The following is a 70,755-nucleotide window of genomic DNA, read 5'->3' on the forward strand; positions in this document are numbered from 1 at the left end:
AACATTAGTATATAATGTAATACAGATCTATCCCAACACCTGCAGGAGGGCCTCTGGTAAGACGAATTCGGAGGCATACCTGTGGGAGGTCTGCCGGTCCCGCGCCTTCGGCGTAACCACCACCGAATTGCCGCTGCAGCCGCGGGACTGGCAGAGCTCCTGCAGGCATGCCGCCTAATCCGCATTACCAGGGGACCTCCTGCAGGCAGGCTGCCAAAGGCAGCCTGCCACCCTCACAGCGATCGGCAGGCCGCCCTCCGCAGCTTGCTGCGCTGGTGCCTGGAGCTGCCCCTGTCCCTGACCCAGGGCAGAGGATATTGGAAGCTGAACATCCAGAGCTTGCAAGATAAAGGAGCAGGGGGGCGAGGCCTGGAGGTGTTGGCAGAACGGGAAAGCATCAGAGGGTTCTGTGGTTACCAGGGGGATTGGTGGGAGTCAGTGAGGGAGGAGTTGGCGGCTTTGTTCCGGTGGTCGGGCAAACACCACAACATTAAAGAAACCGACAGTGCCAAGTCCTGCAGTGTCACCTGTGGGATTTCCACAAGAGGATCCAGGCAGGGGAGCCAGTCAGTGTGTGACTGTACGACCGGATCAAGCAACAGCTGCCCGAGTTCCAGGAGATGAGGCTGCAGCTGGCCGATATGAGCGGGAACATCGAGTGAAGGGAGGGGCGGCCTCCCCTGACATTTTTGCAGCCTGCAGGGAATGGAGATCAAGCAGGGGGATGGGGGGGACTCAGGGCAGGACTCGCGGATCTGATAGTGCAGGAATCAATCCTGAACCACTTAAAGGAGGGGAAAGTGATCAGGAACAGTCAGCATGGATTCACCAAGGGCAAGTCATGCCTGACTAACCTAATTGCCTTCTATGACGAGATAACCGGCTCTGTGGATGAGGGGAAAGCAGTGGATGTACTATATCTGGATTTTAGCAAAGCTTTTGATACAGTCTCCCACAGTATTCTTGCCAGCAAGTTAAAGAAGTCTGGGCTGGATGAATGGACGGTAAGGTGGATAGAAAACTGGCTAGATGGTCGGGCTCAACAGGTAGTGATCAATGGTTCCATGTCTAGTTGGCAGCCGGTATCAAGTGGAGTGCCCCAAGGGTCGGTGCTGGGGCCGGTTTTGTTCAGTATCTTCATTAACGATCTGGAGGATGGTGTGGACTGCACCCTGAGCAAGTTTGCGGATGACACTAAACTGGGAGGAGTGGTTGATATGCTGGAGGGTAGGGATAGGATACAGAGGGACCTAGACAAATTAGAGGATTGGGCCAAAAGAAATATGATGAGGTTCGACAAGGACAAGTGCAGAGTCCTGCACTTAGGACGGAAGAATCCCATGCACTGCTACAGACTAGGGACCGAATGGCTGGGTAGCAGTTCTGCAGAAAAGGACCTAGGGGTTACAGTGGACGAAAAGCTGAATATGAGTCAACAGTGTGCCCTTGTTGCCAAGAAGGCTAATGGCATTTTGGGTTGTATAAGTAGGGGCATTTCCAGCAGATCAAGGGATGTCATCATTCCCCTCTACTCAGCACTGGTGAGGCCTCATTTGGAGTACTGTGTCCAGTTTTGGGCCCCACACTACAAGAAGGATGTGGATAAATTGGAGAGAGTCCAGCGGAGGGCAACAAAAATGATTAGGGGGCTGGAGCACATGACTTATGAGGAGAGGCTGAGGGAACTGGGATTGTTTAGTCTGCAGAAGAGAAGAATGAGGGGGGATTTGATAGCTGCTTTCAACTACCTGAAAGGGGGTTCCAAAGAGGATGGATCTAGACTGTTCTCAGTGGTAGAAGATGACAGAACAAGGAGTAATGGTCTCAAGTTGCAGAGGGGGAGGTTTAGGTTGGATATTAGTAAAAACTTTTTCACTAGTAGGGTGGTGAAGAACTGGAATGTGTTACCTAGGGAGGTAGTGGAATCTCCTTCCTTAGAGGTTTTTAAGGTCAGGCTTGACAAAGCCCTGGCTTGGATGATTTAGTTGGGTTTGGTCCTGCTTTGAGCAGGGGTTGGACTAGATGACCTCCTGAGGTCCCTTCCAACCCTGAGTTTCTATGATTCTATCAAGGCCCGGGACAGGGGGAAGATGGCTGTAAGACCCTTGCCCCGCCCCGAGGTGCCTGTCCAGAGGGGGGCCAGGGTCAGAAGGGGGGCTCTGAACCGAGAGAGCCCGAATCACAGCCCCCCAGACTGGAACATGGGGAGAAGGCCCCAGCCCAGCGGGCACCCCAGGGGTACTGGGGTGGGGAAAGGGCACGGGCGGCATAAGGCTTCCCCCCTGCAACCTGCAAGTGCCCTCGAGTCCCCCCGACCTACAGGGGGGCAGGAAACTGGAATGACCTGGGGTAACTCTTCCCCCAGAACGGGGGGGACCCTGGGGCAGCCATGGGAATGTAGGTGGGTTCGAACTTCCCCAGGTCACTGGCTGGAGTGACCCCGCTCAGTTCGGTCTCGAAGGGGGGAGAGGTGTGACGAAGTGGGACTGTTCGTACTGGGGGCTGGGAATGCTGGGTGCAGGCCTCTAAGTATCTAGCAAAGCAGAAGGCCGGTGCAACCAAATGCCTGACACTCTGTCTCCTAGCAACTGATGGCCCGAGCACCTCCCCTGCAAAGGTGCATCTAAAGGTGTTGGAGACAAAGGGGTCAGGTGACCTCCTTGCCCGGGAAAGAAGCTGGGCAGAGAGGAGGGGCCGGAGGGGGTTGGGCAGACTGGAGCTGGCTAGGGAAAAGAGGGGAGGCAGAGAGAGAGGGCTCTGATCCCCAAGGGGGGTTGTGGTGCTCCGGGTCCCCAAGATGGACCTAACAGGGGGGATCCTGTTATCTGTGCCTGCAAGACCTGTGTTGGACTGTGTTCCTGTCGTCTAAATAAACCTTCTGCTTTACTGGCTGGCTGAGAGTCCTTGTGAATTGGCAGGGAAACCGGGGGTGCAGGGCCTGACTCCCCTACACTCCGTGACAGACACCCTCCCCCTTCCACACTTCAGACTCACCTCATCACAAACTCACTCATGGCCCCTTTGCCTTCTCAAGTGCCTCTGGAGGGACGCAGCTTCCCAGGCACGCAGATCCTTCCCTTCAACGCGCACTGGACGGACATTCGAAACACAGCCCTTTCCAGGAGGGAATGTGCTGCTTTTGGACCCTGGCGCCCAGCAAGAAGGCCTGGGACTCTTTTTCTGACAGATGGACCCCACTGACTTGCCTTTACCAAGCAGAAACTAAGGACCGGCTGAGTAGCTTGGGGCTGTGTGCGGGTGGGAGGGGTAGCTCAGGGTGCAGTCAGAGGGTAGCTCAGGGTGCCAGGAGGAGGTAACTAGGGGCTGTGTGCAGGCAGGGGGGTAGCTCAGGGACAGGGTAATGAGGGGCTGTGTGCGGACAGGGGGTAGGTCAGGGTGCAAGCAGGGGATAGCTAGGGCCTGTGTGTGAGCAGGGGTGTAGCTCAGAGTGCAGGGAGGGGTAGCTAGGGGCTCAGTGCAGGGAGGGCTAGGTCAGGGCGCAGGGAGGGGGTAGCTAGAGGCTGTGTGCGAGCAGGGGTAGGTCAGGGTGCAGGCAGGGGATAGTAGGGGCTGTTTATTAAGAGGGGATAGCTCAGGAAGAGGGTAGCTAGGAGCTGTATGCAGGCAGGGGGTACCTAGGGGCTGTGTGCAGGCAGGGGAGAGCTCAGGGTACCAGGAGGAGGGTAGCTAGGGCCTGTTTGCAGGCAGGATTGTAGGTCAGGGTGCAGGTAGGGAGTACCTAGGGGCTGTGTGCAGGCAGGGGGGAGCTCAGGGTGCCAGGAGGAGGGTAGCTAGGGGCTGTTTGAAGGCAGGATTGTAGCTCAGGGTGCAGGCAGGGAGTACCTAGGGGCTGTGTGCAGGCAGGATGGAGCTCAGGGTGCCGGAAGGAGGGTAGCTAGGGGCTGTTTGAAGGCAGGATTGTAGCTCAGGGTGCAGGCAGGGAGTACCTAGGGGCTGTGCGCAGGCAGGGTGGAGCTCAGGGTGCCGGGAGGAGGGTAGCTAGGGGCTGTGTGCAGGCAGGATTGTAGGTCAGGGAGCAGGCAGGGAGTACCTAGGGGCAGTGTGCAGGCAGGAGGGGTGTGTGGCTAGGGGCTACTCCAGAGATATACAGAAGAAGCCTCGTGCTGCCCACAGTCCTTGCACCCAGGGCTCCCCGCGGGATGATGAGCCACTGGGACACCAAACGGATCCATGTCCAGGGATGTGACAGGCTGCTTCCATGAGCACAAAGCAGCAAACCCCGCAATGGCCCCAGCTCCCCATGGCGCGGAGGGTGAGCGGTGGCAGGGGAAGGCAGGGCACACAGGGCTGGCTCGGGGCTTTGCCAGCGTGAACAGCGGGGAGATGGCAGGCAGCTGGCAAAGGGGAGCCCAGGGGCAGCTGTTAGGATGTGGATTTTCACGCCTGTCTGGAAAGGCCTAGACGTTAACAATGGAGGTAGATGAGTCTCATGTAGCTAGTCACAGAGGTAGGGAAAACAGAATCACAATCACTGTTTGCCGGTGTCAGGGCTTCTCTCACTGGGACAGTCTGAGGCCCTGCTCTTTGACTACGCCGCAGGGGCAGCCTGTAGCCTGATTTGGGGTGGGTTAGTAGGGTCGGTGGAATTTATCCACTTAATTTAATTTTATTTGATAATTAATTTTCTACTTAATTAGTAATATTAATAATAATTAATAGATATTAATAATATGGGTATGGCTCGCCAATATGTGTGATCAGAAGATAAAGTTCGTCTTGAATCAGGCTTCACAGAGTTTATACAAGGAGCTTCGGGATATATGACAGGCACTTACACTGAGACAGAAATAGTCATAAAGACCTTTTATTAAAATCAATGAAACAATAAGTAAATGTAAAATGTTAAAAGCAGTTTGAGATTACAAAGTTACAAAATATCACAGTTCTTTAAGAGATATATTTATGATAATACACTGTTATAAACTCCCTCTGTGCAGTAGCACTATGGGTGTTGTTCACACTTATGATAAAGGAAGTGATAAAATGGGTATGACTTTAACCCTATATAAAGTAGATGCTTTTTAAAGGTAAAGCAGAAATTAGATTCCTTTATACTTACAGCTTTGAAAAGATATAATACCACGGCCTGTAAATAGTTAACAGCCTTGTTGTAAATGGGTAGCATCGATGCGTAGATGGGGTGGAGGCGATGGAATAGACAGGAACAGATAGATGGGTGTATCGCCTGCCTAATGGTATTTGTTTCACCTTTTATAGAGCATTATTCGGAAATCCTTCCTCCCTATGCCCAAATTTCATCTTTCCCCCAAGGAAATGTTGGGGTACACCTGCCTCATAGGCTAACGTGTGTGCGTATGAGTGACAGATATGTACGCATTTGTGGTGTACTTGTTAGATTTGTGGGCAAAAATCCCCACTTTCCACCCTTTACTGCTGTTGACTTAGCTAAAAGGTCTCCAGACATTTGCATAGGTAATTTGTCTTATTATTACTTTTCTGAGTAAGGGTCCTAAAGGTTACCCTTAACGTCACAGGATGTCTGACCTGGATGTCTGGAGGTATCTTGCATTTCAGCTATTGCAAATAAATCTATAAGCCTTTTACATATTTAAATTTATCAAAAAGACATTTTATACAGACCAACAGATTAATCCTCAGGGCTACAAACCATAGGCTGGGAAGCGAACGGTCACGTCCTCACCAATCACACTGAAATAAGGTGCTATTGGGCTGTTGGGAATACAGTCCTGTCCTGACAATGCCCAGCACCACCAGGTAAAGATGGTTAAAGAAAACTGAGTTTGGTAGCTTCCTGTCTGGCAAGAACTCACCTGTCAATAGTAGGGGTGTGAAATCCTCATTTCTGTGTTGTTCTATCACTGTAGTCCCCACTTCCCTATTGTTTGTCTGTATAATCTCTGTCTGGGTCTGTGATTGTTTCTGTCTGCTGTAGAATTAATTTTGTTGGGTGTAAACCAATTAAGGTGGTGGGACATAACTGGTTAGATAATCATGTTAGGATTGGTTAGTTACATTTCAGTAAAATGAGTGGTTAGGTCTAACTAAGCAGAACTCAAGTTTTACTATATAGTCTGCAGTCAGTCAGGATGTAAGGGGAGGAATTGGCATCATGTTTTGCTAAGGGGGGGAAATGGGAACAGGGACACAGGCAAGGCTCTGCAGTGTCAGAGCTGGGATGAAACTGGAATCGTTGCTTGCTGGAAGTTTACCCCAATAAACATTGAATTGTTTGCACTTTTGAACTTCGTGCATTGCTGCTCTCTGGTCACATGAGAAGGACCAGGGAATGGGAGGGTGATGGGATAAACCCTCTAATAATGACGTCTTTCAGGGTGTGAAAAACCCTAGAACCAGTATAATTAAGCTGACCTAAGCCATGGTTAGATAGTGCTAAATGAAAGGAAAGATTGTTCTGCCAATGCAGCTATTACAGGGATGGAAAATCCCTCCCTCTTTATAGCAACTGTCTACGCCACAGTGCTACAGCAGCATTTTAAGTGTAGACAGCCTCAGAGTGAGACCAGATCTGGCTCCATCGATGCTCAGGCACTAAGACAACAGCAATGACAATACACTAATGCTTCCATAATTGGCAGGATTCAAACCTGCACAGGGAGACCCCAGTGGTTTACTAGTTGATTGCCTTAACCACTCAGCCACAACTACTTGATGTACAACTGCTGCACTGCACCATGATTCTGTTCTCACAGAATTGTCACTTCAAATGGCTCAGACCAGCTCCCTCAGCACACTCACGACTGTGCATTAGTGTAAGTGTGTCCATGGTGAACAGCAAGAGTTCCTGCCCATTTCCCTTCTGGCTGGAGCATGATTACAGTGTGTTTGTGGCTAACGACATTGCTGTAGATTGTTGTTCATTCCCCACACTGACAATTCAGACAATCCCTTTCCTATTCGAATCTCCACCATATCATGCCAATAGCCGGGGACAGGATTTCTCTGGGGCACTGAAATGTTTCAGGGGATTGGTGTGTGAACTCAGCCTTGCATTCCATCCCTGATGTTTCATGGACTAACAATAGCAGCAGAAAGAAAGAGCCGAGCCAGTATCTCCCTGGCAGGGATGCAGGTGACCACGTCCCCTCTGTCTGACCATTGCCATTGCAGAAGAGAAGGGTTCACTGGAATCGAATGCCCTGGCTCAAACAAGAGACACAGGGAGGTTTTGCTGTTCATGGATCTCTGGAGAGGAAATTGTGTCTCTGTGTGAAATTGAGGCAGGAAATGAAACATCCACATGGTGGCCCAGTGCCTTAAGGAATGTGGGTGAGGGACTCTGGCTGAGAAATTATTTAACAGGAATTTGTATCAATGCATTGCCCTGATTAAGAGCTATGGCTGTAAGGCAGCCACTGTTGTTAGTACTTGAACCTGCATGGAGACACCCGAGTGGGTGTCAAGTCCATTACCTTAACGAGGGGTAGTTGATTATTTTATCAAGATCCAAATTTCTTGGTCAATGTCTAGTCAATGTCTAGATGCCAGAGAAAATAATACACTGATGATATTAAGAAGAATATAGAAAGATTTTGCAGTCACTATGGGAATAACCATGATGATTGTTTCATGTTTCACTCTTTACATCTGACACCACCATTGCCTTTTCCTTTAGTCTTCTAGTTTACCAAGGGTAAAACTAAACATCACTTCAGATAAGAGGGAGTATTTGTGTTCATTCCTGCTAGCTACACAGGGGTTTGATGTAGCTGCTTTCAATCCTCCGGCTCTGCTGGGATAAGTAGCATTTCAGGTTTTCACTGAACTGAAGAAGGGAGATCATTTTTTGACAGATTACGCCTCCTCTTAAAGGTGTTTGTGTGGCTGGCAGCCCTGGTTCCCAGGTGTCTCCTGAGGGAAGAAAGTTTCTGTGCAAAATACTAAAACTTTTGACAGAGAGGAGGGAAAGGCAATGGCCACATGATGGGGCCAGTATGTACCACAACATGGTTCTTTTATGTGGGATGACTCTGAACACTGACTGATCTCCACTCCCTTGTGTTTGAAGAGAAGTTTAGTTTTGCACTTGGGTACCTATAAGGCTGAAGCAATTTTATGGATGGTGACACTACAATTGAAGGGTTATTTAATGTTGTAGAAATTGTTAAAAACACTGAGCTTAAACTGGAACTGCCTGTTATTAAAGGCTGGTTTCCCCATGTCAGTTCCATAAGCTCTGCTAGAAACACCCTGGGTTCTCTCCTGCCTCGGTGGGAACTGGAGGGAATCGTCCCCTGCTGTCCTTGGTGCCAGGCTGGTTTTTCTGGAGAGGGGACGTGGAATTGATTTGTTCGCTGTTGAGAAGGGAGCCAGGCCAGTTCTCAGAGAATGAGAACTCCCAGCATCTTCCCAGCCCAGCCCAGGCTGCTGCTCTGTTCCCCTGGGGGCCCTGCGTGTTTGACTCTAGAACAGGCCGGGAGCAGCAGCTGAGGCAGAGGACAGCCTGGGCCGGGCAGATGCTAGGAGCAGAGCACCAGAGGCCTCTACTGGCTCCCTCCTCAGCAGCAAACAATCGGTCCCCACCCGCACCCCGGGACAGCAGCCTGGAGCCAAGGGCAGTGCCCACTGGGGGTTTCTCTTTTTCCTCTTCCTGGGGTGAGCAGGGACCAGGGGCTGTTTCTAACAGGGCAGTTGGAAGAACTGAATTGGGGAACCAGCTTTTAATAACAGGCAGCTCAAATTCAGACTAATTTTGTTACAATTTTCTTTACAATGTAAAATAATTCAAAAGTAAACAGGCAGGAATGATTTGTAACCAGGGGCGGCTCTACCTTTCTGGCCGCCCCAAGCAGTCATGCGCGGGAGGCGCCCCGGAGTCGCGGGAGCAGTGGACCTCCCGCTGGCATGACTGCGGAGGGTCCGCTGGTCGCGTGGCTCGGCTGGACCTCCCGCAGCTGCGGACAGTTCGCAGGTCCGGTGGCTCCGCTTGAGCTGCCGCAGGCATGCCTGCGGGAGGTCCAGCCGAGCTGCGGGACGAGCGCCGCCTCCGCAGTCATGCCTGCGGCAGGTCCGGTCGTCCCAGGGCTCCGGTGGACCTCCCGCAGGCATGACTGCGGCAGGTCCGCCGGCCCAGCCTGCCGCCCCACTGGGAAAGGGCCGCCCCACGCGCGTGCTTGCCGCGCTGGGGTCTGGAGCCGGCTCTGTTTGTAACTCTTTTCTCCTGGGCATAGAAAGAAACAGCTTTTTGGCTTTTCATGATACAGGAGTCACATTCGTTCACTGTGCAGAATCAATGTGCCCAGAAGCCTATTGTGTTTCATTTCTTAGGTTCTGCTGCCATCATGTGGCCATTTCCTTCCCCTCCTTTCTGTCCAAAGCGCAGAGCCCAGTTCCTCCAGGGAGAGAAGGACATCTTTCTTCTTTCCTTCCTCAACAGCCCCCTTCCTTGGAGAGCCCCTTGTTGGGGTCTGGGTGGGGAACAGCCGTTTCTGAGGATTAATTTCACACCATATTTGGTGTTGATATATAGATTTTACAGCCAGACTAGATCATTAGGTACCTCTGCTCTGACCTGATTCAGAACAGAGTCCAGAGAATTTTACCCAGTGACTCCTACATCCACCCCAAGATCTTCTGGCTGAACGAGGAGGGTTCATTCAGAAAGTCATTGTGTTTGGATGTAAAGGTGGGAAATGATGGGGAAATTGGCCCCTCTTTCAAGTTTAAATGTTTTAACTTCTACATCTAGACCGGGGTGGCCAACCTGAGCCAATGTAACTGCCAAACGTGCACCTTTGTATGCAACTGCTGAGTCAGTTGTGAACCTTGCTACCATTATCATTATCCCTGTGAAATGATGATGGTGATGGACCCTTGGCTCTATATCCCAGAGTGCCCTGGACGTCTACAGGCTGCATTAGCCAATCCAACCATTTCGCACTTGCAGATGGGCACCTCTGTATTGTGCCTGAGTCTTGTACAGCTATGAAAGGCTGGTAGATGCCAATATTTTCCCGTCTTTTTAACCAACACTAATACCAGGCCAGGCCAGCGCTGGGCAGAGAGAGAGAGAACAGCAGGTTTCCCCTATTGTTTCCCACTCATTTTTTCTTGACTAGCTTCACCTCTGCACCAACTTGCACTTTTCCTATGTGAGCCTCGCTACCTCAGTTGACAGAGCATCAGACTTTTAATCTGAGGGTCCAGGGTTCAAGTCCCTGGTCAGGTAATAAACTTCTCGATATTTTTGTAAAAATCTGATTTTCTGGATTCTTCTTCGGGTGTTACTCTTTCTCTTCAGGATTTTGCAAATCCTAAGAAGGGCCTTTGTGTGGGGGGGATTGAAGGGGCAACTTCCTGACAGCCCCTCTGACCTTGCAGCCTGGAGGAATAAAGGCCTCTGGGCATATAACATGTTCCTTCCCTGCACACGCAAACACACAGAATATCCCTAAGGAATTAGAATCACCTGTTGCCTTCCCCTGTCCTGCTGGATCCTCAAATGAGGATGCTCTTCAGCCCGAACCCATGTCCCCTCTATTCCCAGTGCCCCTCAGTCCCAACCCTCAGTCCCTCCTATGCTCACTGCTCCTCACTCCCAACCAGAGCCTGCTCCTCTGTCCCAACCCACAGCCCCCTCCTATTCCCAGTGCCCCACAGGCCCCTCCTCCTCACGCTGCTCCTCAATCCCAACCCATGGCTCCCTCCTTCCCTCCAGCAGCAGGTGCTTCAGACCCCCTCAGGAAGATTTTCTTGCAAGATTTCGTGTATGAGTCTGCATGTGGATTTTACAGTATGTTGGAAATAGGTTGGGTTGCTTGCCGAAATGATCACTTTTGGCTGGTCTTGGATTCCCAGTCTCCTTGTTATTGGGGCAGGAGAAACAAAGGGTCGTTATCCTTGTTGTGTGAATCAAGGACTCAACCCTGGTGCAAACTAAATGAGCTGCCCACAGATTCTGGCAGCCACAATCAGCATTTGGTGCAAGAGCTCAGACCTGTCCCTGTCCCTGTCCCAGAAGGAGAGGGTCATCCACGTGGGGCTTGGACCACTGACCTATCAGCTCTTAACTCCCAAACTTTCAGTAACTCTATTATCAGTGCCAGTGAGTGTAATTTAAACCATAAGAAAAACCACACTGGGCTAGACCAAAGGCCCATCTAGCTCTGTATTTTGTCTTCTGACAGTAGCCAATACCAGGTGCTCTAAAAACATCTCCATAAGGCACCATTGGGAGTTGAACCCAGGATCTTCTGTTTACAAAACAGGTACTTTAACCAGCTAAACCATGGTGCCTGCCTGTGGCTAAAGTACAGTGTCTGCTCACACCTGACTCCCTGCATCCCCACCTGGGCCCCACAAAGCAGAGCAGCAGGTGAGGTTTTTCTTGCAAGCTGTGTGTGTGTGTGAATCTTTGGCCAGGTCTGCACTACAAAGTTATTTCAGCAGAATTATATTGCTCAGATGTATTAAAAACACACAACACTCCCTCGGTTGGCACTGCAATGCCACATCTGGTGACAAAACTGCCCTGTTTTGGTGACCAAATAAAACCACTTCAATGAGCTTTTTGCAGCAAACTTAAAGTGACAGGGTGTCAGTGTAGACGCTGCTGTTCATTATATCACCATAACTGGCCTCCACCAGTATCCCACTATACCCTCTGTGAACTCGCCTGCCCTGCATTCCTGCTACAGAGCCATGGGCACCTCCCCTTTCATCGCTCTGGGAAGTTCTGACAGCTGAGCCTGCTGCTCTGCTCCGGCAGCCAGGAGCAAATTACTGCCGTGGATGCTGCTCTCTCCCGCCCTGCGAACACAGAGCAGGGTAGCGGGAACTTCCTTACATGGGGGGGCACCGGCATCCAAGCTGTGACACGCCCAGGACATCCCTTCCCTCGAGGAGGCTCTTACCTTCTAAACAGGGACGGATGTTTTCTAGTAAAATCACTAAAAGGGAAGGAGAAAACTCGAAAGAGGTTCCTCCTGGCACTCACGTCCGTGAAGCCGAATACTCTCTCAGTCCTCAAAGAGAGACCTGGAGAAGGAGACTTGCTGAAGCAAAGCCACAGGGGTCTCTGAGGTTTTCCTGGCCCCTCGCCCCTGTCCTGCCTGGCTGATGTCAGCATCTCTCTGTGAGGTCACCACCTCCCCACCACCTTTGACCAAAAGTCTGAGGTCCTGCAAAAAGCCTTTGTGATGTCACTGCCTGTCACGGACTCACAGATCGTGCCCACTCTTGGCCCCGTGCGGTCCGTGGGTGGTGCCCCTTTCAGTGCGACAGCCCTTCTCGGGGGTCCATTCTCTCTCGGGGTCAGGCCCCTCCACCTCCTGGAGCCACACCTCTCTGAGCCTTAGCACGTCTGTCTCTGCCGTGGGCCCCCTCAGGGAGTCCACGCGCTCTGGACCCCCTGGGCCTCCTCACCCCCGAAGGGGTTGCTGCCCCCTGTTCTCTAGACCGGAGTGACTCTCAGCCAGCATAAAACAGGAGGGTTTATTGAGAGTTGAACACAGCACAGGAAACTCTCAGGGCCTCAGGCCTGGCCTCCCTCAGCCCAGCACATCCCAGTCCTCCTGCAGCCAGGTGGGCTCTGCCTGCTTCCCCTCGCCAGCCCCGAGCCCCCCTGCTCCCCAGCTAGGCCTATCCCCGGCCCCAGGCCCTGCCTCTGTCCATTGTCTTTTCTCCAGGTAAACAGGGTTACCTGGGCCTCCTCTCCTCTCCACCCCCCTCTGGCTGGAACAGGTTGGTCACGGGGTCCTCTCCCCGCAGCCCATTGTCCTCTCACTGGCCAGAACTGGCTGTGACTCCTGAGCTGGGTCACCAGGTCACCAGTCGCTGGGGTCTCCATCCTCCAGGCCATCAGCCAGGGTCCCAAGTCCCTCTCCGATCCTCTGTAACAACAAACTCCCTTTCCCCTCCCCTCGTTAAACCAGTAACACCCGGGGACACTGAGTCCCGCTCCCTGTGCATGTGAACCACTGGAAAACACAGAAAACCCTAAGAAAATCCCCCACTTCGTCACAGAGCCCAGCACCTCTCCTCCTCTGGGCACCTAGAGCAGAGACGGCTGGTGCTGATGGCTCCAAGGGAAGGCTTAAAAGCCACAGAGCAACTGAGGTCAGGGCCAGAGGAGGGCAGGACCATGCCTATGTGTGGCCTTCAGACAGGCACAAAGACACCCTGCTCCCTGCCATGCCAAACACGCACTGAAGGCCACCCACAGACCAGCATGCAGGGCAGCTGCTGATGCTCAGTGGCCAACATCAGAAGATGGTAGGAAAGCAGGGCCAGCCCCCCTGGTGCAGCCTCTGACCGTTCCCACTCAAGGTGCTCACTTTTGCAATGGGGCAGGAGATTTTACCCCAAGAGGCTTTTCCCCAGCTGACGAGAAGCAGAGAAACACCCAGGCTCCCAAGGCGCTATGTAGCAAGTACCCTCCAGCACAGGGACAGGTGCACACTTGGAAGAGGGAAACTGCTCCACACGCTAGCCCGGGCAGCCGCCCATTTTCTTTGGCAAGTCAGGAAGGGCAAAGGCGAGACTGGAAGCACCTGGGGCTCATGCCCCAGCCTTTGTGACACCCAACCCCCAACTCCTTCCCGGGGCTCTAGCTGAAGCCAGAGCATTGGCCTGAGCAGCCAAGAAGAGGTTCCAGCCCTGAAGGGAGCAGGACTTTCAGCCCAAAGGTAAAACTGCACAAGCACAACCACGAAGGGATTCGACCCCTCAATCACCTGATCCGAAGTCAGACGCCTTATCCCTTAGGCCACATGGTCACATAGAAAAAGGCCTTCCAGGCACTTCTTTGGAAAAGGCAGACACTGACGCATCCGACGAAGTGGAGATTCACCCACGAAAGCTCATGCTCCAATACGTCTGTTAGTCTGTGATGTGCCACACGACTCTTTGCTGCTTTTGCAGACACTGTGTTTCTCAGGTCAGCTACTGAGGGGGGCCGAGACTCTCTGGGCACAAGAAGTCGAGTTCCCAGCGACACGTGAGACTTAATTCTCTGGAGCCAGGTGCAGGGCTTTGGCAGGGAGGCTCAGGCATGGGGGACTGGGGTGCAGCGGATGGACTGGCTGTCTAGGTGCGGAGATTTAGTCTCCCTGAGGAGGAGGAGGGGGAATCCTGCTGACAGGCAGTGGCCAGGGCCGGTGCAACCACTAGGCGAACTAGTCGGCCGCCCAGGGTGCCAAGTGGTTGGGGGCACCAAAAATCGCACTCAGGGGAGGCGGGGGAGTGGAGGTGAGCTGGGGCAGGAGGCTTGGGGAGGTGCGGGGGGAGGGCTGCCCACAGCAAGTAACGGGGGTGGGGGTGTGCAGGGGCACCGCTCCCTGTCCCAGGTCACCTCTGCTCCGTCTTCTCCCCTGAGCACGCCACCCCTGCTCTGATTCTCCTCCCCTCCCAGGCTTGCGGCACTAAACAGCTGATTGGCACCACAAGTCTGGGAGGCGGGAGAAGTGGAGCAGTGCCGGCGGGCTCAGGGGAGAAGGTGAAGTGGAGGTGAGCTGGGGTGGGGAGCTGCTGCAGGGGGGGCTGCCCGGCTCTTCCTCATGGCCCCCGCCACTGCACTCACTGCATGGTAAGTGGAGTGACCCAGCCCCAGCCTGGTCCATTCCCCTGGCTCCCAGCCACGCCGCCGGCGAGTGCTGTGGGGCGGTTCCCCCCCCCCCAAGTTTGGGAGCCAGGGGAGCAGAGCAGGCTGGGGCCCCAGGCCTGCGTGGGGGAAGCAGAGGGGGGCTGGTCCCAGGCCATTGTGGGACATGGGGGGCTGGCTACTTCCTGCGGGAAGTGGAGTGACCCGGCCCCAGCCTGCTCTGCTCCCCTGGTTCCCAGGCTTGTGTTGGTGTTGGCTGGATTTGTGCGGGTGTTTGTGTATATTAGCAATTGTTTGTGTGTGGCTGGATTCATGCATGTGTTCGTGTATGTTTGCAATTGTGTGTGTGTGTGTGTATGTGTGTGCGAATGCTCTGCTGCCTTCTGCCGGCGCGACAACTGTTTCTCTGTATGTCACAGCCCCCATACCATCGACCTCGATGGTGATTTCCCCATCTTACAAGGGCTGGCTGGCCTGACCCTTCTCCCCTCTGCAGAGTGTGGCAGGGGCTGCAGCTCACCCCCTGTGGGGCAGGAGGGCCAAGGTGCGGGGTGCTGGGCTCCAATGCACCTGGAGAGCAGCTCAGGTGAGGCAGGGCAGGGTGTGTGGTGTCCGTTCTGCATTGTCTGGTGCTGGGCCATTGCACAATCCCCAGCCACGCCGCACAGCGCGTCCCGAGAGGGGGCAGGGGGCCAAGCAGATGATCCAGCAGGAGGGGATCATTCTCCTTGGTAGCTGTCCAGTGGCAGTGAGTTCCACAGGCCTTGGCACATGCTGTGTGGGGCAGGAGGTCCTTGTATTTGGAGCAGTGGGAGTGAACTGTGTGCAGTTGTGTCTCTGAGCACGGTTGCAAATATTATGGTGTGGGGTGGTGATTGTGAGTGCGGCTGGGGATGTGATTGTTGCTCTCTTTGGGGGTTGAGCTAGCATGTCCCTCTGGGTGTGTTGTGTGTGAGTATTCTTGGGATTGTGTGAGTCCCTTTGTGCATCAGTGTGCGTGTGCATGTCAGTCAGTCAGTCACTTGCTGCAGGATACAAAATCCTGCAAAGCCATTTCCTACTGGTTAGCCCAGCAACACACTGATACAAACAGTGTCACACACACACACACACACACAGAGCGGGGCTCAGCCCCACCAGCAGGAGGCAGCAGGGACACACATGTCTCTCCTGGGCCAGCTTGGACAATTTCCCATCACGACCCGGTACAGAGCTGGTGCCCCCGCACGGGGGTGGGCAGCGACTGGGCGGGGCTTTGGGGGCGGGCACAGCGGGGGCGGGGCTTTGGGGGAAGGGGCGGGGTGGGGCTTTGGGGGCGGGGGCATCAGGGGGCTCGGGGAAGGCCGGGGCGGGTCTGTCTGCGGGTGTTTGGAGCCGGGCTCACCCGGGGAGGGGGGCGGGGCTGGGGGCAGCGGGAGTCGAGGGGTGACACGTAGGGGCGCCGGGAACACGTGGATCCAGCCCCCGGACAGAGCCAGACCCGGCCCCGACCTGCTTTGTGCAGGGGGGTGAAAGGGGCGAAGCGGCGCAGCACGTTCCTGCGCGGGGCCGGGGCTCTCTGGGGGGCGGGGATGAGGACTTGCGCTGGGGGGGAGGTGTCGGGTTGACCCAGGGACCCGCCCTCACCTGGGCTGGAGAGGACAGAGGTGCCCCGGGGCAGGCTGGGAGTTGTAGTTCCTGGCTCGTCTCAGAGCGGAAGTGACAGACAGTTGCTCAGACAACGCCCCCTCCCGGTGCACTCTGGGAAGCGTAGTTCTCTCTCTCTCTCACACGCGGCCTCTATGGGAGGAGGGGCCGCAGCTCATCACTTCGCCCCGCCCCTCCCCGCTCCCTGATTGGCGGAGAGAGCGCAGGACAGAGACTCGGTGCGTGTGGGGAGGCCCCGGTTCCCTCGCCCCGAGGCTTCGCTGCCCCCCCCGCCCCAGGCGCGCGCTGCGGCCGTTGGGATTCGAATCCCAGGCAGACGCAGCGTGGAGTGAAAGGGCTTCACCCCTCCCCCCCGTGACCCTCCCACCAGCCCCGCCCCCAGCATCCCCTCCCACACCCTGTCCGCTCTGCCCGGCCTGTCCCTTCAGCCCCCCCCCGTCACCCTGCCCCCGACCTCCTCCTCCTCCCTCCCCCCCCCAGCGCCCCGCCCCTAATTGATTCCAGCCCATTTCTCCATTGCTGGGCCCCACTTTCCCATCCCCCAACTGCCCCAGTCCATTCCCAGGGTGGGGGGTTCCTCATCTCCAATCTCTGCTGCCCCCCAATCTGCCGGGTTCCCCTTTTCAGCCACTGTGGGGTCCTCCAACCCGCCCCCACCCATCCACTCTGGGCTCTCTAAATCCCACATTCCCACAATGCACCTTGGTAACCCTGCCCTCCTCGATCCCTAATCCCCCTAGTCCCTTCCCTTGGGTCCTCCTGGACACCCCAACCCACAGTCCGGCCCCACATACGTCCCAGTCACTCATTCACACGCTGAGCTAGTTCTTCAGGGGCCCCCACTGCCCACCAAACTCCTCCATCCATGAGCCCCGTGGGCCTGTGGCCGGGAAGTGGGAGAAGCTCCCACTTTGGCTGGGCTGGGTGTGGGTGTTAATCTTTTCCTGGCTTGTGTGTGCTGAGCTCACAAAGGCTTTTTGCTCCCTCTGTCCTCCCCTTATGCAGCCCAAGTGGTGGGGAAGGTGACCTGGATGCAGGGAGCCCTGACGTCGCTCTTTGCTCACCCCTCACAGCCCCCTAGGGGGGCACGGAGGAACATTGGGGGAGCAGTATCCGCTCATCACCGCTATCTCCCCCTTCTCTTCCCCTCCCTCCCCCCATGCTCCTATGCCGGGAGGGAGCAGGGAGAAATCTGGGCACCACCCCAAGCAGCACTCCCCTGCCAGCCGGGAGCAGTTTCTGACTTTACACCGGCAGCACACGCCTCTCTGCCACCGTACAGCACCACCCTTGACCACGGTACCCCTGGGCAATTCCCTGGTGGCACCCACCCCTAAGGCTGGCCCTGGCTATGGGCTTCAGAGGGAGTGACCAGACCAGGCGGCCATGGAGAGCTCCAGCCCCTGTTCTCCCCTCCCAGCTTCTAGCAATCAGAGGCCAGGGACATGCTTCCATGCTGATGACAGGTACTGCTCGATAATGATCCAAAGTACCTTCATATTCCTCATCTGAGTCAGATACCACCCACTGAAGATTGATTTTCCTGTCTAGTGGTTCAGGTTCTGTAGTGTCTGCATCAGCGTGTTGCTCTTTAAGGACTTCTGACAACATGTTTCACACCTCGTCCCTCTTGGATTTTGGAAGGCGCTTCAGATTCTTAAACCTTGGGTCGAGCGCTGTAGCTATCTCTAGAAATCTCACATTATACCTTCTTTGTGTTTTGTCAAATTTGCAGTGAAAGTGTTCTTAAAGTGAACAACATGTGCTGGGTCATCACCCAAGACTGCCATAAAACGAAATATATGGCAGAATGCGGATAAAACCATGGAGCAGGGGACATACAGTTCTTCATCAAGGTCTTCAGTCACAAATTAATGCATTATTTTTTTAACGAGCGTTATCAGCATGGAAGCATGTCCTCTGGAATGGTGGTTGAAGTATGATGGCATATGGATGTTAGCATATCTGGCACGTTAATACCTTGCAATGCTGGCTACAAAAGTGCCATGAGAGAGCCTGTTCTCACTTTTAGGTGACGTATATAAGACACGGGCAGCATTATCTCCAGTAAATGTAAACAAACTTGTTTGTCTTAGTGATTGGCTGAACAAGAAGTAGGACTGACTGGACTCTAAAATTTTACATTTTTTTCTTTTTGAGTGCACTTCTGCAACAGCAAAAAAAAATCTAGATATGCAAGTTGCACTTTAATGATAAAGAGATTGCACTACAGTACTTTATATTTTACAGTGTAAATATTTGTAATAAAACTATATATAGTGAGCACTGTACACTTCGTATTCTGTGTTGTAATTGAAATCAATATATTTGAAAATGTAGAAAAACAAAATTAAATTAGTATTCTATTGTTTAACGGTGTGATTAAAACAGATTAATCATGATTATTTTAAAGTTAATTATGCAAGTTAACTGCGATTAATTGACAGCCCTAGATTTGAATGTTTCTGTCCCATGCAGGACAAGCTGGAATATCTGTGTGCAGGGAAAGAGCCTGGGGGGAATTGTGCTGTGAAATTATTTCCTGTTCTGACATGTCCCCAATTGCCCTTTTTGCCCTAACAGGCTGCAGCGCAACATCCATGTTTTGCTCCAGCTCATTCCGTCCTTCCAGGGGCCGGGGAAGGGAAATGGCTGCAGTGGAGCCAGTTGAGGGAGGGATTATCAGGGAGTTGCTGGCGGGTTCCCTTTGTGGGGAGAAAGGGCAGTAAATACATAGGGGGGTGGGAACTTCCAGGAAGGTTGGTCTGGGTGGGAGAGGGCAGGAAATCCCCAGGGTGCAGGACAGGGAGTGACAAACCTGCTGGGATTTGTTTACTGTGAGGCTCCAGCATTTCTCAAATGTGGCCACCAGGGGCTTTTATTGTGGCCACAGCCTCCTGGGCTGTAACTGAGGGAGTGCGGTGGGGCTCAAGCTTCAGGCTTCTGCTCTGGGATGGTGGGTGGTAGGCTCAGTTAAGAAACATGGAACGTAGGCTGGGTGGAGAGAAGTCTATGTAACTCATCCAGTTATTGATATACATGTGACTCAAATATTACCAATCTGTGTGTGTGTCCCCCCGCACACACAACCCCCCCCCAACCAACCATCTCCCAAACAGACCCTCAGTCTGGAAAGCATTCATCCCTAATATTGTTAAAAAGATTCAAAGGAAACAGAAGAATCCCAGCTTTTAAAACAATCTTCTAGCAAGACAAAAAAACTCACATCTGTAGACTTGAAAAACACTCCCAAGAAATTTTAACAATATGTTGTTATGAAGAAACCAAAGTGATAAAAAAACCTGATTTTTCAACTACTTTAAAAAAATCTTCTCAAATCAACATCTTTAAAGTGAAACTTTTTTCTGCTTTTTAACCAGACAATTCTCCCCAAAAGGAGAGGCACTGGTCCTGGAGACACTGCAATGCCAGGTCAATGCATAGGGTGGATAGAGCAAGCTCCTATTCCATCCCCTTGTTTCAAAAATCAATTTAATATACAGTTCTCAAATAAAGGACCTATCAGATACAATTTAGATAATGTTAAACTGATAAGAACAGACACTACGCTTTTGATCTTAGCTCCAAGGAGCCGAGAAGCAATGCTGAGAATTTCGGATGCTAGGCAGCCGCTCTTCCCCCACTGCTTTCTACTTCAGCACGAGGAGCTCCCAGACATGCACCAAACACCATTCACGACACTTGATAACTAGGTAACTCGAAGTGATGATCACTTCCCCGAAATGACTCCACTGGAAGAATTCAAAGCAAGAGCCCTTAACACACAATTCTGTTCAAAGACAGAGAAGTCTTTCAGCCTCCTTCCTCTTGCTGGTTTCCCTATATGCTCCTAATTTGCATAAACGCACCCACTGACCTGTGACTAACAATCTCTCACTGTTAACTCTTACAGCAAAACAGGCCAAAGAAAGCCTATGCAAGCGCTATACCGCAGCCCCAATGCTCTTTTCTGCTCCTTCTCAAACGTACACACAAGTGTTTTGCTCCATACCAGTCCAGTTTCTTGTCTAACCACTGCACACACATGGTATAACCCTACCCTGAGCTGATTCCCGACTTTTGCGCTCAATTCAGGAAAACGAGTATTGAGAGAGAAGCTGTGCAGGGAAGTCTTCCTCAACTTGCACTCCACTCCCCAAGGGCCTTTCGGGCTCTTCTGTGGACTTCAGGTTCCATTTGATTGCCAAGGTTTATGGTCTTATTAATTAGCCATCTCCTAATGCAAGGATGCTACATGTCAGACTAAAGATCGATTTTCCAAAAGAGCTGAGAAACAGAACTAAAGCTGAGCCTGAGGTGTGTGAAAGTATAATTAATTATATTACAAAAATAGATAGGATTAAATAAATGCTGTCTGTACCTTTAAGGAAAATCGCTGGAATGCTGGAGTCCAGGTGTCAGGAATACAGACATTAACATAGAACAATTGCACCGTTTAAGGGCAATTGGTGAAGCATTAGCCTTAGATCTATAGGAGTTAGTAAGGAAGTAGGATACGCATGCTATGCCCCAGGTGAATTTTGCTGTTTTTCTCTCTTTGTCCCTTTGTTTGATTCCTGCTCTTTTATCTGTATAAATAAGACTGTTTGGGTCTTGCATGGCCACTCACATTATCTGAGTGTTATTGGCGGAGCGCTGCGCTAATAAAAACAGAGTGGTCTGACAAATTGTGAGTCTTGATTCTAACTTTGACAATTTGGAGGTTCCACCGAGATGGCAACCGTCTTCACTGGGACTGTGTGATTCCTGACCGTTTTGTGGGACGACCGTGGCAGCCGGCACCTGGGCATTTGGCCCGAGCGGTCCTCCACCAGAACGGAAAGGCGCACGACCACAGTGAAGTCTACGCCATCGAACCTGTTGGTTCCCACTCTGTTCTGGTAGGGATCCCAGGATCTGACATCAGGAATCTGGTCAGGTAATTATTTCTGTGTTTTGTCCGGACTGAGGACTGTCCTGTCTCTGTGTCTATCTGTCTTCCTGTGGAGTGTTGAGTCTGGGTGCCATCTCTGTCCGGGGATCGGCCGACCAAGGGGTTCCTGTCCCGGCGGTCTGAGTGAGTGGAATCTGCACAATTGCAGCCGCACCACACTTTGGGTAAAACCCCTGGTGTGAAAGCAAGGGCAATTGAGGCAGTAGCCAGTGGGCTCCTTTTGTGTGTTGCTCTGACGAACCCGAATTTCCTTCTTGTGCGATTGGTGTGTGAAGTCCTCCTGTATGGGTAACCAGACGTCTAAGTCAGGACAGTTCCCTAAACGAACGCTGGCTCATTTTATATATTTAGGATGGGTCCAGACTCCTGTAAGAAGGGTCCGGACTCCTGTAAATTTCTGGAAAAATGGTCTAGGCTAACTCAGGGGAATCCCAAAACTCAGTGGCCACTGTTAAAATCTTGGAACAAAGACCAAGTGGACGTCTTAAATGACAAACTCGGCCAACCTAAAGCTAAATTGGCTAAAGAAGAGGTTAATTGTTTCATTCAGTGGCGGGAAGAGGCAAATCGTAGCTGGACAAAATCAAAACTCGCCTCTCTCAAATATTCAAATAATAGGTTAAAAGCTTTATTAAAAGCCTCCTCTCCCACCACCAGACCGAGCGCTCCCCTTTACCCCGTTCTCAAAAAAAAAACCAAAAAAAAAAAACACCTCCACCCCGGATCGATCCAAACCCCTTAAAAGCAGGCAAACAACAGATAAAGAAACTGAAAAACAGGTTGGAAGCCCTAAGGGCATAGTGTAAGGAGTAAGAAAAGCAGTAAGTGCAGGCATGAACCCCTGGAACAATACTTAAAATGGTGAAATCTGAGGTGATAAAGGTGTTATTTTGGGAGAAAAACAAGTGATTTAAGGAGAGAGAGTGAAAAGTTAACTCTACAAAGGCTGGAGAGAATTAAGCAGTTAAATTTTGTGAAAATGTGTATGTATCTATTTGTCTGTGAAAATATGTAAAGTTCTAAGAATCTAAACCAGCACATCTGGTTTGTAAAACTCCTGTTTTGTAGGTGTAAGATAAATTAGTTTTGTTTTTGTTTTTAATGCCACTAAAAATTCATTTGACTCTTAATTCAAAGTTGCAAAACTGACAGACCTTTTTGCAAGACACAGGTAATTAGTGTTGTTTGGCTTTGGGATTTAGCATTTAACCCTTAAGGGGTAACTTGATTCTTTATAAAATTTAAAATGTTTTTTTTAAATAAAAACCAAGTCCCATGACCTGCAATAGGGCAGTCAAAATCAGGAGAATAGGGAGAGATTCTGGAGTCTTTTTGTTTGGTTGGTTGTTGGTTTTTTTTGGTAACAATAGCAGATAAGAGCTGTAGTGAAAGAATAAAAAAGTTTTTTTTAACAGTGCCCCTCTGAAGCAACAGCAGAGGTGAGGTGCACAAAACAAAAAGAAGCAATGTTAAAAACACTGAGCCTTAAAATGGCTCTGTGTAATCAGACTGTCACTTTTGATAAGGGTACATGAAAACTCTGTAAGAAAAAAGAAATAGTTACATCGTATGTAAAATTGATATGGCTAATGTTTAAAAAAAAAAAGTTGTAGTATAGAAGAAATGTGCTTTTTCCCTAGGACATGTGCAGTGTATATTGTAAAAAGGGGTAAAAGAAATACAAATGAAATATGCTACTGAATTAAAATCCTATTAGGGCTCCAAAAAGAGCCGCAATAGACTGTTTTCTTTTTCAGATCTCTGTGTGTTTTGTAAGCAGGAGTTGAAAGTGGAAAGAAATCAAAACTCTGGTGGAAGTTGATTGTGTCCCTTTTAAGACAGAAGCCTGGTCTACACTACGCGTTTAAACCGGTTTTAGGAGCGTAAAACCGATTTAACGCCACAACCGTCCACACTAGGAGGCACCTTATATCGATTTTAATGGCTCTTTAAATCGGTTTCTGTACTCCTGCCTGACGAGAGGAGTAGCGCTAATATCGGTATTAACATATCGGAATAGGGTTAGTGTGGCCGCAATCGACGGTATTGGCCTCCGGGAGCTATCCCACAGTGCACCACTGACCGCTCTGGACAGCATTCTCAACTCGGATGCACTGGCCAGGTAGACAGGAAAAGCCCCGCGAACTTTTGAAATTCATTTCCTGCTTCGACAGCGTGGAGAGCTCATCATCACAGGTGACCACGCACAGCTCATCAGCACAGTTAACAATGCTGTCTCCTGAGAATCGAAAAAGAGCCCCAGCATGGACCGCTCGGGAGGTAATGGATCTGATCGCTATATGGGGAGAGGATTCAGTGCTAACAGAACTGCGTTCCAAAAGACGAAATGAAAAAGTATTTGAAAGAATTTCTAAGGCTATGACGGCTAAAGGCCACAGCAGGGACTCCGTGCAGTGCAGAGTGAAAGTTAAGGAGCTCAGACAAGCCTACCAGAAAACCAAAGAAGCAAACGGAAGGTCCGGGGCAGGTCAAAAAACATGCCGCTTCTATGATGAGCTGCATGGAATTTTAGGGGGCTGCACCACAAGTACCCCACCCCTGACCGTGGATTCCGAGTTGGGGGTTGTAATCTCTGCCATGTCTGAGGATTATGCAGACGGGGAAGATGAAGAGGAAGAAGAAGAGGAAGACCTCGCAGAGAGCACACAGCACTCCTTGAACCCCAGCAGCCAGGAGCTTTTTATCACCCTGACGGAATTACCCTGCTCCCAGCCCTCACAAGCAACTATTCCAGAGAATGACGCCCTGGAAGGGAGCTCTGGTGAGTGTACCTTTGCAAATAGCAAACAGTGTTTTTTAAGCAAGCCTTTTTTAATGATTGATTTGCCCAGAGGACTTGGGATGCATTCGCAGACAGTATAGTTACTTAGAAAAGTTTGTTAACATGTCCGGGGATTGAGAGGAAATCCTCCAGGGACATCTCGATGAAGCGCTCCTGTAGGTACTCCAGAAGCCTTTGCAGAAGGTTTCTGGGCAAGGCATCCTTGTTCCGCCCACCATGGTAGGACACTTTACCATGCCATGCATGTAGCAAGTAATCAGGTATCGTTGCGTGGCAAAGCATAGCGGCGTATGGTCCCGGTGACTGCTGGCATTCAAGAAGCATCCGCTCTTTATCTTGTTCTGTTATCCTCAGCAAAGTGATATCGTTCAGGATAACCTGGTTAAAAATCAGGAATTTAAGTAAGGGGGGTGGCCATTTTTCTACTGGGTTCGTGGAATGCAGCAGCTTAAAAAAAACACTTTCCTGCACGTAGCGAAGCGGGGGGAGGGGAGGAGTGAAATGCCGATGATCTTTTCTGTTTGGTCACCGGCGAGGCGATCTTCCCCAAGCTACCGGACAAGCAGTGGGTGGGGGGGAGGGGGAAGGTTGTTGATTAGCAGGGAGCTAGCGTGGTATTAGCCATGCGTTGGGGGTGGGAGGGGTAAATCACTGAGACAGTGGCTTACCATGGCCGCATGCAAGCTGAATCCTGATGCCTGGACCTGTGTCTGAGATCTGTAACCCCAGAGATGCAAGCAGTCACTATTAAGATGAAAAATGCGACCTTGTAGGGAAATCACATGTGCTATGTAAGGTGAATAGTGCTTTTCACTGTGAAAGAGTATAACCATTGTTCTGTAAAATGTATCTTTCTAAATATTTATCTCCCTCATGCAGCTGCAAATTTTTCAAGCGTCCCTCCTCCATCCCAAAGGCTAGCACAGATAAGGCGGAGGAAAAAGAAGACGCGAGATGAGATGTTCTCGGATATTATGGAAGTTACACGCAATGAAAGAGCTCATCTGAATGAGTGGAAGGACGTGGTTTCAAATTACAGGAAAGAGGCCAGTGAACGTGAGGACAGGAGGGATGAACGTGAGGACAGGAGGGACAACCGAGATGAGAGGTGGCGGCAGGAAGACCGGCAGGAAAATCAGCGGTGGCGGCAGGAAGATCAGCGGTGGCGGGATGCAACTCTGGGGCTGCTGCGTGATCAAACTGACATGCTCCGGCGTCTTGTGGAGCTTCAGGAACGGCAGCAGGATCACAGAGTGCCGCTGCAGCCCCTGTATAACCACCCTCCCCCCTCACCATGTTCCTTAGCCTCCTCACCCAGACGTGTAAGAACGCGTGGGGGGAGGCTCCGTGCACCCGCCCACTCCACCCCCGTGGACAGCCCAACCAGAAGGATGCCGTTACTCTGAATTTTTTTTTAATGGCCTTCTCCATCCCTCCTTTCCTCCTCCCAAAGCACACCCTTACTTCTCTCCCTCTTTTTATAATGAATCAATAAAGAATTCATGCTTTTTAAATGAGAGTGACTTTATTTGCATAAGTAAGCTGTACTCGAAGGGGGAGGGGGAGTTGCTTACAGGGACTGAGTCAATCAAGGGGGTTGGGTGTTCATCAACAAACACAGCAGTCACACTGTACCCTGGCCATTGATGAAGCTCGTTTTCAAAGCTTCTCTGATGCGCACCGCTTCCTGGTGTGCTCTTCTAATCTCCCTGGTGTCTGGCTGCGCGTAATCAGCGGCCAGGTGATTTGCCTCAGCCTCCCACCCCGCCATAAAGGTCTCCCCCTTACTCTCACAGAGATTGTGGAGAATACAGCAAGCAGCAATAACATAGGGGACATTGGTTTGGCTGAGGTCTGAGCGAGTCAGTAATGTGCGCCAGCGCGCCTTTAAACGGCCAAATGCACATTCCACCACCATTCTGCACTTGCTCAGCCTGTAATTGAACAGATCCTGACCACTGTCCAGGCTGCCTGTGTATGGCTTCATGAGCCATGGCATCAAGGGGTAGGCTGGGTCCCCCAGGATAACGACAGGCATTTCAACATCCCCAACTGTTATTTTCTGGTCTGGGAAGTAAGTCCCTTGCTGCAGCCGTTTAAACAGAGTAGTGCTTCTGAATACGCGAGCGTCATGAACCCTCCCTGGCCATCCCGCGTGGATGTTTGTGAAACGTCCCTTGTGATCCACCAGTGCTTGCAGCACCATTGAAAAGTACCCCTTCCGGTTTACGTACTGGGTGCCCTGGTGCTGCGGTGCCAAGATAGGGATATGGGTTCCATCTATCGCCCCCCCCACAGTTAGGGAATCCCATTGCAGCAAAGCCATCCACTATGGCCTGCACGTTTCCCAGAGTCACAACCTTTCGTAGCAGCAGCTTAGTGATTGCTTTGGCTACTTGCATCACAGCAGCCCCCACAGTAGATTTTCCAACTCCAAATTGATTCCCGACTGACCGGTAGCTGTCTGGCGTTGCAAGCTTCCACAGGGCTATCGCCACTCGCTTCTCTACTGTGAGGGCTGCTCTCATCTTGGTATTATGGCGTTTCAGGGCAGGGGCAAGCAAGTCACAAAGTTCCATGAAAGTGCCCTTACGCATGCGAAAGTTTCGCAGCCACTGGGAATCGTCCCACACCTGCAACACAATGCGGTCCCACCAGTCAGTGCTTGTTTCCCGGGCCCAAAATCGGCGTTCAATGGATAGAATCTGCCCCATTACCATCAGGATCTCCAAAGCGCTGGGGCCCGCGGTTTGAGATAATTCTGTGTCCACGTCCTCATCACTGTCATCGCCGCGCTGCCATATCCGCCTCTTACTCGCCTCGGTTCGAAGGTCCTGGTTCAGCATATACTGCACGAGAGTGCGCGAGGTGTTTAAAACATCCACGATTGCGGTATGGAGCTGAGCAGGGTCCATGCTTGCTGTGCTATGGCGTCTGCACGGTTCACCAAGCAAAAAAGGCGCGAAACGGTTGTCTGCCGCTGTCAGGGAGGGAGGGAGGGGTGAGGCTGTACCCAGAACCACCCGCGAAAATGATTTTTGCCCCATCAGGCACTGGGATCTCAACCCGGAAATGCCAAGGGTCGGGGGAGGCTGCGGGAACTATGGGATAGCTACGGGATAGCTACCCACAGTGCAACGCTCCAGAAATCGACGCTAGCCTCGGACCATGGATGCACACCACCGATTTAATGTGTTTAGTGTGGCCGCGCGCACTCGATTTTATAAAATCTGTTTCACAAAACCGGTTTATGCAAATTCGGAATAGTCCCGTAGTGTAGACGTACCCAGAGTCTCTGAGCTCTGCTGATGGCTTTGAATCCAAAAGCCAAGCCTGTGTTGATGCAAATTACCTAACTGATAAAGGAAGGTGAAAACTGCCAGCACAAAAGAAATTGCCTAAATAAAAGACATGGTATAACAAGATCCCTTTAAGAGATTTGATGCTAAATGTTATTGTTAATATTAAACATTGAAATAAATTTAATGTTAGTAAGTACCCCTGTAACAACGTATAGTGTGTATGATTTTTGGAAAAATCCTTTAAGGTAATATGGTAATGATGCTTCTCAGCTATTACCTGTGAATAAACTTAAAGCTTAACACAGCAGGAAAAACATTACAAACTTGGTCTGCTATATAAGAAGAAAAACTTTAGTTATTAAATTCATGAGGTGGTATACCTCAACAGTGGAATAATTTCCCCATAACCCTTAAAAAGTAGAAACCATTAAAACCTGGCCTGCCTAAAAAAAAAAAAAAAAAAAAAAAAAAAAAACACCACACCCACAGGAAAATATGGGTGTAATTCCTCTGTTTTGCCTGCAATCAGCAAGGGTATTTGTAAAAGAAAGGAATCTTTTAAGCGACAATCAATGCCACCCTGAAAGGGGTAGAAAAATGTTATTTTTGTCTTTCAGGAAATCAGAAAAAGCTAATACCAGCTACAGAACAACCTATTACAAAAACAAATAAGTTAAAAAAAACACAACATACTGCAATAGCTATGGAATGTACTAAAATGCAGATATTTAGAACATAAGATGTTTTGGGTAATATCAGAAAATATTAAGGTTTTAATACATCTGTTAAAGCAAAGAAAAAAAAATAATTGTTTAATACCTATCAATATAACTGGATGCAGTATGTCTCCAGTACGGTAAGACAAAATTTGTTAAGTGAAGAAATTGTTAAAATTGCACACCAACAGGCTCTGGAAGCAAAGAGATGGAAAGTTAGCCCACTCCACAGATTGCACCTGGGATCCTTCTGGCTACCTCAGACCTCAAGCCAGTGGGCTGGGGAGGAAGGGAAACTATTGGACACTAGAGGTTGTACCAAGTGGACTCCTCAAAAGTGGGTATGCTTATCCATGCCTGTTGCTCCAAAGCCCTGTAGTAAAGGCATCTCACTAGGATCCTGTATGTGGGATACAATTAATAATTAGGCCAAAGTATTGTATAACGGGCAATGTGTGTGTTAATTCTTGGAAAGAAGTGTTTTAAAAGGATAAAAGTGTTAGCAACCCACCAGTAGACAAATGTACATGTAATGTAAGTACTGTGTTTACCAATAATCACACTTACTATTTGCCACAACCAAAAAGTCTCAGCTTACTGTAAGCACTGATTTAGCTGAGTTCTCTATCAGTCTTGGCATTAAATGGCAAACAGTTACCAATTATCTGTTTAAAAAGGTAAAAAGGTAACATAGTTCCTAAAAACAAACAAACAAAACAATGTGGGAAACAGAACCATTCATATTATCTGGATGGTCTCCCACAACTACTGGCATACTAATGTTACTACCCCTAATTGTTTTTGGTTTTAAATTGTATGTGTTTAATTGAAATGTTTAAAATATGCTGGTGCATAAAACAAATGTATGCAAAGCTAGAGCCACAGGCCCAAATCACCTCCCAGTATTTTACTACATAAGAAGTGACACTGGCGATTGATAATCTTAGTGTCAAAAGGGGGATATGTAGGAGCTGGACTTTATAATGTATAATTTGATTTCATCCTTCTAGCCATCCTTTTTGAATAGCAGAAAGAAATGACCCTCTGGGACTATAAGATTCTGTTTTCCCATATGCATTACAAATTGGGCCCTCTCTAACTCTTTGTTTTAAGATTTAGGTAGTAAGAGACAGGATACTCTATTGTGTCTATGTTAAGTAAATTAGAGAAACATTGAAGGCCTGGGTCTCAATGTAAATTGTCTTGGTTAATTGTAAAACTTAGCAAGGTTTAATTTGCAATGCCTTTTTGCTCAATATAAAATACTACTGTTTGTATTCTCAATCTGTTTGTGTGAATGAGGAATGAATGCATCAGGAAAAGATAAGGTGTGAAGGCCATTGTTATAGCCAGAGTCAAGGAAAGAAGCAAAAAGACTTAGAGTATGGAAGAATCATCAGGCACTGCTTACTACCCAGACGGCTGTTAAACTGTCTGGCATCCGCAGCATGAATACATGCTTTGCCGTGTAAGAATGCACCACCCCCAGCGAACCAATCATCACCTCAGGACCACGCAGAGTCAATTTTGATTCCAGAAGATGACGTAGAGGAACAGCCTGCAATACCTTACAATCTACGTTCTCGTAAGGGTTGCCAGAAGCAGACGACTACCTAAAGCAAGGCCCAAGAAAAAGCAGTAGTGAGCCTAGCGCCTGCTGCCTGGTGGACATAAAACTGTGACTACAGTTCCCTCAGTTGAGGTTGTCAGAACCAGAAGGGCCCTGCCTCCAACATGTGGTGCCTGTTCCTCGGCTGTTGGTGTCTGAAGGTCTGGGGAGTCCACAATGACAATTCTTTTATCCAGCAGCAAGTGTGGATAGCTCAGACCCTTAATATTTCTAAATGCTGGGTCTGCAGCCACATCCCAGCCCACTCTCAAACTGATGTTCCTGTCCTGGCTATCCCACTCAATTCCCCAGACCTCACTGGAGGACCTTGTCCGTTTAACACAATATGGAACAGTAATGGCACCTGGGAAGAAACTATTGGCAGTTCCTTTAACCCACTTGGGGGAGTAATACACCAGGCAAAAAAAAAAAAAAAAAAGGCTCCTGAGGTTAAAAGAAGTAGTTAAAATAATGGCAAATAAAACTGGAGAAAGTTTAAGAGCCCTGGCCAAAGAAACAGGGGCAATCCGACAGGTGGCCTCCAAAACCGTCAGGCATTGTGCATAGTGCTGGCGGCCAAAGGAGGGACCTGTGCTCTCATTGGAAAACAATGTTGTGTGTTTATACCTGACAATACCAATGAGGTAATAGATCACGCTAGCCACTTAGAACAAAATCGCATATCTTCCCCATGAAGAGCCGAGTTCTTTATGGAAGTGGCTAAGTAACCTGTTCAATTTCTCTGGCATAGGAAACTGGTTGTTTCAGGGAGCCCTGACTATCCTGTTTGGAATCCTAATATTTTTTGTATGTTTTCAGTTAGTCTCCTGTTGTACCCAAAATTGCGTAAGGCATGCCACTCAGGTGACTGCCCCAGAACAGAGTGCTAATATGATAATTTTGAATATTGCTGATGAACAAAGATAAAGAACGGTTAATATGTGGAACCCAGTAAAATTTTGGTCATGGCGTGAGCTTGACCAAAAGGAGGGATTGTGAAAGTAGAATGAATTATATTGTAAAAATAAGAATGGATTAAAGAAATGTTTTATGTACCTTTAAGCAGAAATAAGAAATGTTGAAATACAGGTGCCAGGAAAAGAAACATTAGGCATAAACAATGGTGCTAATGGCAAAACATTAACAGAAGATGGGTGATAGTTAGTAAGGAAATAAGATATGCATGCCTAGCCCAGGTAAACTTATCTGATTCTGCTTCCTTTGTTATCTTGTTAAGTTCTCACCCTTTTATCTGTATAAATAAGATAGTTTGTGTCTTGCATGGTGCTCACATTATCTGGGTGTCATTAGCAGAGCGCTGTGCTAATAAAACAGAGTGGTCTGACAAACTGTGAGTCCTGAGTCTAACTTTGACACCACCCACCGAAGATTGATTTTCCTGTCTAGTGGTTCAGGTTCTGTAGTGTCTGCATCAGCATGTTGCTCTTTAAGGACTTCTGACAACATGTTTCACACCTCGTCCCTCTTGGATTTTGGAAGGCGCTTCAGATTCTTAAACTTTGGGTTGAGCGCTGTAGCTACCTCTAGAAATCTCACATTATACCTTCTTTGCGTTTTGTCAAATTTGCAGTGAAAGTGTTCTTAAAGTGAACAACATGTGCTGGGTCATCACCCAAGACTGCCATAAAACGAAATATACGGCAGAATGCAGATAAAACCATGGAGCAGGAGACATACAGTTCTTCATCAAGGTCTTCAGTCACAAATTAATGCATTATTTTTTTAACAAGCGTTATCAGCATGGAAGCATGTCCTCTGGAATGGTGGTTGAAGTATGAAGGCATATGGATGTTAGCATATCTGACACGTTAATACCTTGCAACGCTGGCTACAAAAGTGCCATGAGAGAGCCTGTTCTCACTTTTAGGTGACGTATATAAGACACGGGCAGCATTATCTCCAGTAAATGTAAACAAACTTGTTTGTCTTAGCGATTGGCTGAACAAGAAGTAGGACTGACTGGACTCTAAAGTTTTACATTGTCTTCTTTTTGAGTGCACTTCTGCAACAACAAGAACAAAATCTACATATGCAAGTTGCACTTTAATGATAAAGAGATTGCACTACAGTACTTTATATTTTACAGTGTAAATATTTGCAATAAAACTATATATAGTGAGCACTGTACACTTCGTATTCTACGTTGTAATTGAAATAAATATATTTGAATATGTAGAAAAACAAAATATAATAAATTTCAATTGGTATTCTATTAACAGTGTGATTAAAACAGATTAATTATGATTTTTCTAAAGTTAATTGCGTAAATTAACTGTGATTAATTGACAGCCCTAGATTTGAATGTTTCTGTCCCATGCAGGACAGGCTCAGTCAAGATACATGGAATGTAGGCTGGGTGGGGAGAAGTCTGTGTAACTCATGCAGTTATTGATATACATGTGACCTCAAATATTACCAATCTGTGTGTCCCCCCCACACACAAACCCCCCCAACCAACCATCTCCCAAACAGACCCTCAGTCCAAAAAGCATTCATCCCTCATATTGTTGAAAAGAGTCATAACAAACAGAAGAAACCCAGCTTTTAAAACAATCCTCCAGCAAGACAAACTCACATGTGTAAACTCAGAAAACACCCCCTAAATTTTTTAACAATATGTTGTCATAAAAAAAACCAAAGTGCTAAAAATACCTGATTTTTCAGCTACTTTCAGAAAAATCTTCTCAAGTCAGCATTTTTAGAGTGAAACTTTTTCTACCTTTTTAACCAAACAATTCTCCCCAGAAGGAGAGGTACTGGTCCTGGAAACACTGCAATACCAGGTCAATGCATGGGATGGATAGAGCAAGCTCTTATTCCATCCCCTTGTTTCAAAAATCAATTTAATATACAGTCCTCAAATAAAGGACCTATCAGATACAACTTTAGATAATGTTTCTCTTCTTAGCCAGAAACAGACACTATGCTTTTTGATGCCAAGGAGCGGAGAAGCAATGCTGGGAGAATCGGATGTTAGGCATCCACTCTTCCCCCACTGCTTTCTACTTCAGCACGAGGAGCTCCAAGACACGCACCAAACACCATTCACGAGTCTTTGATAACTAGGTAACTCGAAGTGATGATCACTTTCCCGAAATGACTCCACTGGAAGAATTCAAAGCAAGAGCCCTTAACACACAATTCTGTTCAAAGACAGAGGAATCTTTCAGCCTCCTTCCTCTTGCTGGTTTCCCTGTGCATGCCTAATTTGCATAAACCCACCCACTGACATGTGACTAACAATCTCTCACTGTTTTAACTCTTACAGCAAAACAGGCCAAAGAAAGCCTATGCAAGCGCTATACCACAGCCCCAATGCTCTTTTCTGCTCCTTCTCAAACGTACAGTCATCAGGCACACATAAGATAGTTTTGCTCCATACCAGTCCAGTTTCTTGTCTAACCACTGCACACATATGGTATAACCCTACCCTGAGCTGATTCCCGACTTTTGTGCTCAAAACAGGAAAAAGAGAATTGAGAGAGAAGCTGTGCAGGGAAGTCTTCCTCAAATTGCACTTCACTCCCCAAGGGCCTTTCGGGGTCTTCTATGGACTTCAGATTCCATTTGATTGCCAAAGTTTATGGTCTTATTAATTAGCCATCTCCTAATGCAAGGATGCTACATGTCAGCCTAAAGATCGATTTTCCAAAAGAGCTGAGAAACAGAACTAAAGCTGAGCACGAGGTGTTACATTTACATGAGCATCCAGGTTCTGACTGTGCCCTGGCAAGTTCAATGCTTCCGAAAGAAATCAGAAAATAAGGAGCCTGTCAGGTCCCCCTGCTAGCACCCAGATCTAGTCAATCTGCTGGGAAATAAGGAAAAGGCGATGAATAAAGAAGTCAGGAAATAACAAGGAAATGAAGAGGTTTCTGTCCAGTTTACCATCTTCTCAGCTACCAATCAAAGTTAAAGACCTAAAGTCAACCTATCGGCATAAGTACAGACGGTTGAATGGAAGTTAAAAGGAGCTGCTGTGGCAAGTGTTAGGAGCCCACAAGCAGCATGCAGATCGTTTAAAAATGCTGTAATTAGAGGCTGCGACAAAGTTCCTCCTTTACCTTGGTGGGTCCTGAGCTTTTTGGCAGATTTGCTCACCACCAGTGATCTTCCCCTCTGGTGGAACCCACAGTCTGGGACAACTCCTCCTGTGTCTGATCAGGAGTTGGGAGGTTTGGGGGAACCCGGGCCCGTCCTCTATAGTGCCTCCTGTAACAGCTGCATGACAGCTACAGCTCCCTGGGCTACTTCCCCATGGCCTCCTCCAAACACGTTCTTTATCCTCACCACAGGACCTTCCTCCTGGTGTCTGATAACGCTTGTACTCCTCAGTCCTCCAGCAGCTACACCCTCTCAGTCTCAGCTCCTTGCACCTCTTGCTCCCAGCTCCTCACATGCACACCACAAACTGAACTGAGCTCCTTTTTAAACCCAGGTGCCCTAATTAGCTCTGCCTTGATTGGCTGCAGATGTTCTAATCAGCCTGTCAGGGGTGCTGAAAGCCTGTGAACTGTACCCAGGTGTGTTCACAAGCAGTGTGAAAACGTGCAATTCCCGCTCACACTCCACAGGAACAGCACAGCTCCGGGGTTCTCTGGAATCACACAATAATGCTGGCTTTGTTCCCACAGCATCTGGAGCTTTTCACAGTGAGACATGGGGGTGCTGCAGCACCTGCCACACCCCTCGTTCCCGCACCTCTGCTTCTCTGCAGGGAACTTGTTATGCCATGGTGGGGGGGGCAGGGAGACTGTGCAGGAGACCCAGGCCCACGCGCTGAGCACTGCAGCTCCAGTGCTGTGTTCGGGATTCATTTCTGCTCTCTGATAAAACTGCTCCAGGCTCCTCTGTCCAACTAATATTCGTCCAGGCTCCCTGGTGCTGTTAGTATCTGTCCAGAGCTTTCACCAGCCCTGCCCCAGGAGAGCTGGGCGCTCGCCCTTGTCATAAACAGATAGTTAAGGGTTAAAGTCTCTTTTACCTGTAAAGGGTTAACAAGCTCAGTAACCTGAGGAACACCTGACCAGAGGACCAATCAAGGGACAGGATAATTTCAAATCTCTGTGGAGGGAAGGCTTTGTCTGTGTTCCTTGTTTGCTCTGTGTGCTCTCTTTGGATCTAAGAGAGGCCAGACATGTCTCCAAGTTCTCCTGGAGTATTTCCTACTATCCAGTATAGTGAGTATTAGAAAGGCAAATTAGTCTTATAATTTGATTTTTACATTTGCAGTTGTGTGGTTTCTGTTTGCTGTTACTTTGATTATTCTGAGGAGGAGGGAGGGGGAAGTCTCTCCAAGTTTATATGTCAGGCCCTGTAATATTTTTTCATCCTGGTATTACAGAGATAGTGTACTTTCTTTCTTTTAATAAAATATTTTCTTTTTAGAACTGGATTGATTTCTTCCCTTGTTTGGATTTTCAGGGGAAGGGGAGGGGGGGAAAGTGAATCCCTCTTTGTTTGATTCAAGGCATTTGAATCAGGTATCTCTCCTAAGCACGAGGGGAGGGGAGGGGGGAAATGGGTTGTTTCCCTTTGTGTTGAGATTCAAGGTGTTTGGATCTGTGTTCCCCAGGGGAAGTTTTTGGGGGAACAGGGAGTGTGTCAGACACTTAAAACTGACTGGTGGCAGCGAGAACCAGGATTTTAGTTTAGAGGAGTCCATGCAGGTCCTCATCTTGGAACCCAAAAGCTCCAAGTGGGGGAGAAGACCTATGACAGCCCTGCTCTAGGAGAGCCAGGCAAGCCCTGAGCACTAGACGGTGACCCTAGGCCAGTGGTGCCAGAACAATCTGTATAGTGGGGGGTGCTGAGCCACTGAACCAACTGTAACCCCTGGGTATGATGGAAACCACGTCAAGCCAGGGGCAGCTGCAGCCCCCCCAGTTCCAGCCCCTCTGCCCAGGCAGCTCCCCCAGCCTGACACACACACCCAGCCCCTGCACCCGCCCACCCCAGGGCTCCTCAGCCCAGAGGGGAGCCCCCCGGCTGAGTGGGGAATCAGAACCCCCTGAAATTACCCTGGGACCAGAATGATCTGCCTCCGCCCTGCCCTGCTCCGCATGTATTCGGAGCGAGTCAGTTTCCCTGTCCCAAGGTGTGTCCTGCCCTGTGTCTCTTCTCCTCCCCAGCTCCCTCCAAACCAGCCCATTTCCCCTGCACCCCGGGCTGGGTCTCTGCCAACCCCCCTTCTCCCCTCCTGCCCCCAATATCTCTCTGCCCCTACAGGTCTATAGGGCTGGATCCCTCCCTCCCCCCTTCTCCCCTCATTTCCTGCCTCTAGGGGGTCTATGAGGCTGGGTCTCTCCTCCCTCCATCCCCTCCCCTGCCCCCAATATCCCTCTGGGGCTCTGTGGGGCTGGGGATCTCTCCCTGCCCCTGTGCTCCCCCCTGCACAGCATGTCCTGGGAGTGACTCAGTTTCCCTGGACCAACATTTCACACACACACCCCGACATGTCTCCCTCCACCCCAGGCTGGGTCTCTGCCAATCTCCCTTCTCCCCTCCTGACTCCAAGATCCTCTGCCCCTACAGATCTATGGGGCTGGGTCTCTCCCCTTCTCCCCCCATCCCCTCATCCCTTCCCCCAATAGCTCCCTGCCCCAGGCTGTCTATGGGGCTGGGTCTCTCCCTGAAGCCCCGCCCCCAGCGCGGGGCTCACAGACAATCCTCGCCCGGCGGCTGTGACGTGCGGTGACGTGATCACTCCCCGCAGGCAACTCAGTCACTCGAGACCAAAACGACGGAAGGTGTCACGTGTCCATGGGCGGGGCTATGCAGATGAGCAGTGTCTGGCGGCAGGACGGAGAGCAGCGAGAGGAACCGAAGGAGCCCGGCGGAGAGAATTCTCTGCGTGTGGCCAGAATCTGGTGTCGGGAGTTCGTGCTGTGGGTGCCTGCACCGGAGTCACTTCGGGGCAGTGATTGCTACTGAGCTACGTAGTGACCAAAGGCGTGTGAATGGGGTGTGGTGCCTGGCCGGGAGCAGCTCCTGGTGATAAGGTGCCCCTCACTCCCGATCTGCAGCCCCTGCTATCCCAGTCCTGACCTCCAGACCCACAGCTCTGCCGGTGCCCCTCACTCCGACCTGCAGCCCCTGGGTTCCCCCCAGCTCGAGTGGTGCTCAGGTGGCGGGGGCGGCGTGCTCAGGGGAGAAGACGGAGCAGAGGTGAGCTGGGACAGGGAGCGGTTCCCCTGCACGCCCCCCCCCATTGCTGGCTGCAGGCAGCCCTCCCCCCGCACCTCCCAGCACCCTGCCCCAGCTCATCTCCATTCCCCGGCCTCCCCTGAGTGCGCTTCTCGGCGCCCCCCAACCACTTCGCACTCTGGGCGGCCGACTAGTTAGCCTAGTGGTTGCAGCGGCCCTGGCCACTGCCTGTCAGCAGGATTCCTCCTCCTCCTCCTCAGTGAGACTAAATCTCTGCACCTAGACAGCCGGCCTGTCCGCTGCACCCCAATCCCCCATGCCTGAGCCTCCCTGCCAAAGCCCTGCACCTGGCTCCAGAGAATTAAGTCTCACGTGTCACTGGGAACTCGACTTCTTGTGCCCAGAGAGTCTCGGCCGCCCTCAGTAGCTGACCTGAGAAACACAGTGTCTGCAAAAGCAGCAAAGAGTTGTGTGGCACCTTATAGACTAACAGACGTACTGGAGCATGAGCTTTCGTGGGTGAATCCCCCCTTCGTTGGATGTGTCAGTGTCTGCCTTTTCCAAAGAAGTGCCTGGAGGGCCTTTTTCTGTGTGACCATGTGGCCTAACGGATAAGGCGTTTGACTTCGGATCAGGAGAGTGAGGGTTCGAGTCCCTTTGTGGTTGTGCTTGTGCAGTTTTACCTTTGGGCTGCAAGTCCTGCTCCCTTCAGGGCTGGAACCTCTTCTTGGCCGCTCAGGCCAATGCTCTGGCTTCAGCTAGAGCCCCGGGAAGGAGTTGGGGGTTGGGTGTCACAAAGGCTGGGGCATGAGCCCCAGGTGCTTCCAGTCTCACCTTTGCCCTTCCTGACTTGCCAAAGAAAATGGGCGGCTGCCCAGGCTAGCGTGTGGAGCAGTTTCCCTCTTCCAAATGTGCGCCTGTCCCTGTGCTGGAGGGGGTTGCTACATAGCGCCTTGGGAGCGTGGGTGTTTCTCTGCTTCTCGCCAGCTGGGGAAAAGCCTCTTGGGGTAAAATCTCCTGCCCCACTGCCAAAGTGAGCACAGAGAGTGGGATCGGTAAGAGGCGCCACCATGGGGGCTGGCCCTGCTTTCCTACCATCTTCGATAATGGCCTCAGAGCATCAGCAGCCGCCCTGCATGCTGGTCTGTGGGTGGCCTTCAGTGGGGGTTCGGCATGGCAGGGAGCAGCCTGGCTGGGTGTCTCTGTGGCTGTCTGCTGGCCACACATATGCATGGTTCTCCCCTCCTCTGGCCCTGCCCTTGGTTGCTCTGTGGCTTTTAAGCCTTCCCTTGGAGCTGTCAGCACCAGCCACCTCTGCTCCAGGTGCCCAGAGGAGGAGAGGTGTGTGGGGCTCCAGCCTGGGAAGCCTGGCCCTGGCCCTGCTTCCTTTAAATGCCATGTGGGCAAGAGGAAGAGTGTGGCAGCTGCAGCTACAGGGACCAAAGTTGTGGACGTCAGGTGAAGCAGCAAGAAACCCAACATCAGGTCAACCCGCAGGAATCTCTAGCCAGACGGTTAAGTTCTAGGACCCCACCCTCTAGCGGCCCAGCTGGACCAGAGACCCATCTCCAGTGGGCATCAGTGACCCAGGAGGAGGAGAAAAAACATCACTCTAGTTCAGCCAGGGAGAGGGTAACCAAGCACCTTGAGCTCCAAGGCTTTGCAGCAAACCAACATACCTGCCAGAGCTCCCACTGAGATTTGAACTCAGATTCCAGGATTCAAAGTCCTGAGTGCTGCCCATTACACCATGGGACCTGCTGCTGTTTTGCTTTCTACACCCCTGTGACTCTCAGCTGGCTGGTTTGCTCTCTGCACTTATTGCTTCCCACCAGCGGCTTCCTCTCGCAGGACTCTCTCTCCTCCTCCAGCAACTATAGTCCTGCACTACCGGATCCGTGGGTCCTGCCCTGAGTCCCTGCATCCTCCTGCTTTGTCTCCATTCCCTGCAGGCCGGAAAAATGTCAGGGGAGGCTGCTCCTCCCTTCACTCGGAGCTTCCGCTCATATCGGCCAGCTGCAGCCTCATCTCCTGGAACTCGGGCAGCTGTCGCTTGATCCGGTCGTACAGTCACACACTGACTGGCTCCCCTGCCTGGATGCTCTTGTGGAAATCCCACAGGCGACGCTGCAGGACTTGGCACTGTTGGTTGCTTTAATGTTGTGGTGTTTCCCAGGCCACCAGAACAAAGCCGCCAACTCCTCCCTCACCGACTCCCACCAATCCCCCTGGTAACCACAGAACCCTCTGATGATTTCCCGTTCTGCCAACACTGCCAGGCCTTGCCCCCCCCCCCCGCCCCTTTATCTTGCAAGCTCTGGCTGTTCAGCTTCAATATCCTCTGCCGTGGATCAGGGACAGGGGCGGCTCGAGGCACCAGCGCAGCAAGCTGCGAGGGGTGGCCTGCTGGTTGCTGTGAGGGTGGCAGGAGGTCCCCTGGTAATGCAGATTAGGCGGCATGCCTGCGGGAGCTCTGCCAGTCCTGCGGCTTCAGCGGCAATTCGGTGGTGGTTACGCCGAAGGCACAGGACCGGCAGACCTCCTGCAGGCATGCCGCCGAATCCGCCTTACCAGAGGACCTCCTGCAGGTGTTGGGATAGATCTGTATTACATTATATACTAATGTTAGATGTGTAGAAAGTGTGACTAGAAAGGAGCAGTGTGACGGTGCTGCCTGTGGGAGCTAGCTGAGGTCACTCAATCAGGGTGAACTGCAAACAAAACGGGGCAGACAAACCCCAAATGCTGGTGGTTATTCTAATACTTAGATTTACCAACCAGCACAAAACAGCTTCTGTAGCACCTCACTGGTTACTCAGAAGTCCAAACAACGCAGTTCCCTTAAAGTGCCCAGCCTCAGGCCTCTGTCCAGACACACATGTCAAATATGATGATGATTCCTGAAAATCTGATCTCATCATATAAAAGAAAAGGTTCTTCCAATCCCAAAGGATCAGCCACACACCCAGGTTCAATTATAACTTAGATCTTACCCAGAATACACGCTATAGCCAATTCTTATTAACTAAGCTAAAATTTATTAAAAAAGAAAAGAGGGAGAGAGAGAGAGTGTTGGTTAAAAGATCAATATACAGACAGACTTGAATTCAATTCTCGAGGTTCAGATGCATAGCAGAGGTGAGCTTGTAGTTGCCAAAAGTCCTTTTAGAAATAGTCCATAGGTTATAGTCCAATGTCCATATTCAGGGTGGCTCCAGTCAGTGACTGGGGATCTCAATCCTTATGACTTAAGGTTTCCCCCTCTTGAAACCCAAAGCAGATCTGAGATGAAGCAGGATCATGTACCAGGCTTCTTAAATATTTCCAGCAGCCTTTCAGCCTGAGAAAACAACAGGCTTAACTCCTTCTCCCAAACATCCTGACAATTAGCACAGGGTAATTTACCCATTAAACAGTTCAGATCCAGGTTAGCACAACCTTCAAAGAGACACAGAGACAATAATACTATTTCACTCAAGTATCATCATAAATGTTAATATTCCTTTTTTGATCTTTGAATTAAAACTACAGCAATAGACAAGACTTGTTTGCTGACATCACAAGACCTGAGCAAACATCTCCCCTTCTACCTCTAACAGTGCAGACTTGCATTTCAAAGCTCTGTTCATTTACAGATCTTCCTAACCAGTCCTTAAGGTTCACCCATGGGTCAGGTCAGTCTCTGAGGTGAGTTGATTAACACTTTCTGGCCCTGTCACCTTTCAATGAAATATTATATTACACTCATAATGTCACAGGAGGTCAGGAATGGGATGGCAGGGGCTGCGGGTCGGGAGTGAGGGGCACTGGTGTAACTGGAGGAAGCCCAGGGGGCTGCGGGTCAGGAGTGAGGGGCACCGCTAAAGCTGGGAGGAGCTCAGAGGGCTGTGGGTCGGGAGTGAGGGGCACCAGCAGAGCTGTGAGTCTGGAGGTCTGGACTGGGATAGCAGGGGCTGTGGGTTGGGAGTGAGGGGCACCAGCAGAGCTGTGCGTCTGGAGGTCTGGACTGGGATAGCAGGGGCTGCGGGTCGGGAGTGAGGGGTGTCACAGAGTCCCCGGGCGATGCTCTGGAACTGCTCCCCACAAAGCCAGGCAGGACTCTCGGGAGCCTCCTCTCCCTCGGAGCAGACTGTCTGCAGGGCAAGAAGCTCACACGGCTTCACCTCCTGGGTCTCTCCTTGGAGCATTCAGCATCCTCTGCCCCTCCATGCGCTTCCCACAGCGAGTCCTCCCGGGGGGGGGTCCTGGGGAAGCCAGAGGGTCCTGCCCCCCCACTGCGCAGTCAGACGTGACTCTCAGCCAGCCAGTAACACAGAGGTTTATTTAGATGACAGGAACACAGTCCAAACCAGGTCTTGCCGGTACAGACAACAGGAACCCCTTTAGTTAGGTCCATCTGGGGCCCCAGGGAGGCCACAGCCCCGTTGGGAGGCCCGAGCCCCAGGGGGGCTCCCCTCCATTTCCCAGCCAGCTTCCAAAACTGCCGACCCCCCTCCAGCCCCTCCTCTCTGGGCTTTGTCTCCTTCCCAGGCCAGGAGGTCACCTGATCTCTTTGTTCTCCCACACCTTTAGCATCCCCTTGCAGAGGGGACGGACCTGGCCATTAGTTGCCATGGAGACTTCGTCACATGACCCACTCTAGACGAAGTGAGGCAGAGTTTGGGCCAACGTCAGTTTGGAACAGCCCGACTGAGCCCGGCAGTTTTCTCCAAGTATCTGCTGCCGTAAACCGCATGTCATGTGGACGTGCGAACCCCAAAGGTGTCTTTCATGTTTGATACATAAGGCCAGTTACGGGGAGGTTTCCATGGCCAGGCTTGAGGGTTAAGCAGCTGGGCTCTAACAGCTGCCTCCTCAAAAGGAAAAGGGGCCTCAGCACCCATAAAAATAACTGGTTGCAAAAATCAATCATCCTGCATCCATCACCACTTTAAATTCTGACCTCTCCTGCCCGACGTGTCTTTGTTTAGCAAACAAGCGAACTGGGGAACTCTGTGGCTGTTACCCTCTAAGTCAGTTGAAAGTTACACAAGCTATATTCCTCTTCATAGAATATTTATTTTAAAGTTTATCAAAATAAATTCCATTTGAAATAGAAATAATTACAGTCTACACTGGGGCTCTATTTTCATACATGCTATTTCTCTCCCATGTTCCCCCACTCTAATTCCTTTGGAGTGAGGTTTTACTTTCAAGATTAGCCACCATTTCCAATATAGTAGGAGGAGCAGGGAGAGAACTAGAAGAAAACCTGAATTATATTGTAACCCTGCATCTTATCACATGATCAGCCTCTTACTTTACACTAATTAACTTCATGTTTAATTTAATTGTTGCTGGTAACAACTTATTCAGATTACAAAATATAAACCTATAGGGCACTTTTCTCTTAATTCCCATTTCCACCCAGTGAGCTTTGTGTAAAATCACATTCTGCAATAACCTAGGAGCCTTCCATTTCTGTGAGTTCATTTCACCCTGGGTCTTCTCCCATAAGTGTAGGTGGAAGGGCTCTCACGCTACGTGAGAAGTCTGAATCATGAGAAAAACCACCTGTGCTCTATCTTCACACTTTCTAATCTTTCAAAGTAGCAGGAGGTGGAGAAGTGATACAAATGCTTAAGACTTAATAGCAAAACTAAGAGACCAAACCACGGAGTCAGGAGTCAGCATTCATGTATCCTGTGGTCTGAACTTGGAATCTGATACATTCCCTCATTGGCTACCATCATTTGCCCAGCATGGAACTGCTTCTTGTCCAGCAAGTCAGCCAGATTGGGACCCATAGGCATGGAATGGCTCTGAAGGAATCAGCTGTTTCTCTCTGTGCTTCATGAAACTTTGGATCCAAATGGTAAAAGACAGTTGTTCCCAATGTAATCATGGCGTCCTTTAGGAGTGTGACCAATGCCACTTAACTAGGGAGCAGCATTCTAAAAATAGTTTACCTGGGCCACAGGTCACCATAGCTTCCATCTCTAGGGTGAAAATCAAAATCTGCAGTTTCTCCCTGAGTTCTTGTCGAATCTTTGACCTTTCTTGGAGTAATTTTACACGTCTCTGGTGTAGAATTCTTCACCAACCACACAACATATCAATAGTGATAGTGAGGTACAACTCCCCCAACTATGCCCTTTCATTTCTTTAATCTGGTGGCACAGATTTAAATTAGGGACTAAATTCAGGTGCAGTTTAGAATCCCTGTAAAACACCAAATGTCAGGTATCTATGGAAAATAGGTCTCTTTCTGCAGCTATAGAACATTCAACACGGATTTCATTTTCTACATATTTGCAGCATCTCCCAGGGGTGAGCTGAACCGAAATGTCACTTCCATTTCCCCATCCCCACCTAGACAGGAATTGCATTTCCCAAATAATAGGCAACACGCACCTGATTAGGAAGGTGATATCTTCAGGAGTCCCCTCCTGCAGGGCCTGGGCCACAACTGCTTTGGGGGCCAAATGCAGGGGTATCGTGCTTAGTTCCAAGCCATTTGCTAGGGACTCATCTTCCCAGCCCTTTAGAAAAAATACTGACCTAACGAGCTGAACAACAGGGGGATTGGGATGGTGATGGGGAATAAAGAACAGGGAGCTGCAAAAGGCAGAAGCAGGCAACTCATCTAGGGGAGCTGAGAGACCACGGGGAACATGGTGCAAAGGTCACTCGGTGGGAACTTTCATTTGTGATTTTTTTTAAAATAATCTTTGGCCAGCCGGAATCAAGGCATTTATTACAGGTCTCTCATATGTGGATTTTCTGATGTCTAATAAGGCTGGAGCTCCGATTGAAGCCTTTCCCGCACTCAGAGCACGTGTAGGACGTCTCTCCACTGTGGATTCTCTGATGTGAGACGAGGGCTGAGCTATAACTGAAGCGTTCCCCACACTCAGAGCATGTGTAGGGCACCTCCCCTGTGTGGATTCTCTGATGTGTGATCAGGGCAGAGCTCTGCTTAAAACTCTTCCCACACTCAGCGGATGTATCAGTCTCTTGTGGTGTACTTGTTAAGTTTGTGGGAAACCCCCCCTATGCCATTCATCATTGTCTATCAGTCTATATAAAAGGTCATAGACATAGGCGTGGGTACTCATCTATTTAAGTAACAAAAGCTATAGGTCAACTTTGCTTTCTGAATAAAAGATCTTAATCTAGATATGCTAACTTTGCCTTAGCTTAACATACAGGATTTGGCCTGTAGGTCTCTTGCATTACAGGCAAACTTATTTTAATATAAATCTATAAACCTAATACAATACATCAAATAATAGATATCTATATATATATACACACAAGCAATTTAGTCCTATAGGCTACAGCACAAAGCAGGGCTCAACCCTCATCATAAACTAAATGAGCTGCCCACAGATTCTGGCAGCCACAATGAGCCATTTGGTGTGAGAGCCCAGACCCGTCCCTGTCCCAGAGGGAGGGGGTCATCTGTGACAGGCTGGACCACTGACCTATCAGCTCTTAACTCCCTAACTTTCAGTAACTCTATTATCAGTGCCTGTGAGTGTAATTTAAACCACGAGAATAGCCACACTGGGCTAGAACAAAGGCCCATCTAACTCTACATTTTGTCTTCTAACAGTAGCTGACACCAGGTGCCCCAAAAGCCACTCCCCTAGGCACTACTGCAAGTTGAACCCATGATCTCCTGTTTAAAAAGCAATTGCTTTAACCAGCTAAGCCACAGTGCCTGCCTGTAGCTAAAGGACAGTGTCTGCCCACACCTGACTCTCTTCCAGACCCCACCGGGGCCTGACACACTTTGCTTGTGTTTGGATTCTGCAAAGTAGAGGAGCAGGTGAGGTTTTCCTTGCAAGCTGTGTGTGTGTGTGTGTGAATATTTGGCCAGGTCTGCACTACAAAGTTATTTCAGCATCATTATATTGCTCAGGTATGTGAAAAACACACAATGCTCCCTCGGTCGGCAGCTTGTGGCCGGTGCACACACTGCAATGCTACGTCTGGCGACAAAACTGCCCTGTTTTGGTGACAAAATAAAACCACCTCGACAAGAGGCCTAGAGCTTTTTGCAGCAAACTTAAAGCAACAAATTGTTAGTGTAAATGCTGCTGATCATTATATCACCATACCTGGCCTTCACCAGTATGCCGTGAACTTGCCTGCCCTCCATTCCTGCTACACAGCCATGGGCCCCTCCCCTTTCATAGCTCCTGAAAGTTCTGATAGCTGAGCCGCTGTCTGCCCTGGGGCTGGGTTGATAAAACTGCATTGCTTGCGGGGGATGTAAATTTTTTAAACCCCTAAGTAATGTAATTACACCGACCTAATTTTGTAGCATAGAACTGTGCAAAGGATCACTCACACACCTTGGGAGTAAACCTTTCCCTGCTCCTCTGCTTTATAGAATCCAAACACGAGCAAAGCTTGTCAGGGCCCAGTGGGGATTGACAGAGAGTCAGGTGTGGGCAGACATGAGGCTTTAAGTAACAGCAGGCACCATGGCTTAGCTGGTTAAATCCACTGTTGTGTAAACAGGAGATCCTGGGTTCAACTCCCAGTAGTACCTTCGGGAGAGGCTTTTGGGGCACCTGGTATTGGTACTGTCAGAAGACAAAATTCAGAGCTAGATGGACCTTTGGTCTAGCCCAGTGTGGTTTTTCTTATGGTTTAAATAACACTCACAGGCACTGACAATAGAGTTACTGAAAGTTTGGGAGTTAAGAGCTGATAGGTCAGTGGTCCAGTCCCCTCAATGCGGTTTCACCATTTCCATCGCTAAACTCCCTCCCACCCTTCTGGGCTCCTAGAGCAGGGGACTGAGCCTGAGCCCAGACACGGACATTGCAACTTTACAGCCCAAGCCACATGACCTTGGTTAATATGACATGGGCCAGCCGTGGGTGTTTCATTCCACTGAAGTCATATCCTAACATTATGTCTACACTGTGATTAACAGGCCCAGGGCACCTGTCCCAAAGCCCGGCTCAGCTGACTCAGGCTTATGGGGCTTGGGCTACAAGACTATAAAATTACAGTGCAGACAAACAGGCTTGAGCCCAACCTCTGAGGCCCCACGAGGGGTGAGGGTATCTGAACCCAGGCTTCAGCGTGAACACAAATATCTGCATCACAGTTTTTAGCCCTTCAGCTTTAGCTCCATGAGCCCAAGTCAGATGACCCAGGCCAGCCCTGCTGCCATCTTTATCCCAGGAGAGATGGACTCTAAGGGTACGTCTCCATTGCAATGTAAGCCCAGGTGTGGCATGCTGTGCTCAAAGCAGCACCCTGGAAGCCCCATATTCACCACTCTCATATAATGATGACATGGTTTGTACAAAGTCTGCCTGGTGAGGTATTATTTCAAAAGTCTTGATCTGTTGAACATTAATATTGTGTTGGATTGTGTGTGCTCGCATTGGTTGGGAAGTTATGAAGTTTTGCTCTGTGTGCGTTACTGGGATATGTTATGAGGTTGGGAAATGCCCCCCACCAGCCTTTCAGGTGCGACAAGGGAGGAGCCAGACTCGCTGCTGGCCCATTGAAGGGATCCACACTCCCAAGGACTATCCCAGGAACCGTGTACAATGCAGGCTTCTCCGAGATAGCACAGAGACAATGGGCACTGCTTGACTCACATTGTAGCAAAGGAGCTTCCTAGCAAGTTGGAAGAAGCTATGAAAGAGGGGAAGAGACATCATGACTTGGCCTCTCTCCCCCACAACTCAGCAGCTGGAAACACACCTGGAGGACAAAGACTGAACTGAACTGATTCAGAAATCAGAAGAGAATAATAACAATAATACTTGCAAACCAAAGTCCCCAACCAGACTAGTACTGGTTTTTCAGCAGAAAATTTTCAGTTTGGGGAATTTTATTTTCTGAGTCAGACCTTGCCAAGGGAAGCAGGGAGAAAATGTTTGAATTGCCTCCTTCAGAGCAGCTTGGCCTAGACACTAGCTCTGGTTCACTGCTCTGGCCTTGCTTGGGTTGAGGGTATTTTAATAATTGGGGAGGTCCCAGGGTGTTTGGGGGAGATGATGAGGATGTTCCCTTTTGAGATAAAAACTAAGAAATACAGGACTAGAGAATTTTTTTTAAGAAATCTGGGATTTAGACATTTTATTTAAAGCAAGGGAGTTCTGAGTTTCTGCGAAGGTTTTTGTTTGCAAGAAGGAACATTGTTTGATCTGTCATTGTACCAAAGGGGTACATGTTTGTCTACAAAGGAGGGGTGACGACTAAAAGCATCTGATGAGGATGGGATTCGAACCCATGCGTGCAGAGCACAATGGATTAGCAGTCCATCACCTTAACCACTCGGCCACCTCATCTGAGCTAGCAAGAAGAAGACAGGAGGAGAAATCTAAGGCCCGCAGAGCTAGGGACAATAAGGAGTTTTTAAACACTAAGCGGAAGCAGGGGCTGAATGAGCTCCCCCCTCACATCTAGTTAGGAGCTGGGGGAAAGACTTCAGGAACAGACCGTGTTTGCACAGACACACCTACTCTGCGTAGCTATGCAGCATGATGGAGCCACTTTCCCAAAATGACCAGTTTTGGCTGCTGGTGAGTTACAAATCACTTTAGCATTGAGTGGAATGAAAAGTTATTATCCTTCCTGTATGAGTGAGGGGCAGCAGAACATACCTAGTCCGTCCTGATGGAGGGCTGGGTGGGTGAGGAATAGCTTTTATTGGACTGCATAGAAGCCATTGAGAACATCATCCTAAACCAGGGGTCCCCAAACATTTCACTCTGTGCCCTCTTATCCATGGCTGTGGACCCTCGGAAACCACAGTCGGAAACCGAGGCTGGGAGTGGGGCTGTTGCTTGCTGGGGAGAGGGGTGCAGACAGGAGTAAGGGGGTCAAGGCCAAGCTGGGCACTAGAGCCCCAGGCTGAGGGTGGGGTTGGGGAAGAGCTGGGACAGAGTGGGGCTGAGTGCTGCTCCCTCCATGGGGGCTGGCTCAGGCCCTGAGGTGCCCCTATGAATGTTCCTCTGTGTCCCCCTAGGAGTCATGCCCCACATTTTGGGAACCACTGAACCCTTCTCACTAAGCAGGGGCTAGTGATGCCAAAGCCCAGGGAAAGGGAGAACAAGTGCAGGGCCCCCAGCACTGGAACGATGTGAAGGGGCTGCAGGAGAGGAGCAATGGCTGGTGGCCCAGGGAGTTAAGGGCAAAGGGGGCACAGGAGGGGGCAGGAGTTAGGGGTGAAGGAGGTGCAAGGGTTGGGAGTGCAGGAGCTAGCGGTAAAGGGGGAGTGGGGATCGTCCAGGGGCAATGGGGAAGTGCCAAAGTACAAGCTTTGCTCAGGGCACCATTTTCCCTAATGCTGGTCTGAGCAAACAATTGGAAATGACCCTTCAGTGAGACCAGAACCATCATGTAGAAAAGCCCCTTTGTTAAGTGGTGGTGGCTGAGGGCTTAGGGAGATGGGTTAGAAAACAACGGGCGTCTTTCTGTGGAGGTTTGATTCTTGCCTGCTGGGCAAGGCTGGTGTGTGGTGTCTCCATGGCTGCACTTTCAGTGTCTGATCACCCACGGTGTCACAGGGAGCCAAGTCTAGACATATTCAGAGGCTCTATGCCAGGGTTTCTCAAACTTCCTTTCACTGCAACCCCCTTCAGCTAAAAAAAAACAACCTTACTATATGGCCCTGGAAAGAGGGACCAAGCCCCTCCACACCAGGCAGGGGCAGGGGGGAGCCAAAGCCTGAGCCCTGCCCCAGTTAAGGGAGGGCAAAACCAAAGCTTGAGGGATTCAGCCCTGGGTGGTGGGGCTCAGACTTTTGGCTTCAGCCTCAGGCACCAACAAGTCTAATGCCAGCCCTGGCAACCCCATTAAAACAGGGTTATGACCCACTTTGGGGTCCTGACCCACAGCTTGAGAACCACTGCTCTATGCTGAGGGGAGAGAGTTTTCCTGTGGGTGTAGTTAATCCACTTCCCCAAGAGGTGGCAGCTATGTCAGTGGGAGAAGCTATATCGGTGGGTGCGCAAGCTGTGGTGGTTGCCACATTTAAAGAAGTTTAATCAAACCCCATTTTTTAAACCACTTGTGGTCTGGGAATTGCAAAGCAGCTCGATGAAGCAGGGTCTGTCCTTCAAAGTCCTGGAGATCACACTTCTATACGTGTGTTGTCATGGGGGTATAGCTCAGTGGTAGAGTGCTTGACTGCCCATCAAGTGCTCTTTGTTTCAAACCCCAGTGTTCTCTTATAACCTTTTTTCTTTTTTTTTTAAAAAAAGGAAAACATTTTCATTTCCATTCTCCATTATGTTCAGGAGCTCCACTATATGGGGGGGCTTGATATGAATGTAAACACTCAACATTTCGCTGTCCAAATACATAAAAACCTAGCAAAGCTGTCCATCAGCTGAAATCAGTTCCAATCCTCTGTCTAGTTTATGTTTTCATCAATTAAACAAAGGTATCATATGAATGTACCTTTGCAGATCCCTCTTCTCCAGAAGCTATGCTGTGCAGAAGAACAAGCTACAGTTCAGGACTCTAATGACCAAAGAGCCACCAAATGTTCTGAGGGCTTGGGAAAAATGCCTTCTAGTGAGCTATTGAAAGAGCGCAACCTGTTTAGCTTATCAAAAGAAGATTGAAAGGTGAATTCATTAAAGCATTGAAGGGCCTTCATGGAAAGAATAGATCGGGTATTAAAGGGCTCTTTAATCTAGCAGAGAAAGGCATAACAAGACCCAATGGCTGGAAGGTAAAAAGAGACAAATTCATATTACAAATAAGACACAAATATTCAACAGCGAGGATGATTCGCCACAGGAACAAGCTACCAAGGAAAGTGATGGATTTGCCATCTCCTGATGTCATTTAATGAAGACTAGCTGTCTTTCTGGAATGTGTTTGCCCCAAAAGTAGCTATTGTGTCATATAGGAGGCCTGTGATATGCAGGGGGTCAGATTAGATGCTCTAATGGTCACTTCTGGCCATAAAGGCGACTAATTTCTGAAAAACTGAGTGTAGCATTGGGAGCAGCGTTTGATGTTTTCCTGTCTAGCCGGCTTGCTGCCTAGAACGAACGCTCCTTGAGTGGGGTGATACACAGGGAGCAGCTCAAACCTCCAAAGTGCCTGGCCAGGGGCAGGACATTAGCACAGCAAGGGAGGGGTGTGGCAGTGACATCACAAAGGCCTTTTGCAGGACCTCAGACTATTGGTCAAAGGTGGTGGGGAGGTGGTGACCTCATAGAGAGATGCTGACATCAGCCAGGCAGGACAGGCGCGAGGGGTCAGGGAAACCTCAGAGACCCCTGTGGCTTTGCTTCAGCAAGTCTCCTTCTCCAGGTCTCTCTTTGAGGACTGAGAGAGTATTCGGATTCAGGTACGTGAGCGCCAGGAGGAACCTCTTTCGAGTTTTCTCCTTCCCTTTTAGTGATTTTACTACAAAACAGAAGTCCCTGTTTAGAAGTTAAGAGCCTCCTCGAGGGAAGGGGTGTCCTGGGGGTGTCACAGTTCAGATGCCGGTGCCCCCCCCCCACCATGTAAGGAAATTCCCACCACCCTGCTCTGTGTTCGCAGGGCGGGATAGAGCAGCATCCATGGCAGTGATTTGCTCCTGGCTGCCGGAGCAGAGCAGCAGGCTCAGCTGTCAGAACTTCCCAGAGCGATGAAAGGGGAGGGGCCCATGACTCTGTAGCAGGAATGCAGGGCAGGCGAGTTCACGGCAGGCATTGTGGGATACTGGGGAAGGCGAGTTATGGTGATATAATGAACAGCAGTGTTTACTCTATCACTTTAAGTTTGCTGCAAAAAGCTCTAGACCTCTCATCGAAGTCGTTTTATTTTGTCAGCAAAACAGGGCAGTTTTGTCGCCAGACGTGGCATTGCAGTGTGTACACCAGCCACAAGCTGCCAACCAAGGGAGCGTTGTGTGTTTTTCACACACCTGAGCAATATAATTCTGCTGAAACAACTTTGTAGTGCAGACCTGGCCAAAGATTCACTCACACACAGCTTGCAAGGAAAACATCACCTGCTCCTCTGCTTTGCAGAATCCAAACACAACCAAAGCTTGTCAGGCCCTGGTGGCGATGGCAGGGAGTCAGGTGTGTGCGGACAGTGTGCTTTAACTACGTACAGGCACCATGGCTTAGCTGGTTAAAGCATCTGTTTCGTAAACAGAAGATCCTGGGTTCAACTCCCAGTGGTGCCTTGTTGACTGGTTGTTGGAGCACCTGTTATTGACTGTTGTCAGAAGACAAGGTTCAGAGCTAGGTAGGCTTTTGATCTAGCCCACTTTGCATCAAGGACAGAATAACTGTACCTGGCATTTGAGGCCTGAGAGCTTCACCCTTGCCTGAAAAGTACCCACCATTAACGGGTCTGGATTCCAAATGCAAAAACCTTGTGGGAAATAGAAATGGATGTATGTTTTGTTTTTGCATGTGCTTTTCCTGGTGTGTAAAGACAGAGGCATTTTTGAATCTCTTAGAATTGTTGTTAGTGCTGCAGTGCTGAAATCACTCTCACTAACTATATGCCATGAGTGTAACCAGCAGCCCCGCGGTAGAGCACATGCTTTCTTTGTGAGGTCCTGGGTTCAATCCCCAGCATCTCCAGGTTCTTCTTTTCACCCTGCTACTTTGCTCATGCCCAGAGAGGATGTGGCCCAGCAGTCTCCCTGCAGGAGTTTCAGTCCTGCTCAGTGAGGGGCAAGTGCCAATTGCATGGAAGGTCAGGGGCGGTTTCTGCTCCTAAGTCACCTCAGTACATGTAAGATTCCCACCCGCTGTGCTGCTTGGGACAAGGGTAGATGAGAAGGGCGAATCCTCCAGCACTGGAGGGAAAGGTCCCATCTGCACAGACTGAGAGGCAAGGAAACAGAGGGGCAGTCAGTGCTCAGAGAGGAGAGAGGTCAGTGATTTACACCCACCAGGGGACACTGTCTTTTTGAGTATCACAGGGGTAGCTGTGTTAGTCTGGATCTGTAAAAAGAGACAGAGTCCTGTGGCACCTTATAGACTAACAGACGTACAGGAGCATAAGCTTTCGTGGGTGAATCCCCACTTCGTCAGACGAATGGAGTGGGAATTCTGTGCCTGGCTAGCCAACTACAAAAGCAATTTCTCCTCCCTTGGTGTTCGCACCTCAGCTGCTAGAAGAGGGCCTCATCCTCCCTGATTGAACTAACCACCTTATCTCTAGACTGATTCTTACCTGCATATTTATACCTGCCCCTGCAAATTTCCATGACATTCATCTGACAAAGTGAGGATTCACCCAAGAAAGCTTATGCTCCAATACGTCTGTTACTCTGTAAGGTGCCACAGGACTCTTTGTCTTTTTGAGGCGAGTGCAGCTTGCTTGAGATGGTGCTGACGATGGATAGAAAAAAGGCTGGAGTCAATGACTGATGAGACCACAGAAGGGGAAGGGGAATGGCAGCCCCACAGAAGGTCCTGGGTGCTCAGATGCCCCAGTTATTGCACCCTGGCCTGTCGTAGAGAGAGAAAAGACCCAGTGGGACCCAGCCCCCCTACAGTGATCCCATGGACAAGAACTTGGCTGGGAGTGAGGTGAAGGTTCCCTGTGGGCAAAGGGGAGCTGAAATCCCTCAGTGTCCTGGAATTTAAGCAATGGAAGCTTCAAACCCTGCACGGGTGTGGGCTGAGATGCATCAGCAGAAGGTTGGGCTGGACAGGGGCGGCAGGTTAGTATAATTTTTGGTCGTTCCCAGAATGGGACCAAGTCCTGCCCCACCCCACAGCTGTGTAAGGCTCTGGGGGGGAGTTTGGGTGTGGGAGGGAGAGGGATTGGGCTCTAGGAGAGAGTTTGGGTGTAGGGTCTGATCTCAGTCAGGGGATTGTGCTGCAGCAGGGTGTGTGGGGGGCAGGGTCTTGGAGAGAGTTTGGGTGCAGGTGTGGGGTCTGGGTTGGGGGTGCAGGAGAGGATGAGGGGTGCAACCTTTACCTCGGGCATCTCCCAAAAGCAACCCGCACCCCCTTCTGGCAGCAGCCCCTAAGTGGGAGGGCAGGGGGCGTCTCTGAGCATGGCTGCCCGCAGACTCCACCCCTGAAGCTCCCATTGCCAGAGTTCTCAGAGTTGGCTCTCGGGGCGGGGGCAGCACGTGGAGACCCCACCCCCCACCCCAGGGGCCGCAGGGACGTGCCAGCCGCTTCCGGGAGTGGCGTGCCACATGGAGCGAGGGTGGGCAGGAAACCGCCTTAGCCCTCTTGTGCTGGTGGTGGTGGTGGCAGGGGTCCTCCGGCTCTTTTAACTTGACTGGGGCAGCAGGCAGGACCAGGGGGGACACTCCCAAGGGCCTAACGTTGCTTTGCACAACAATAAATCTTGGAACAGGACAGAAATGAAATGGCAGCAGAACCTAAGGAATTAAAAGCCTCCGGATTCTTGTGTGTGCACTGACTCCGAACGGAAACTGTAATTTGACTCGCTTTGTGTCTGCGGCTGGTAAAATATCAAGGCAAAGCCATTCCAGTGATTGTGACCCTGGGATTGAGGAGGCTTTAGTCTTATTAAAATGTAACTAGCATGTTACACTTGTGTTTTTAAAGGTGGCTTCCCCAAGCAATCCCAAGTTGTTCTTCCCACAGCTGGCTGATGGGGGGCAGGTGGGGATCTCCCCAATCTGGGGGAACCTCTCTGGGCCCCACTGTTAGTTCTCCATCCTTTCTCCTCCTAATCACAGACACCCCTCCCCTCCCCATTATCAGTGTTTTGGAGCGACCCCTCCCTCCCTTTATGGGATACAGACTCTCTGTGACAGAGACTGACTGGGGCTCCTCTCTGCACAGCCCCAGTGGGGAAGGAAAGAGAACAGGTGGGGCAGGGCGGGGAGGCGGGGGGAGAAGACAGGCAGGAGTCAAATGGGACTAAACCAGAATCGAGGAGATTTTCTTCCTGTTAAAATGTCCTGGAGTCTCATCACTGAAAAGCTGCATCTTGAGTTAGGTTTGATGCATCAGCCTTTCAATTACCAGGCAAAGGTGTGAACCCCAGAGACTGATAACTGCCTGCTTCCCAGCTTGTTCTAAAAAGCACCTGCAGTGGTGCAATTGGTTGGTATAAAGGGGGCTACTGCTGGGGTTATGAGTTCAAGCCTTGTCTGAAGCACTGGTGTTCATTATCCATGTAGTTTCCCCATCTTGCTTTGCCCAATGCATAGGGAAAGGAGATTGAGTTTTAACATGTGGCAGTGGGTGTACAACTTGGAAACATCCCCCCTGTGCTGCCATTAGCTCCAGTACATTATTCACTGGCAGGGAGAATTGATTTATTTGCTCCTGTGAAAGCCGCCAGGACAGGTCTGTGGGCAGCAGAGCTCCCTGATTTTTCCAGCACACCCCTGGCTCCTTCCCTGCCCCAGTCACTGCTGTAGGAGGATCCTATATGTACTGAGCCTAAACATTTCACTGGGCCTTCTTAGCACAGTTGGCAGCATGTCAGTCTCATAATTTGAAAGTCTCGAAGCTCAAGCCTCAGAGAAAGAAATGGTTCTGTTTCCTGCTTTGGATTTTCTAAAGGAATTCAGAGAAAAGAAAGTAGAAAAAGTGGTTTTTAGACACCCTCCCACCCATCTAACACACAGAGGCTTTTCCAAGGCATTAGCTTTTCCTTCTCTGTGCAGTTTGTATTCTCCATAGAGCAAAATAAACCAAAAACATGCAAGTCTAAGCCTAATACAGTACAAAACTCAATACAGATCAAATCTCACCCTCAGAGATCTTCCAATAAGCTTCTTTTGCAGACTAGACTTATTTCTTGTGTAAGCAGAGTCAGGATGAGATCTACCCTGACATCTGGTGGTACATTATGAGGAGTGGGCAAAGGAATTTTAGGAATGTGCATTTGCATTGGTAAACCCACTCCACTTAGCATAACACACAGCAGCATGGGATGGTTATTTTCACACTGTGGAATCCCCAATTTCTTTGTTATTGGGGCAGGAAGGAAAAAAAAGTGCTGTTACCTTAATTATGTGAATGAGGAACTATGAGACTGCTTTATGACAGAAATGACTCAACCTACATTAAATAGTACTTGCTAGACAAGGGACATGGGTTCCAAAACCCAGTGAAGGGAGAGAGGCTGGGGACTGGTGTGTGTACCTGATGGTATGGGCCCCTTTTGAGGGCCTGGAACACCAATTGCACATCCTCCTTTCTCCACTGTTAAAGAGCAGAGCTAATTTTGAATCCTTTAGGAGTCCATCTGGAGGCTGGTGACCTAAATTCACGTTGGGCCAAGGTGGCACTGTGGCTCCTCTACTACAAGTTGAAACCACTAAGAGCTGAAATCACTAAAAGAGCTAAGCTTACTGAGCTGAGATCACTGAGTGGGGGAGCCTGAAGATCGATCGCTAAGCAGCTGGCAGAGTGGAGCAGTCTGCAGCATGTTGGCGCAGCCCGTGGAACAGTAAGCAGTGTGGAGTGGTTCGCGTGGACGGCTGATGCGGTTCACGGGTTGGCTGGAGGAGCGGCACAGCTGGTGGAGTGGAGCCAGTCGTGGTGAAGGCTGCAGCAGAACTCCACGGAGAAGCGGGGCAGTCGGCCCTGGCCCATGTAAGGTGTCCCTTAACACCCTGTGTGTGCCCCCACCATTTCCACCCAGGCTGGGGGGGGGGTAAAACTCTGCAGATAAACTGTTGAACTCTGGGGTGGCACTGACCAGAGACAGAGACTCTTGGGTTGTTGGACTTTGGGGTGATTGGACATAAGACTCTAAGGGGGAAAGGACAGTGCCAAATGTGCTTGGAGGTGGGTTTTTTTGCTTATGGTTTGTGTATAGTCCTGGTTGTGGTGTCTCTCCAACGTGATGCCGCATTGTTTCCCTCCTTTATTAAAAGGATTTTGCTACACTCGGACTCTGTGCTTGCGAGTGGAGAAGTATTGCCTCCTAGAGGCGCCCGGGGGGGGGGGGTGGTAGGTAATTGTCCCAGGTCACTGGGTGGGGGCTTGAGCCAGTTTTGCATTGTGTTATTGAAACGGAACCCCTGGATACTGAACCCGGCCCTTGTTGCTGCCAGCTCAGAGGGGCAGAAGGGTTACACTTGTCTGGGACCAACCTTTTCACCTGGTATAGCCCTTGTTCCAGCTCAGGTGGTAGCTAGGGGATGTCTCATGACTGCAGCCACCTTTGTTCTGTTCCACCCCCTTATATAGCTTTGGTACAAGGCAGGAATCTTTTGTCTCTCTCCTGGGGAAAAGCCCCAGGTTTAAGATGGATCCCTGTACCAGGTGACATGGTCACATGTCCTGTGAGACCCCCAAGCCTTCATTCTTCCTGGCCTGACTCAGGGATGGTGCAGGACAGAGCCATCTCCAGTCAATTGTCCTGGTTAATGGGAGCCATCAAGAGTCCAAACCACTATTAATGGCCCTCACTTTGCATCATTACAACAGGACCACAGAGTTATAGTTCATATTTCTAGTTTCAGATCCAAGAATGATCGAGTCATACAAATAGGATGAACACACACAGTAGATTATAAGCTTTGTAATGATACCTTACAAGAGACCTTTTGCATGAAGCATGTTCCAGTTACATCATATTCACACTCATTAGCATATATTCATAAAATCCTATGGAGTGCAACATCACAGCAGGGAAAGGGTTTTCCTGCGGCACCCGGGAGCAGTTGAGTTTCATGTTCAGGCTGTGGTATGAGTTCCTCCAGGTTTCTCGTAAGCACACAGGGACCTTGGCGGGTACTCTCGATACAGGAATGGCCCAGACATGATAAAGTGATGTAGTTTGCATTTTCCTTTTTTATTTTTGTATTTCCAATGGCATTTCTGTTTGTGATTTTGTTTTGCTTTGTATAACTGTGTTTTCTCCTGGATTTGTTATTTAACTAAAAAAAGAATAAGGCCTCAGGGCACCGGATGGAGGAGCAGGCTAGGGCTAGGACTGCTAAGAGAGCCAGAGTAGCAGGTTTTCTGTATTGTTTCCTGCTCTCATTTTCTTGATTAGTTTCTCTTCTGCATGGAATTTGCTTCTTTGAAACATGAGCCGGACTAGCTCAGTTGGCAGAGCATCAGACTTTTAATCTGAGGGTCCAGGGTTCAAGTCCCTGGTCAGGTGAAAAGTAACCTTTCCCTGTTGGATATTTCCCCCAGAACTGATGAAGGCATCTCTCCAGGATGTTATTTGAATCACTTTTTTCCCCCAGGAATTCACCTTTCACTAGGAAGGGCCATTTACTGCCTGGGACTGAAGGGAAAACTTCCTCACATGCCCACTGGCCTTTCACAGGCTGGTTTAAGAAAGGCCTCTGGGAGGTGCAGCAAACTGCTGCATGACAACTTGGTGAGCAAATGCAGGGCTGCCTGCACAGGGTCATCCACACCAGAGCTCAGCAGAGGTCTGGGGGTTCCCTATTGGTCCCATGGTGTAAGGGCAGCACTCGGGACTTTGAATCCTGCAATCTGAGCTGAAGTCTCGGTGGGATCTGAGGACAATTCCTGTGCCACAAACCCTGCTGGGTCTTCCAAGGCTCTATCTTGCTCTCTCCAATGCCATGAATGCCTGTCTTTCACCCGCTAGCTGTTGTGACTTGAGCACAAGAGGGGATGTTTGATCCAGAAGCCTGGCCATGCCTGGAGTCCTGTAGGTAGGGATGCGAGCTCCATTTCCTCTGAGTCCTGAAGCTGGGCTGCAGCCTGGCCTAGCAGGCAGCCCTGTTGGTTCACCTACTGGCCCAAAGTCACTTGGGCGGTGTTGGTGTTCCCCAGGGATGCTGAAGGGCCTAAGGGAGGGAGGCTCAATGCTCCCCCCTATCAGTCAGGGCGGAAGGGGAGGGCTGCAAGAGTGGGCAGGTTGATGGCTGGGCCTTCTAGCATTCGGTTGGGGTTGAGGTGGACAACGCGAACTGGGAGAAATGGTTGCTGGCCTGTGAGGAGTGGCTCAGCCGGTGGCGTAAGTGGACCTTGTCATTACCTACAAGGTTGTCATGCTCAAGACCCATCTGTGGGGAATTTCCTCAGCCATGTGTTTCCCCCTGCTCCACGAGTGCTGCTGAGACCGAACACGATGACCTTCCACTTCTTGTGGGGCAATAGGACGTCCCTACCTAGTCAGGAGAACTGTGGCTTTTCTGCTGTATTAGAAGGGGGGTTGGGCCTGGTGGGCTTTGAAGCCTTGTACGGTTCTACTGTTTTGTTTTTCAATTTTCAGTGGTGGCTCAGCTGGAGAGCAGGTCAAAGCCCAAAGCCCTGCCCCCGCCCCCCTCGCTCCACCCTTCCCCCAAAGCCCTGCCCCTGCCAAACCCCTTTCCCCAAAGCCCTGCCCCTGCCCCCCCTTCCCCTGAGGTCCTGCCCCCGCCCCGCCCCCAAAGCCCTGCTCCTGCCCCCCCTCACTCTGCCCTTTCCCCAAAGACCTGCCCCCACCCCCCGAGGTCCTGCCCTCACGCTGCCCCTAACCCCGAGGTCCCCCCTCACATCGCCTGTTCCCCCTAATCCCTGCCCCTTTCCCTGAAGTCCTGCCCCGCCCCTTCCTCCAAGGCACCACCCTCGCATTGCCCCTTTTCCCCAGCACCCCACCTTCACTCTGCCCCTTCCCCCGACTCCCCACTCCCACATTGCCCCCCCAATACACCCCTCCCCTGCACTCTTTCCCCAAGGACCCACCCCCACATGGCCCCTTCCCCCGAGTTCCCGCCCTTGAGCTTCCCTTTCTCCTCGAGACCCCGCCCCTGCACCGCCCCTTCCCCCCTGGGACCGCATGCCTGCACCACCCCTTCCCCCTGAGACCCCTGCACCGCCCCTTCCCCTGGGACCCCGCCCCTGCACCACCCCTTCCCCCTGAGACCCCTGCACCGCCCCTTCCCCCCTGGGACCCCGCCCCTTCCCCCTGGGACCCTGCACCTGCACTGCCCCTTCCCCCCTGGGACCCCGCCCCTTCCCCCTGGGACCCCGCCCCTGCACTGCCCCTTCCCCCCTGGGACCCCGCCCCTTCCCCCTGGGACCCTGCGCCTGCACCGCCCATTCACCTGGGACCCTGCCCTCACATTCCCGCTAGACCCCACCCCTGCAGCACCTGTTCCCTCTAATCCCTGCCCCTGCATTGCCCCTTCCCCCGAGACCCCACCCACATGCTTCCCCTTTGCCCCGAGACCCTGCCCTCACAGCGCCTCTTCCCCCAAGTCCCCAGTGCCACACTGCCCATTTCCCCCTGAGTCCCCGCCCCCACACTGCCCCTATGACCCCACCCTCACATTGCCCTGAGACCCCGCCCTCCCACTGCTCCTTCTCCTGAGACCCCGCCCCTGCACCACCCACTAACAGGCCAGACCCCGGCGGGGGAGGGGGAGAAACATGCTGTGCTTTGCCACAGACTTCCCGAGTGTCCTTGGGCACATCACTCAGCCTCTCTTCTCCCGTCCAGGAAATGGGGCTGGTGGCGCTTCCCGCCCTCGCACAAGCTGGGACGAGAACTACCCTGTGAATTAGGAAGATGCTCCCAGTCCCCCTGCTCCCACCTCTAGACCCACCTCTGCTCCCAGAGCCAGGAATAGAATCCAGAGGTCCTAGCACCCAGCCCCCTCCCTGTTCTGACCACTGACCCCCACTCCCCTTTTAGGCTCACTGCCATTTCTATCCACCCACCCCACCTGTCCATCCCTTTGCTGCAGGTTTCTGGGGTGTCACCCCTGCTCTGCACTCCCCCAGTGCAGCCACAGGCCTTTTTTCCCCCAACCACACATCCTCTCCCCCTCATGCTGGATCATCTGCTTGGCCCCCTGCCCCCTCTCGGGATGCGCTGTGCGGCGTGGCTGGGGATTGTGCAATGGCCCAGCACCAGGCAACGCAGAACATAAACCACAGGCCCTGCCCCACCCCACCGGAGCTGCCCTCCAGGTGCATTTGAGCCCAGCACCTTGCATCTGTGCTCTCCTGCCCCACGAGGGGTGAGCTGCAGTCCCCACCATGCTCTGCAGCAGAGAGAAGAGTCAAGCCAACCAGCCCATTTAGGATGGGGGAATCAACACCCTTTTTTCTGCACAGCCACTGACCATCAGCGGGATTCCTCCTCCCTCCTGTGCCTCAGTGCAACTAAATCTCCGCACCTAGACAGCCGGTCCATCCGCTGCACCCCAGTCCCCCGTACCTAAGCCTCCCTGCCAAAGCCCTGCACCTGGCTCCATAGAATTAAGTCTCACATCTCGCTGGGAACTCAACTTCTTGTGCCCAGAGAGTCTCAACCCCCCTCAGTAGATGACCTGTCTGAGAAACACAGTGTTCGTCTTCTCTAAAGAAGTACTTGGAGAGCATTTGCTAGTGTGACCACGTGGCCTAATGGATAAGGTGTCTGACTTTAAATCAGGCAGTTAAGAGTTCAAGTACCTTTGTGCTTGTGCAGTTTTACCTTTGGGCTGAACGTCCTGCTCCCTTCAGGGCTAGAACCTCTTTTTGGTCACTCAGGCCAATGCTCTGGCTTCAGCTAGAGCCCCGGGAAGGAGTTGCGGGGGGTGGGTGTCACAAAGGCTGGGGCCTTCCTGACTTGCCAAAGAAACTGGGCGGCTGCCCGGGCTAGTGTGTGGAGCAGTTTCCCTCTTCCAAGTGTGCGCCTGTCCCTGTGCTGGAGGGTACTTGCTACATAGCCCCTTGGGAGCCTGGGTGTTTCTCTGCTTCTCGCCAGCTGGGGAAAAGCCTCTCGGGGTAAAATTTCCTGCCCCACTGCCAAAGTGAGCACCTTGAGTGGGAACGGTAAGAGGCCCCACCGGGGGGGGCCCTGCTTTCCTACCATCGTCTGATGTTGGCCACAGAGCATCAGCAGCCGCCCCACATGCTGGTCTGTGGGTGGCCTTCAGTGGGTGTTTGGCATGGCAGGGAGCAGGCTGGCTGGGGGTCTTTGTTGCTGTCTGCTGGCCACGCATAGGCATGGTCGTCCCCTCCTCTGAATAGCCAGAGTGAGTCTGTGCTTAGAAAGCAGAGACACAGGAGACTGGAGACAAGAGGGTGAGAAAGATTGAGAAAGGGCCTATGCAGACAGCCCACACCACAGGGACGCTGCCTGGTTAAGGGATGTGGAGGCACCAAATTGCCCCAAATTTCCCGGTGCCCTGCGCAGCTGCATACTTCTCCAGCGGCGAATTCAATCCCCCGGCTGGCTGAGCTGGCCAGGAAAGCTGCCCCTGCCCCTGCTCCACCTCTTCCCCACAGCCCCCACCCCTGGTCTGCCCCCACCCCTCTCTTCCCACCCCTGCTCCACCCCATCCCCCCCCACTCCGCCCCTTCCCCTGAGCTACATCCCGGTGGACGGCAGGAAGGATCAGGCGCACCCGGCACTCACCGGGCGGTGGGAAGTGGAACGACCTGGCCCCAGCCTGCTCTGCTCCACTAGCTCCCAGCCGCGCCACTGGTGAGTGCTGGGGGGGGCGTTTCCCCCCCAACTTCCAAGGCTGGGAGCAGAGTGCAGCAGGCTGGGGCCGGATCACTCCACTTCCCGACGCCCCGTGAGTGTGGGGTCGGGCCTGCCCTGCAATTACCGGGCAGCGGGAAGTGGAGTGACCTGGCCCCAGCCTGCTCCGCTCTGCCAGCTCGGGCTGAGGGACGGGGGTGCTGTGTAGGGCACCAAAATGTCTAGGGACAACCCTGAATAGATCATTTTCCCACAGGGGCCGATGGCTGTTAGACAAGAGATATTCAGGCTGCCTGTACAGGCCTAGACTTTAAGAACTTAGGTGTATTTTTATCACTTAGCTAGTGACAGGGGTATAAAACAAAGACCCAAAATCCCAGTCTGCCTGTGTCTGGGCCTTCTCTCCCTCGGAGAGTCTGAGCCTTGTTCGTAGGCGAAGGCCTTTGGCTAAGCAGCAGGGGCAGCCATAAGCTGGGAAGCGAACGGTCCCATCCTCACCTCCCAAACCCGTCACACTGAACTAAGGTGGGGTTGGGCTGTTAGGAAGACGATCCTGTCCCGATAGTGCCCATCACCAGCAGATAAAGAAACAGATCTTAAGGGAGCATCCGGTCTGGCAAGAAATCCCTTCTCAATGGTTGTGGTTGTGAAACCCTCATTTCTGTAGGGTTTATCTTTCTGGCCCCCACTTTTCTATTGTCAATCTGTCTGGTCCTCTAATTGTTTCTGTCTGCTGCAGAATTAATTTTGCTGGGTGTAAGTTAATTAGGGGAGTGGGATGTAATTGGTTAGAGAATTCTGTTACAATAGGTTAGAATTGGTTAGTTACAACGACTGGTTAAGGTCTAGCTGAGAATATTACTGTATAAACTGGGGTCAGACAGGAAGTGGAAGAGGAAATTGGAATCATGCTAACGGGGGGATGGGAATAGGGAACAGGGACACAGACAAGGCTTTGCAATGTCACAGCTGGGAAGGGGGATGTGGGGTAAACACGCTGCAGTGTCAGAGCTCATAGACTCATCGACTTTAAGGTCAGAAGGGACCATTGTGATCGTCTAGTCTGACCTCCTGCACAACGCAGGCCACAGACTCTCACCCACCCACTCCTGTAACAAACCCCTGGCCTATGTCTGAGCTAGCGAAGTCCTCAACTCGTTGTTTAAATACTTCAAGGTCAGAGAATCCTCCAGCAAGTGACTCGTGCCCCACGCTGCAGAGGAAGGTGAAACCCCCCAAGGGTCTCTGCCAACCTGCCCTGGAGGAAAATTCCTTCCCGACCCCAAATATGGCAACCAGCTAAACCCTGGGCATGTGGGCAGGACTCACCCGCCAGCACCCAGGAAAGAATTGTCTGTAGGGATGTGGGGTAAACGCTCTGTGGTGTCAGAGCTGGGAAAGGGGACACTGGGGAACAGACTCTGTCAGTCTATAGAGATAAGCCCGACTGGTGTGAAGGGCTTTGGAATCTGCCTGCTTGGAAACTTGTAAACATCCCTTTGTCTGCGCTTCCGACTTCTGGTCTTTTGCTGCTTGTTGCCTGCATGACAAGAGCCAGGGAAGTGGGCAGGGGAAGGGAAAGCCCTCTGACAATGGCTCCTTGCTCCTCTCCCTCCAGGCTCAGGGGTCAAGGATGGGCAGGACTCCAGGCTCTGCTTGAGGGATCCTGGCACAGGGGAAGGTGGGGGAGAAAGGATGGTAGATTCTCATCTGCGCTCTGGAGAGGAGGTAATAAATGAAGGGGGCATTTTTGACTCCTCCCCTCCTCAGTGTCCCCAGGGCTGGAAGTCTACATTACGCAGGGGAAAATGAGGGGGTGATGCCACTTGGTTAATGAAAACCAGTGCTCTAGGTGAGGTTTGAACTTACAACCTCAGCATAACGCCTCTCAGTACTGCCCTATAAATACTGTGCGCTAACCAATTGCGCCACTAGGTTGATACAGGTGAGGGGTGACCCCAAAACATTCTCAGTGGGGCTGAGAGCAGGTAGCGACAAGTGTTGTACTCGGTGGGGTGGATTCTTCTTAAGGGTTCCAGGCACCATTTGACCCTTTTGTTCTTCCCTGTGTAATAACAGAGCTGATTAAGACTCAATGGAGAGTCTTGCTGCAGACCAACAGATCTGAAGTCACTGATAACCAGCTCTAAGCATTAGTCCTGCTTTGGGACAGTGTCTCTCATGCAAGGAACTGCCCAGTCTGCGCTAGCAGTGAGGCTCCCTCACTAACAGCTGAAATCAGGGAGAGCTGTGTGAAGTGCAGGGCCCCAGGGGTGCCGGAACAGGGGGGAACAACACCCCAGGACTTTAAAAAATGGGAGGGCTCAGCCTTGCCACTTTGTAATGACTGTAAGGGTGAGTGAGGGGGGGAGGGGACGGAGAGCAGTGAGCGGGAGGAAGGATCTTGGGGGAAGAGGCAGTGTAGGAGCGGGGCCTTGGGGAGGGGGTGGTGCAGGGGCGTGGCCTCAAGTGGAAGGGGTGGGGCTACTGCTTGGGCTCTGGTGGCCGCCACTTTTAGGCAGGGACACCCGGGGGGGGAAAGTGGGGCAAAAAACCCTCAGCTGGTGGTCCAAAGAGCGGGCTGGATGCCATTCAGAAACCAATCTGCCAGCAGCCGTGCCGGAGGCTCAGGCTTAATCCTCAAGGCCGAGCACAAAAACTTTCAGCCGGGAACATTTCGCTCCCTTCCCGCCTCCGCCCAAGCGGCAAGGGAGAAGCGGAGGAGACACGCCGGCTCAAAGATGCCTCCCTCCCACTTCCCTGTACGCTGTGCAAAGCTCTTGGCCTGCCTCATGCCTCATCAGGAAAGCACGGCCATGCGGCCCAAGCCTGAGTCATGTCCGCAGCCTGGCCCGCCCCGCCCCGGCTGACGGCCGCTCAGAGCCATGCGAGTCAATGGCAGGTCGAGTCGGGAGCCTCGGCTCTTTCCCCTGACAGCCACACACACAGCACTGCCTAGCGCCCCCAGAGCCTCCCTCGTGTTCTCCCGCAGCAGCCACCTGCCGGGGTGGTGGGAAAAGGGGACCAGGAAGCACTGCAGCCTCATTCCAGGACAGGAGGCCCTCGCCACGCCCAGGCCTGCCTCTTGCCTTCAGCCCAGGCAGCCAGAGGTGCCCGGGAGCTCCCTGGCAGGCCGCTTCGCCTCAGCCACCTCTTGCCTCATGGCCTAGGCTCTTGGTGCTCTGCTGGTCACTGGCTCGCTTGAAGGCCCAGAGGGAAAAGAAACAAGCGCACGCCTAGCAGAGGATGGTTTCGATCCATCGACCTCTGGGTTATGGGCCCAGCACGCTCCCGCTGCGCCACTCTGCTAGTTCTTCACACCCTCCCCCTGCCACCTAGCTGCCACCTAGCTGCCACTATCCGGATTAGTGTCTTACGCGCTCTCGTGCTGGCAGGCAGATGCGCAGGCTGCTAGGCAGCTGCCCTGGTCACAGGATTTTACAGCTTCTACAGGGTAAAAGGGATCTATTTGGGGTTTGGACCCCATTGGGAGCTGGGTAGCTGAGTGCCGGAGACGGGAGCACTTCTTAAACAGTTTTCAGTTAAGCTTTCAAGCTTGTGGGGGACGAGGTTCAGCCTTGGATCCGTGTCTGCAGCAGGCAAGCGCGTCTGGCTCAATCGCCCCCCCGCCCCGCTGTATTAGCAGACTAAAACCCGGAGCAAACGCACACACCTTGCAAAGGAACAGGAGCCGGGATCTCGAACAAAAGTCAACATTTTATTAAGATGACGTTCAAAGAAAAAAAAAGCGTACAGTACAGAGTTTCGGCATAGAAGCTTCTGGTGCTCAGGGAACAACGTCCAACTTACCCAAGGGGTGCAAAGTTCGGTTTAAGATCGGGTGGCATAAGGAATACATAATCTGCAATAGCCCTGACTGGGGGGTAAAAGGTTAACGTACAGATACTGAGTTAGGAGGGTATGTTGTCCATATGAGGGCTACGTTCGGGTGTGGAGTATAACGAGCGGTTACGACGCTGAGGATGGATTGACCCGCGTTTGGTGAGGTTTAACGTTGGGTGTTTTGGAATCTTTGCCACAACGTAGTTGAAGCAGGGTCAGTATGAAGTCTGCCCTGCCATCTGTTGGTGATGTGTTGTCAAGGCCTTTTGGGGCTGATGTCATTTGCATAGTTACACCCACCCCGGATTGCATGATGGGAGTGCTTGTCCAAACGGTCATTTCAGCTGCTGCGATATCCCCAGTCTCTTTGTTATTGGGGCAGGAGTAATCCAGTGTATTTTCCTGTTGATTTTGGATCAAGGACAGAGTAACTGTACCTGGCATTTGAGGCCTGAGAGCGTCACCCTCTCCTGAAAAGTACTCACCATTAAGGGGTATGGGTTCCTAACGTCCGCTTGTGGTGGGGGGTAGAAATGGATGTTTGTTGGTGTCTTGCAGGTGGTGCTGATGTCCTTTCTGCTGTCCCTGGTGTGGAAAGACAGAGGCAGTTTTGAGTCTCTTAAAATTGTTGTTAGTGCTGTAGTTGCTTACCCTAAGCTTATGCTGTTAGATCTCTTTCAGGGTGTATATTTTTGGTCCTGAGAGGTAAAAGGTGTGTTGTTATGGAGTGAGGTAGCAAACGTCAGTTGCAGAGATGGTGCACGTGCCCCCCCTGGCCCCAGAGTCCAGAATTTGCATAAACCCACCCACTGTCCTGTGACTAACAATCTCGCTCTGCTAACTCTTCCAGCAAAACTTTTCTACCAGGTTCTCATTCAACAGTATATTTGTATCAACTTTAACTTTTAACTACCATCAATGACAACCTGTTTAAGTATAACTAAAAGTTCTACTTCTGCATTTAAGATTTTCAGTGTTTGCTATAACATATTATTTAAAATGGAATAATAATTAATTCTATTTTTAAACTAAAGAGAGAAGAAAATCATAAAATGTGTGTTTAGAGATTGTTAAAGAATCTCATGGTACAAAACACACATATTGATTTTCACTCTTTTTTATCTTGCTATTGTTTGGAACCCATGTGCCTTTTCTAAAGATTTTTATGTTGGTTTGGGTGAGTTCTGAAATTAAGAACTGCTAAGTACCGTTCTACTGTTCTTGATTCATGTCACCAGGATTACTACACTTAATTACTCTTGCCCTAATAAGAAAGAGTTTGGAGATCCCACAGCCACCAAAATCACCATTTGGACAATTACCCCCATCATGCAATGCGGGGTGGGTGTGACCATGCACATCAGCAACTAAATGCCTTTGCATCACATCATCAACAGATGGCAGGATAGAGTTCATTCTGACCCTGCTTACACCCTCCCCGGAGCCAAGAATTGGTGGTCCTGATAAATCACACTCCCTGTTATACCAACTCATTGGTATTGAATGCTGAAGTTATGGCTAGCAAAAGTAGTCACCCCTCTCTGCCCTGTAGCATCCAGCTTAGCCCTTGTTAACACAGAAGTCAGTGGATTGTTCTCTGTCCATAGCTGAAACTGAGCACCGGACAAGTAGTTTGGAAATTTCTCAGTCATGGCCCATTTCAAGGCCAAGAACTGCAGCTGGTGGATGGGATAGCGAGTTTCGCTATCAGACAGTCCTCAGCTGGCAAAGGCCACAGATTTACATTTACCTTCCACTTCCTGGTAGGAGAGTGTTCCCAGACCCTCCAAACTGGCATCAGCATGCAGGATAAACCGTTCGTTTGGGTCAGCAAGGACTAGGACTGGCACATGAATCAGGCAAATAATGATTTCCCGTAAAGCCCTGTCACATCTCTCATCCCACCATGTCCCCAATGGAGAGGAGAAGAGCCCCTCCCCTGTCCCAGGCCAGGCACACCAGATCTGTGTGGGGAGGTGTCCCTGATCCAGCCCAGGTGTGTTGGAGCTGCTGGGGAGAGAAGATTCTTTCTCAGCCCCAGCACACCAGAGTTGATGTTGCAGTGGGGAAAAGATATTTCTCATCCGGTTTTTAGATGCTCTGATGAGAGGGAGCAGGAGGAAGATTTTTCTTCTCCTTGCATTTCAAACTCTTCACCCCCCCCCCAACCACTTTCTACTCTAGCCTGATCTGTCTCTCATGTCTCCAGGGCCCTCTTTAGCCATAGGCAGCTGCCTAGGGCACCACTAGGTCTGGGGGCACGGCTCTGGTGGAAGCCCGGACAGATGGGAAGCAGTGGAGCATGTAAGAGCAGGGCTGCTGGGTCCTAGAGAGAGCCAAATGCAGCACAGTCTGAGGGAGGGGATTGGCTGCTGGGGTCTTTGGGAAGGGGGCGGGGGGAGGGGTTGGGGAGGGAGCTCACCTGTGAGTGTGACTCTTTCCCCCTGGCTGAAGTGAGGTGAGGCAGGCTCTGCGGCTCTGGAACCAGTATCCTTTGTTGTCCCCCATAACATCCATTCTTCTCCTGCCCTGCCCCATGGAGCACCCCCTCCTTTCTCCCTCCTCCCCAGGAGCATCCCTCTCTCTCTCCTCCCTCCCCTCCGTCAGGGCTGGGTTGGGTGAGGTGCTGGGGGGTAGGTGGGGGGAGGAGGCTGACTGGCTGCCTTCTGAGGAATGACAGTGAAAGTAACTCACTTCCTGGGCAGTGAGCCAGGATTGGAATGTCACACAGGGCTGGGCTGGGGTTAGCCAGATGTGTGAAAAATCAGGACAGGGGGTTGAGGTAGGGTGAGCAGATATCCCTATTTTATAGGGCCAGGCCCAATTTTGGGGTCTTTTTCTTATATAGGCTCCTTTTACCCCCCACCCCCACCCCCTGTCCTGATTTTTCACACTTGCTGTCTGGTCACTCTGGGTGGGGGTAATTGGTGCCTATATAAGACAAAGCCCCAAATATTGGGACTGGCCCTATAAAATCAGGACATCTGGATCTGGTCACCCTAGCTGGGGAGCGCCTCTCCCCTGGGCTGGCAGCTGACAGCGATCCATCTCATCCCAGGGGAGCTGCACAGGGCAGGATGAGCTGCTGTGGCTCCATGGGTGACCTGTCCTTGAGATCAGATGCTGTGCTAACTTCACCATGGTCCGTAAGGCTGGTGGTGGTGCCCATTGGCGTGTGATTGGACCTGAGGGTTTGCTGCTGCTGTTGCCACTCTGCACCCCAAGAGGTGGATTTTGGGGTCTACTGCAGCTGTTGGACCAGCAGGCTGGGGGGTGAGCCAAGCATGAAAGCAGTACTGTGTTGCCATTGAGATTGTCATTTAACAACTTTGTTTGCCAAAAATTCTTGCTAACAATCCTGAATCCAATTTCAATATTTTTTTTAAATCAATATCTTAGCCAAAAACAGAAAATTAAGTTGTTGACAATTATTAGTGACAGGTTTGGTTTGAGGCAGGGAGTGGGCCAGTTTTCATCAGAGAAACAAAAAATGTCGACTGACTTTCCTATAGCCTGTTACTCCTGATAAGAGCCCTCCAACAACTGTAATACGCTCATCTCCTTACTAGTGTATAGAGCAGGGGTCGGCAACCTACGGCACACATCCCAAAGGTGGCAGATGAGCTGATTTTTGGTGGTACGCAGTAGCAGGCTGAGCGGCTCAGCCCATCACTGCTCTGGGGTTCCGGCTGCTGCCCTATTGCCAGCTGGGATACTGGCCGCCGGCCCCACTCAGCACCTGCTGCTGGCCTGGGGACCCCCAAGGAACCCCAGGCTGGCAGCGGGCTGAGCAGGCCGTCTGAACCACTCAACCTGCTGTCAGCCTGGGGTTCCATTCACTCAGCCGGCAGCGGGCTGAGTGGGCTGGTGGCGGGCTGAGCAGGGCCGGTGGGGGGGTTGAGTGGCTCAGTCTGCTGCCAGTCTGGGGTGCCGGCAGCACTCAGCCTGCTGCTACTCCGGGGTTCCGGCTGCCGGCCCCTTGCCAGTCAGGAGCCCAGCCGCCAGCCCCACTCTGCCTCCTGCCAGCCTGGGTGAGCAGAATCCCAGGCTGTTAGCGGGCTGAGGGGGGTTGGCGGCCAGGATCCTGGTTGGCAGGAGTTGGTGGTCAGAACCCCAGACCAGCAGCGGGCTGAGCAGGGCCTGGGATCCTTGTCTAGGGTTCCAGGCACCAGTCCCGCTCAGCCCGCTGCCGGTCTGGGGTTCCACAGGAGGCAGAGTGGGGCTGGCGTCTGGGCTCCTGACTGGCAAGGGGCCAGCAGCCGGAACCCCGGAGTAGCAGCAGGCTGAGTGCTGCCGGCACCCGAGACTGGCAGCAGACTGAGCCACTCAACCCTCCCACCGGCCCTGCTCAGCCCGCCACCAGCCATAGACATAGAGAGAGACCGTCTACAAACGTTAAAGTGTATTACTGGCACGAGAAACCTTAAATTACAGTGAACTTGGCACACCACTTCTGAAAGGTTGCTGACCCCTGGTATAGACTGACCATATGTTGTACTAAGATTCTCCTGCTTTTTTTTTTCCTGTGAGTCAGTATAGCTTTTGCCAGCCCAGAAGTTGGGCAGCCAAAGTTTTTCGTTTTCACAATGTTTTCTACAACTTTCATAAAGTAAATACATAGTTAATATAAGTTAAAAAGGCCAGGGACACTTCCTTGTGAAGAATCTGTACAGCAGATCATGCTAGAGCTGTGAAAATGTCAGTTTTTGATGGAACTTTAGAGGCAGTGATTTATCATGTATTTTATCATGTGAATGTGCTGCTATTGCTAATGTCTTTCCAAACAAAATAAGGCACAATAGGACTTCTGTAACATTTCTGTGCTACCTTAATCTAGATGAGATGATTCTGTGCTGACTTCATTTTGGTCACTTTGTGCTTTACCTAGCAGTAAAACTAGGGTTATATTTTCCCACTGTTTGGAAACCCAGCTTATTAAACTGATTTTGCAGCCAAAAAAGCCAGAAAGATTGCTTTTAATTAAAAACAAATCTTTGTTTCAATACCTCTTCATATAAATTTCCAATAACATTTTGACAAATTAAAAAAATTATATTATTTGCATCATTCTGTCAAATCAGAATTTTTTCTATAGTGCTACTTCTTTAGTGCTAGTGCATCAGCATTACAGTGTGCTTAATTAAGTTAAACTGGTTTTAATAACATGAATGTGGCAAGTTTTCCAATACTGTATGCTTATATTTGTGTTGCTAAGAGCAGATCAGGCACAGGGGCACCAGTTTAATAATCTCGCCTAGGGCACCATAAATCCTAAGGATGGCCCTGCATGCCTCAATTCTCTTTTTCCTGGCCTTGTTCCAGAGCCCTCACAGCCCAATTCTCTGCCCTAACGTTGAGCCCTCTACTGCACCCTGAACCTCTCATTCCAACCCCACCGCAAAGCCTGCACCCCCTAGCCAGTGCTCTCATCCCCCTGCACTCCAACTCTCTGTCCCATGCAGTCTGATTTAGGGTGTACTAATAATATTAATTTGGAAAATATGATGAAAATTTAATTTATTAGTTTAGATTTTATTTAATTTAATTGAGTTATAAAGTTACAGTTGCTTTACTGCTATTCAAAAGATACATATGGCATTATATGCAACAAAGTTTTGGTTAATGTACTCACACCCTTCCTTGATAACCTGGTGGTAAGAGACACAAGACCAGCTTTGCAGTTCAGGTTTCTCAATTCTTGAGTGAAAGATGCAGTGCTTTGAAAAAGCTAGTCTTACTTAGGGTTCACTTGACTATGTTAAACTTAAAATCAAAACCTAATAAACAAAGAATAAAAACTTAGGGAAACCAAGCTTAGCCTAGTTCC

At 50.8% G+C, this 70,755-nt stretch overlaps 5 non-coding genes and 2 pseudogenes across 5 annotated transcripts; 2 read left to right on the forward strand and 5 right to left on the reverse strand.

The window, feature by feature from the left end:
* Nucleotides 1-19,602: 19,602 nt before the first annotated feature.
* Nucleotides 19,603-19,811, reverse strand: LOC123357837 (annotated as a pseudogene).
* Nucleotides 19,812-32,358: 12,547 nt separating this feature from the next.
* On the reverse strand, nt 32,359-32,568 carry LOC123357838 (annotated as a pseudogene).
* Nucleotides 32,569-38,444: 5,876 nt separating this feature from the next.
* On the reverse strand, nt 38,445-38,516 carry TRNAQ-UUG. The gene has a single exon. It is a non-coding gene; the product is annotated as a tRNA-Gln (tRNA).
* Nucleotides 38,517-46,983: 8,467 nt separating this feature from the next.
* On the reverse strand, nt 46,984-47,065 carry TRNAS-GCU. Its single transcript has one exon. It is a non-coding gene; the product is annotated as a tRNA-Ser (tRNA).
* A 3,777-nt stretch (nt 47,066-50,842) lies between these two features.
* On the forward strand, nt 50,843-50,916 carry TRNAT-CGU. The gene has a single exon. It is a non-coding gene; the product is annotated as a tRNA-Thr (tRNA).
* A 5,818-nt stretch (nt 50,917-56,734) lies between these two features.
* On the forward strand, nt 56,735-56,807 carry TRNAK-UUU. The gene has a single exon. It is a non-coding gene; the product is annotated as a tRNA-Lys (tRNA).
* Nucleotides 56,808-64,322: 7,515 nt separating this feature from the next.
* TRNAM-CAU lies at nt 64,323-64,394 on the reverse strand. Its single transcript has one exon. It is a non-coding gene; the product is annotated as a tRNA-Met (tRNA).
* Between the last annotated feature and the right edge of the window lie 6,361 nt (nt 64,395-70,755).

Source organism: Mauremys mutica, unplaced genomic scaffold (genome assembly GCF_020497125.1).
Source record: "Mauremys mutica isolate MM-2020 ecotype Southern unplaced genomic scaffold, ASM2049712v1 001101F_np12_obj, whole genome shotgun sequence".
NCBI classification, from domain to species: Eukaryota; Metazoa; Chordata; order Testudines; family Geoemydidae; genus Mauremys; species Mauremys mutica.